General features: G+C 36.0%; 3 protein-coding genes and 1 non-coding gene across 10 annotated transcripts; 1 reads left to right on the top strand and 3 right to left on the bottom strand.

The window, feature by feature from the left end:
* The first annotated feature begins 370 nt into the window (after nucleotides 1-370).
* LOC110650474 (myosin-binding protein 7) lies at nucleotides 371-4068 on the top strand. Of its 2 annotated transcripts, none has more exons than XM_021805442.2 (4): nucleotides 371-668; nucleotides 1012-2688; nucleotides 3099-3145; nucleotides 3613-4068. In XM_021805442.2, exons 2-4 carry the CDS (start codon nucleotides 1249-1251, stop codon nucleotides 3713-3715), a joined length of 1590 nt encoding a protein of 529 aa, XP_021661134.2. In that variant the 5' UTR covers nucleotides 371-668; nucleotides 1012-1248; the 3' UTR covers nucleotides 3716-4068. The 2 variants fall into 2 exon arrangements, with proteins under 2 accessions (XP_021661134.2, XP_021661133.2); XM_021805441.2 differs by having other exon boundaries at nucleotides 371-687.
* Nucleotides 4069-9276: 5208 nt separating this feature from the next.
* LOC110650473 (calcium-dependent protein kinase 1-like) lies at nucleotides 9277-10690 on the bottom strand. The gene is made up of 2 exons (XM_058143219.1): nucleotides 10634-10690; nucleotides 9277-10449 (listed from the first exon to the last, which is right to left on the bottom strand). The coding sequence occupies exons 1-2, from the start codon at nucleotides 10688-10690 to the stop codon at nucleotides 9280-9282; spliced, it is 1227 nt and encodes a 408-aa protein (XP_057999202.1). The 3' UTR covers nucleotides 9277-9279.
* Nucleotides 10691-12958: 2268 nt separating this feature from the next.
* Nucleotides 12959-22317, bottom strand: LOC110650472 (uncharacterized). 6 transcript variants are annotated; one of them, XM_058143706.1, is made up of 17 exons: nucleotides 22199-22317; nucleotides 21474-21614; nucleotides 21210-21380; nucleotides 20238-20311; nucleotides 20017-20149; nucleotides 19833-19915; nucleotides 19596-19749; nucleotides 19308-19510; nucleotides 17187-17392; nucleotides 17008-17106; nucleotides 16510-16631; nucleotides 15153-15254; nucleotides 14657-14766; nucleotides 14440-14527; nucleotides 13870-14069; nucleotides 13559-13743; nucleotides 12959-13415 (listed from the first exon to the last, which is right to left on the bottom strand). In XM_058143706.1, the coding sequence occupies exons 3-17, from the start codon at nucleotides 21324-21326 to the stop codon at nucleotides 13339-13341; spliced, it is 1953 nt and encodes a 650-aa protein (XP_057999689.1). In that variant the 5' UTR covers nucleotides 21327-21380; nucleotides 21474-21614; nucleotides 22199-22317; the 3' UTR covers nucleotides 12959-13338. The 6 variants fall into 6 exon arrangements, with proteins under 6 accessions (XP_057999689.1, XP_057999691.1, XP_057999692.1 ...); XM_058143708.1 differs by having other exon boundaries at nucleotides 21572-21614; XM_058143709.1 differs by lacking the exon at nucleotides 21474-21614 and having other exon boundaries at nucleotides 21210-21389.
* Nucleotides 22318-34928: 12611 nt separating this feature from the next.
* Nucleotides 34929-35031, bottom strand: LOC131178820 (U6 spliceosomal RNA). Its single transcript, XR_009147829.1, has one exon. It is a non-coding gene; the product is annotated as a U6 spliceosomal RNA (small nuclear RNA).
* Between the last annotated feature and the right edge of the window lie 25917 nt (nucleotides 35032-60948).

Raw genomic sequence — 60948 nt, 5'->3', positions numbered from 1 at the left:
GCCCTATAATTTTTACTTAGTTTGGAGAAGATAGAGCAGGGGCAGACACGGTCAAGGAAAGCTGTGAAATAATAATAATTCAAGTCCGTTGCATATATCTCTTTCTATTTTATTAATAATAAAAAAATACAAAAAATTGTATATTTTGTTAATTTATTAATAATTAAAAAACTGCAATTATTAGTTGTTAATCTCGATCTTAATCATCACTAATCACCCTTTTAATCATTATATTTTCTGTTGCTTCAAAAATACATTTAAATAATAAATATATATTTATTGATTTTAATAAAAACAACATAAGGCGATAAATAAAATAAATACACTGTCTCTTTGTAGACGGAACTCGACAAGAATAAAAATTAAATCCAAATAAGGAAAAGAATTAAAAAATAAATAAATAAAAATAAAAATCTAGGTTTTCCAAATCCCTCCCTCTCGCTTTCTCCCTCGGATTTTCCTTCCCTCCAAACGCCATTCCTACTGTTGTTTCTTTTTCACTTTTATTTTCCGGGAAAGTTGGAGGAAGTTTTACAGGTTTTTATGTTTGGCGCCCGGTGGTCTAAAAACTTTGGTGTCGTTTTCTCCGGGAAGTTCATTTTCCCTGGAGAATTTCACCTCCGAATTTTCCTTCCGCGCGCTTCTTCTCTGAATCAGGCCTTTCACTGGTATCTCACTCCCTCTCTGGTGATTCTGTTTGTTTGAATGAAATTCATTTTGGAGAGACTTTTTTTGGAAAGAAAGAAATAGAATTCTTCCTTTTAAAGCTCAGTTTTCTTTATTTTTGTTTTATTTGCCTTGTGGAGAAATTTGTGAAGAGTTTTCTTACACTCATTATGTTTCCAAACATGAGAATTTACAAAAAAAGATATCAATTAAATTGAATTCTTGCCAATTTTTAGTTTCCAAACAAGCTGTAAAGCAAACAGATTTTCCTTTTTTTTTTTTTCTTTTTTTAAAAAAATTGTTTAGATTTTTAGTGTTTAATTTTGTGTTCTCTTTATTTTTTAGGTCTTTTGCGTGTGATAACTGATCTCAGAGGAAAAGTAACTGGTAATTGGAACTGAGGAAGGAAAGTAGTTGTCATTAAAATATCTGTAGAATCAAGGAGCGAGGGAATTTCAGAGCTCTAAAGATAAAGGCCCTCCTTTTACACGTTGATTTTGGATTGTTGATTTTGTTATCTTTAGTAATGACACTGTTTTGCATTGATCTCAAGTCATCTTAAATTTTAATGCTAATTGCTTTATGGATTTGGAAGTACTTTCACCTTCCTCTTCACCTTCACGATCAAGGGCTTTGGTGAAATGTTGTAATTGTGGGTGTAGCTTTTCTTTAGTTGCTTCTTCCTCCACTAGTTCTTGGTTCCGGTCTGTGAAACGAAAATATGATGAGTTTGAGGAGAGAAATCGATTTTATATACCTGGATTTGATCTTTTCTCGAATCCACGAGTGGAAATTGAGAATGAATGTGCTACACTACGGGAAACAGTTAGTAGCCAACAGCAGGCAATACAAGATTTATATGCTGAACTGGAAGAGGAGAGAAATGCCTCTTCGACAGCTGCAAAGGAGGCAATGTCAATGATACTGAGGTTGCAGAGGGAGAAGGCAGAGATCCAAATGGAAGCAAGGCAATTCAAGCTTTTTGCAGAGGAGAAGATGGCACATGACCAACAGGAGCTTTTGGCTTTTGAGGATATATTGTATAAGAAAGAGCAGGCCACTCAAGCACTTACTTGTGAGGTGCAGGCTTATAAACATAGGATGCTGAGTTATGGGCTCACAGAAGAAGAGGCAGAGGGGGAGAAGGGTGAGAGAAGTGAGTTTAGCCGCAACCCAAGTATGGCTGAAAATTTGGACGCTGCCCAATTTGAATTTCCAGCATATGATTATCCACCCCTGAAATGCAATTTGAATGAGAACCCAAGTGCTTTGGAGGGCGATGATGACGTTGTTGACATTGAGAAATATGCTTTTGGTGAGACTCCTCATGCTCAGGATCATCTGAAGAATTTGGAATACAGGATCAATCAGATGGAGCAAAGTCCCAGTAGCAGTCATTTAGATGGGGAATCTTCTGGTTCAAAGAATATTCCAGAGAAGGTGATAGTTGGCCATTCTCCCAGGCGACCAAGAGACAGGATGTTTTCTGCAGATGGTTCAAGTTCATTCATGGGGGTGTCAAGAGAAACAGTTCCAGATCTTGTGACTGAATCTCCTAATTTCAAGTTCAACAATAGCGTTAAGAAGATGGATTATGTTTCTCAATCAGAAGACTGCTTGAATTTGAGAAAGGTGGATAATGCATCAGATTTTGGAGATGACATGAGTGACAGAGTTTATACAATTGATTCTGTCCACAGCAGGGTACCATATAATGGTGTTGTCGAGCCAAAAGCTGGATCTGGGATTTGTGAAGATTATGTTTCCGCTCCAAGGGACGCATTAAATCGACCTGATGTTAGTGATCCTGATATCAAAAAGCTCTACATGAGGCTTCAGGCACTTGAGGCTGACAGGGAATCTATGAGGCAGGCAATTATTTCAATGCGCACTGATAAAGCGCAGATGGTGCTCTTGAAAGAAATAGCTCAACATTTGTGCAAGGAAATGTCACCAGAAAGGCGAATGCCTGTGAAGAAGCCATCTCTTCTTGGGACCTTTTCCTTCATGTCAATTTTCAAGGTAATTCTGAACACACTTTGCATATGAATGAAGTATGCATGTGTTATTATCATGAGCACTCTGGTTTCTGTGAGGTGTTCTCCAGAGCTATTGTGAATTCATATTTACCTGTGTATGATGATGATTATAGGTTCTTTCTAATCTTTCTCTTTTTATGTTTCTTTTCATTGAACCACGGATTTCTAGAAATAGCATTTGTTGGCTATTGCTAAGAATTTTGTAGACTATTTAAATCAATCTTCTTTGCTAGATTGTGTCTAAAACTCATTATTCATGGGACAGCTGTTTATATTACTGGAATCATCATAAACTAACATGTGTTAATGTTGAAGCTATTTTATGAGCACCCTGCTGTGTACTGTCTCTTGCACTAGCACTAAACTTTCTTGTCCTTCATTTTCTTTGTTCAGTGGATCGGGTCCTTCATTTTCTGGAGAAACAAAGCTCGTCGAAGCAAGTGAGTCGATTGATATTTATACATACTGATAGAGTTTAGTTTTTGATTAATGTACTCGAGTTATGAGTGACAAGAGCAGAATGGGAGTGTTTTCCCTTCACAATAATATTTTATAAGATAGGAAGATGCACCTGAAAACTAGGAGAAAATCTAGTTGATCTATTCTTGGGTGAAGAAGGAAGGAAAAATTTTTTTACAGATAGTTTATGTGATCCCAAAGTGAACCCAAAGCATAAATCCAGCAATTTAAAAGGGATTAATCCCTAGAGTTCTTGAGTGCTAGTTAAAATTTTAAAGGAACCCAATGTAATTTGGAGGTAGCAAAACTGTAAATATTCTAGAGAGAGCTATCGTGTATCGAATATCTAATTATCCATCAGTTGATTTGACCTGAGAAAATTGGTGGCATGTTTTGCAATTTTAATTGGTCTCCTGATGTTTGGCGTTGTCAAATTTTGTAATGGCAGGTATATGTGTGGACTTTCAGCGAGCAATGTTGGTCTGCTACTGCTTCTGGACAAAGGGCCTCGGACAAGGCAGTGGAGATGTCTTAGAAGTACACAAGTGTGAACCACTAGTCAAACTTCCATATCCATTTGATGCTGATGTTCATATATGTGAGCCCATAGTGGATTTTGGTTACGTTGCTATAATTAATCGCATTCTTTTTCTGGATTCATTGCTGCTGCAGATTTGGATGTGTTGTGCATTGTTCTTTCATTTGGTTTCTATGGATTGAATATATTTTTTCGGTAGTGAAAGATGGATATGGTATGGGAATATGTTTGGCCATTTAGTTTGTTGGCATTTAGCTTGAGGTACGTCTCTTGACAGTCCTGTATATTTCATATTCTTGTATGATTCCCATCAAATATGCTTTTTTTTTTCTCATGCAAAGATGAATCCATCTCCGATGTTGTATATTTGCTTATGTTATTTGGTAACGTAAAAAAAATTTATATAATTGAATGACAATTACATAATGTAATTAATTATTTATCTTTAAAATAACGTAATAATTTTTACATACACAAATGAATGTAATTATGATTATTTATTTTAATTTTTTTTATTTATTATCAACACCACTACCACAGTCTGGCCATCATTGTTACTATCACAATTACTTGCATTTTGTTACCAATATCACCACAATCGCCACCCTATTACTGTCATTACTCTTATCGTCATCACCACTTAATCATTGCTATCATCACTCAACTATTACTACCTGGCTATTACCACAATCGCTATATCTTGCTACTAACACCACTTAATTATTGTTATCGTCACTGCTACCACTATCATCACTATCACTTTATTATCAATCACTATACTTATTATTAACACTATAAATAAATTAAATATTAAAATTAAAATTATATTATATTATTTTTATTTTTATTTTACAATCAAAATATAAGAATGTAATAATAATTATATTATATTACAACTTTAATTGTATTACATAATTACTTATATTATATTACGCCTTACCAAGCATAACTTTGCTAAACTCAAATCATATGTATCACTTGTTTTTCATTGTAAGCTCAATTTTTACGAAGCACGCTAATCCAGCTAATACACATTTAAAAAAAAAAATGCACATCTTGAAAAAAAAAAAAAAAAAAGCCTGCAAAGTTGGTCATATTAATATATTCTCATCGTTGTGGTGTCATCTTAATTTAAAGCTGATTGTCTCATTCAATACTGGGTATTGACAAGTTTGAGGATAGCACGAAATGTTTCACACGTTTTTTAGACCCAATATGGACGTGTTTGCGATTAATGTATTTGACTTGTTACACTGTCAATAAGACATAATTAAGTTCATGGAATGGCAAGAAATAGTTTCAATTTTTTGGAATGAATAATAGTTGAATCTTGAATGCGTGAAGTAGAGACTTTGTTTTAGAATGAGAAGAGCTAAATCTTGAGCATAATTAGGGCATTGGAAGCTTTACTAGCTAAATTAAAGCTAGGTGGTTTTATGATTAGTATTTGTTATAAAAATGAATGGTATTTTGGACTTGAGAATTGGAGGAAGCATATAATACAAATTTTGTCTACTCTCAATTGCGTCAATGAATTTCTAATAATTTATTGGTGTTGTCATTTTTCTGGCCGCCCTCATAGGCATTTTACGAACTTCCCAATCCTGATTAGCACTAGAGATGGATTTAACATAGAACAAAAGGGACTGAATTTCCCATGGAATTTTGAATTGTCGGTCTATCAAAGACTTGGCCAGCACCTCTGAATCTGTTAAGAATCGGGCCTTTGAGACATGCAGATATAAAGTCAGTCGTAATGCAGCATGCATCGCCAACGCCTCTGCCACCTGAACAATCCCTTTGGCCAAAACATCAATTATTTTTCCTGATGAGTCTCTAATTACCTTCTCCAGCCCTGCGTTTCTGCGTTGGGAACTGTATAAGACATCAACACTAAAGCACAAAGTCCCATTTGGAGGAGGGCTCCACTGTGCTTCTCTGAGGTGAGCCCTTGGAACCTTTGCTGTATGTATCCTGAATTCTAAGTGCCTAGTGCGATAGTTTCAGAGTGTTAATAGGGCCTGTAAACTCTGATTGTACCATCTAAACTGGAGAATCAGCCTTTCCAATGGGGATTTCTTTGATTGCTTTAACTTTGACAGTGATAAACCAGTGCTGCAACTTTCTAACATCCTACCTCTTCTGACCCAGGGTCATTAATCCATTCACCAATTCCTGATAGTTATCTGGCCCAGCTGAGGTCACTTTGAAGTTTGGCAAAGATGGCACCCACGGGTCTTACCATAACAGAATATCTCGGCCACTGTGCACATTCCACCTCACCCCTGCTGTTAGAGTCTCTCTTCCTTCTAGAATGCTATTCTATGCCCAAGATGGCCTCCTGCCTTTCAATGTAGACCAGAAATCATCATGGGGAATATACTTTGCCTTCATTACCTGGACCCAAAGTTTAGAAGGATTCACGAGGATCCTCCAACCCTGCTTGGCCAATTGCAGTGTATTGAAGCCTTGTAGCTTCTTGAACCCAATCCCTCCTCTGCTTTGAGGCTTCGAGACCTCATCTTACCTTCCCATGCAAGAGACTTCTCCACATTCTATTGATTTGCCTGCAGAAGGAGCTTGGAAGCTTGAATACTGCCATGGTATGCGTGGGGACTGCCGTCAGTACTGCTTCAATTAAAATTTTACTTGTCTGGGAAAGAGCTCCATTTATGATGATGGAATAGGTCACAGTCATTATGCATTGCATAACCATACACACAACTCTTTCGGAGAAACCCATTTTAAGCATAATCCTTAACAAGAAAACCCAATCAACTTTGCCATATGCCTTACTCTTCTTGTTTGTGTTTGTTTCTATTCATTTATAAAGAGTGGAAGAGCTCAAGGGCCAAGAGAATATTATCTTGGCTAGCCCTCGCTGGAATGAACTTCTTACTGTTTGTGGATGATTAAATAATCTAACCAAGGTTTCAACAGGTTAGGTAGGGTCTTGGAATAACCTTATAAGCTTAATAAACCAGTTAACCACTTACAAATCACAACAATTTCACTCTTATCCAATTTCACTTCAACTCTTATCTCTTTCCTCTCCACACTTACACTGCCATTAACCATTAAAAATTTAAGAATAGTCTCTCCGACTGTTAGATTTCAAGTTGGAGTCTCAGTCAAAATCAATTATATATATATATATATATATATATATATATATATATATATATATATATATATAAAAACTCTCATTCTCACCTCCCACAACTTAACTAACACTGAGGATATGACAAAAGGCTCATTTTCACCCTTTAACTATTACCCAATAATCCAAAAAACCCTTGAACTTTTTTCGAATTCAAATAAATCCCCCAACTATTAAAATAAATCAAATAAATCCAAAATTAACAATGTTAACTAACACCGTTAAAAAATTTAATAAAGTAAACTATTAATTATTAAAAAATTAATTTTACACCTTAAAAAATAAGAAATATCAAATTTCTTTTTTCCTAAACAAAATATCCAGATTCAAAAGAGAATTTAAATATATTTTTTTCGCTAAACAAAATATCCAGATTCACAGAGCAAATGTGAGAATCCTAGTTTATACTTTCAATGTTGTAGGCTCACTCTCTTTGTTCCCTTAACTTTTTACTTACTAGCAAGTTTTTAATTTCTCTTATTTTCACTAATTCAAATATGGAAATCAATTGTTGAATCAAATATTTTGATTTTTTTTCCTTTTTTGCAATATAATCAGGAATTGGAGGATTGTGATGAGTAGTTTCATTTTTGTTTTTTTAATGCAAATCAAGAAAATATCTGGATTCACCAAACAAAACCCAGCCCCAAATTTCAACTCCAAAAAATAACCCAGAAATCAAAGCCTACTGATCTTGCAAATTTCAATAGCTACTTCTTGATATTAGGTTTTTGCTATGGATTTTTGGTTTGAATAGAAATTATTTTCAGCTTGTGGGTGCAGGAAATGGCTAGGTGGTTTTATCTAAGTGGGAGATTTCCATCAAGCGATTTGAGATATGGCCACAGTATTGTCAACAATAGCAAAACAAGAACTAGTTGCTTCTTGTTGAAGTTTCTTTGATGAGTCTTCAAGATCAGGCTTTACAGCGATGAGGCAAGGTGGAATAGGAAGAGGAATGAATTGTTGATATTGTGGGAACCAAGTGAAAAAAGATTGCGGCTATTTGAGATTGAGATGTAAAACTTGTTGTAAAGTCGAGGGTTTAGCGCCAAACCAATGTCAAGAGCGAAAAGGATGAAGCTTCCTCGTCTGCTGCATCACTCTCATCATAATCCATGTCTTCCTCTTCTTCATATCCATTATTAAGGGAGAAAATCTTCTACTCCAAGCAAAGAAGAACTCAGAGAAGCTAAATTTTATGAATTAACATTACTTTTATTAATTTTATTTTACAATTCTAAATAAATAAAAGATTTTTTAAATAATATTATATTTTGTTATGGTTTTTAGGGAGTCAATTAACAGTTATGTGACTAAATATAACTGAATAGGACTTAATTAGATTAGAATTTAATTATATTGAATTTATTTAATTAATAATTAAGGGGCTTATTTGAACTAAAAGAAATTTAAGAGCTTTTCTAATTATCGGATAATAGTTAAAGGGCTGAAAAAGGTGCCCTGAGAATACATGATATAGCAGCTACTACTGCAGGAAATAACATCTTCAGAATAGAAGAAAAAAATTTTTTTTCCAAAGATAGAAGGATGACATTTTGTGGCCTTAAGGAGGCAAAGCATCTAGTACATAATGACATTGAAAAGCAGAATTACATCTAAAAGATAAATTATGAAGAAACTGTTGAGCCAAACAATGGGCTACTGTGTTAGCCTCTCTTCTGATGAACACAAAGGAGCAATCCTAGAAAATTTTGGAGAGTCGTGAGATATAAAAAATCACAGCTTGAATGGAAAGTGGGTTCTAAGCACTCTTAAGAGAATTGATGACTATCACTGAGTCGCCTTGGATAAGCACTCTGGAAATGCCCATTTTCCGTGCAAGAAGGACCGCCTCACGACAGGCAAAGCTCTCAAGGATAAGGGGATCAACTTGATTATACCATAGTTTGCAAGACCAATCAAGGAAGTTTCCACTGTAATCACGAGCTATAACAGCAGTAGCTCCAACCCTCCTGTGAATGTCAATGGCAGCATTAAAGTTCAATTTTAAAAACAAGGGGGGAGGAGGTTGCCAAGGAAGTGAATTTGAGGTAACCATTGCTTGTTGATGCGAGGGAGCTTGAGCAATCAGAAAATCTTCAAGGTGAGATTGGGCAGATGAAGAATTAATAAAATCATAAAATTTGAAATAAAGCTCATTGACACATTATTGCTATAACTATCATAAACATGACTAGGCTTTAGAGTTCGGTAAGTCCATAGTGATTTAAAGAGATTTCCCTCTCATTTTCTTTCTTCAATCCAATTACCTTATAGGTAGAGTGCTGGACTCTTGGAATAGGAGGTCAAAATGCTTCCATCTCTAACTAATATTGTTGGAGGAAACCACAATTTCGGGCTCACTAGAATGAATACAATAGCTCTTTACTTGTTTATATCTTGTCCTTGGAAATTCAGGAATTGATAAGCTTGTCAGGGGCTATGCCATTAATCCTAACCCAAGGGTGAGACAGTACTTCACCTGTAGCTATCCTTGTAGCTGGGTTTTTGTCAAGCATTCTCCTCATCAAATCCTTGGCACTCTCTGATATAACAGGCCAAGGTTCTGATGAGAAATCAAGATCTCCATGTAAAACCTCTTGATAAATCTCTTTCTCCGTTTTAGCCCAGAATGGAGGCACCCCACTTAACAAAACGTAAAGAATCACCCCAGCACTCCAAATATCAACTTCAGGACCATAATGCTTTTGCAAGACTTCGGGTGCAACATAATATGGACTACCAACAACGTCCCTAAAACTTTCTCCTGGCAGGAAGAAAGTTGATGATCCGAAATCAATTATCTTGAGAGGTGAATCCTCCTGATGATGGAGAAAGAGAAAATTCTCAGGCTTAAGGTCTCGATGCATAACACCTAAAGAATGAAAACCCTGCACCACTGCTACAATAGTCCTGACAAGCTTAGCTGCCTCTTTTTCCGTATAGCAACCTCGCTCTTTGATCCCGTCAAAAAGCTCACCACCACTGCAGAACTCCATAACAATATACACTGCCTTAGAATCCTCATAAGCATCTCGGATAGATGCAACATTTGGATTTGCATTCAAATGTCGCATTATCTGAATTTCCCTTCTCAGATCTCTTACATCCTCGCAAGTGACCAACTTTCTTTTCTCAATCAATTTACAGGCATACTCTCTACCTGTTGATTTCTCAACAGAAAGAAACACTGTCCCAAAACGTCCCTGCCCAAGCTTCCTCCCTAAAGTGAATACTGCCATAAAATCATCTTCTGACATTTTCTGTAACACAGTATCAGTTTGCATGACCATTTGTTTTGGGGGTTTGTTTAGGATAGGAAGTGGGGTTTCCTTGACAGGTTTTGTACTTTTACGGTTAGAAACCGAGTCATATTGGGATTGGAAGCAAAATCCTGATGTATCATCAGAGGTTGACAGAACGAAACCACTCTTTGAATTGCACTTCCCTGCACAAGCATTACCCATCAAGGCCACTATATTCAATTCCCTGTAAATAGTTGTGCCACTGGCAATTGCAGGGTGCAGCTGCTGCTCGTTTTCTGCAGCAAGACAATCAAAAACTAAGTTGGAATTATTACAACACTAATTAAAGAAGACAGTAAATTAAAACGATCACCAAGTGTTGTTTAAAATTGCTAATTGCCGCACATGATGGCTGAGTTCTACTATGTGAATCTTGATTATATCAAAAATCAGTATAAATATATTAGTTTGTTTGAAAATGGTCCTCTTTCTTATCAGAAGCTATGGAATTCTCCTTCAATACTTTGTCTTCAACAATGTTGCCAAACCTAAAACAAGAAGAGATGTCAGATGCACGCATTGTAGATTAATTTCCTATTAATGAAACTGTTGCGACTCAAAATCTTAGTTGTTTTGGAATAGAAGTTTTCCCTGATTCGACCGGAAGAAATATTCCTAAATATGAGGATTATTCCCTAGATATAGTATTCCTAAATTGAGTTGATTCATAATTAGATTAGGAGAGGACTAACACTATAGATAGAGTTTATTTGGCTTTGCCCACAGATAAATAGTCCTGCCATTATACAGGTCTCCTCATAAAGTAAAGAAATGGCATAGTCCAAAAGAAAGCGACTATTGTCCACTCCTATGAAGAGAGAAAAAGGTTTCACCATGAGACCGTAAGAGGGACTCTTGCGAAGACACTTTATGTTATTTAATTAATTATATAATATAATTAAAATTATAATATAATATAATATAATTGTTACAAATAAAAATATAAATAGTATAATATAGTAATAATTTTTATTTTAATATTTAATTTATTTATAATATTAATAATAAATAGTATTAGTTACAGTAATCCGTAGTTGAGTGATAGTGATGATAGTGGTGATGATGACGATAATTAGATAGTGGTGGTGATAAGGTGAGGTAATGGTGGTGATGGCTAGGTAGTGGCAAATGTGACAATAACTAAGTGATGATAATAATAATCAAGCAATTTTGATAACAATGGTCTTAATAAGATAGTGATGGTGATTGTGGTAGTGGTGGTAGTGATGATAAAGTAAGAGTACTAATAGTACTAACAGTGGTAGCCGAGTAGTAGTGGTGGTGATAGTATTAACAATAAATAAAAAAATAAAATAAGTAATCATGATTATATCCATTTTTGTATGTAATTACCATTACATTGCTTCAAGTATAATTAATTAAGTTATATAATTATCATTTCATTATGTCAAATTTTTTTATATTATCAAATAATATAATTAAATATGCAATGTAATTATAATTATATTACAACTTTGATTATGCCATACCAAATATAGCGTTAAATATATTTGATTATATATTTACTAGTTCTCGTAATTGAGTTAATGAGTAGATAGTTTTTACTTGTAATTATTATTAATTTATTATTTTAAAGAAAATAAAAAATAACATGCCTGTTGAACTTGTAATTATTAATTTATTATTTTAAAGATAGTGAAAAATAAATATCCACGAAACCATATCTTATGATTTGTTTAAAATTATGTATTATTTACATGCTTTCACAATGTAGAACTAAATTATTCTGCAAGGTTATGAGGGCTCAAATTCGAATCCTAATAAAGCCAATTATCAAAAAAAAAAAATCTGCAAATTGGCTTACTCATACAGATTTGGACACCCGATGAGAATCACATCTCATTAGAGCATTGATTTGAGTGGGTAACTCAAAAGCAAATGTATGGAATGATTGTGTAGTTGGGGCCATTAAAGAGAGGGGAAAAGGAAAAGTTTGCACGAGGTTGGCCTTCGGATTAAGTTGGATTCATTTTTACCCAGTGAAGCCCAACCTGCAACTCTCTTATGAATCCAAGAAGAAAGAGGATTAAATTAGTTTTTCTTTGGTATAAATTGTTTAATTTAGTTTGCTTAGCTCCCGCTGGAACTCAACTCGAGATCTCTTAATGGAGGAAATCATTTCAGTATTATTAAATTAAATTTAATTAATTTAATTATTTATTTTTACATAATTTATATATTTTAATTTGTGAAGAAAATTTTAAAAAAATTAAAGTAATTAATAATGAAAATTTATTTTTGTAAATATTTTTTTCATTAAATTAATAAATTTTTCATAATTAATTATTTTATGAAAAAAAAAATCATTTTACAAAAATTTCGTGAGATGCAAAATTATATTAAATCAATTAATTTTTTTTAATAAATTAATTTTACTTTGTATAAAATCAACTATAGAAAAGAAATTAAGATAAGTGTATGTATGTATATTTTTTTATGTAAAAAATTATTGAAGAGAAATAACATTGTAAAATTTGAAACGTATTGGCCAAAAAATTAATGTCAAGGTTGAATCATTTATAGAATAGAAGTATAGAACTAGGTTAAAATGGATGGGATCAATACAAAATGATATCTATGTTGAAATTTGAAATAGTAAGAGAACATAAACAAGAGAATTCATGTTGTTCAGCTCCTGGGAGCCTACATCCATGGACACAAAGTCTCGAAGGTTACCTCGTGTATATAACATAATACATAGTTCATGTTTATAATGGAAAATACAATATTGTGCATGGCATATTAACAATAAAAGTCAAATTACTCGTTTATACAAACAACAATCTTACTGATTTTTACTAATCAATCACGTAATTTTCTCATAAATATGTAATTCTTCAATAGAAAGCAAATGTTAATACTTATTGCACCAAAAAATATGAAAAAGTTTAGACTTGATGATGGCCATTATTGTAGCTCCAGCTTAAAACTATTAATGATCCATTTTCTCAACCCAAATGCTTCTTCAAGAATAAAAGCTCCCCACCAAAAAATTCCATGCTGAAAACTAGAAATCAATGATTCTTAAATTATTTTTATGAGCTACAAATCATCATTAAAAAACTGGTAATCATACAGGATCAGAATAAATGGATATAGGATCAACTTAATTAGCAATATGCAGTGAAATATTTCATTGTATCTCTGCTAAAGATCACGGAAGTAAAATGTGACCCAGGAGAGGAAATATGTGCAAGAACCACTGCAGCATTCCAATGTTGCATCTGTGCCATAGACCGAAAAGGCAAAATGTCATAGAGAGACCATCAAGTTGCGTAAGTACCATAAAAATATCTCCATGTTGCATTTCTATCAGATATCACAATGGCAATATGTCATATAGGAGAGAGAGAAACTGTATAAGAACCATCGATGTACTTCAGGCCTTTTACAAAGCTTGAACCCATGCTAGGAGAAACTTTAGCTTCTGGAATGCCAATAGAATGACGGTTATCTTGCAAGCTTTTGCTTGCCACAGCACCGGAATCAGTTTCCTCACATATTGTCTCAAGAGCAACATTCAAGCCAATTGAGGTACGCTCTGTTATGAAGCTGAAAATTGCCAAAATCAAAGCAAAGCACCAGTTGAGCGCAAAGTACAAGGAAATATTATGCAATCATGTTGAAACACTTAACAGAATCCTAGATTACAGAAGCTGATAGAAGAATTTATCATACCTTGCCTCAAAGCTCTTCCCTTCAGATCTTATTAGTGCACATACACGGCAAATAATCCATAATGGAATATATGCATCCTTGATCTCAATACTAGAGCGTAGACCAGAAGATGAACCTTGTATGTGTTCACCATTGTTAACTTCAAATTCTTTGAAGGAACCAGCAACATGATCAACTCTTTTCATTTCCATGCATCTTATCTAGGAAACAAGATTAATGCTTTAAGATGTATAGCCATTTTTGAGACCAAGAGAGAAGAAATACAACACTTTTTTTACTAGATTAATATTTCCACATGAAAGAATTTGCTCTACAACCAAAAAAAAAAAGGTTTATTCATGTCCAAAAATAATTCCTCTTCCCCGATATGGATGAAAAGTAATAAACATAATCAAAAGATTTCTAGCTAGGTTACTAATAAAAGGGCACAAGTGTAGACAAACTTGACAATAGAGGCAGAATTAGACACAACAGAATTGGTGAGATGAATGTGCTTTTAACTCATTAGAGAAAATGTTGACATATTGAAATTGAATAATGAATGTTAGATTAGACATCTGTAACACCCACCTCAGGAGTGGAAAGAGCAGCATTCTGAAATGAAACAGGTGAATACAATACAGGAACATCCACGCCAGACAAAAAGGTTAAGGAAGATCTGAATACAACCACAAGCGAAACATGGTCATAAGAATATACGAAACAAGTGTACAACTTGTTTTCATAAACATACTGCTAAAGTGAAAAAAAAATAAGCTTTTAGATCAAACTTTAAATTTATACCTACCGGTAATTTAATAAAAAATCATATAATGCATGTACATTTTTATTTCCACAAAAAGCTAAGAGAGATTGTGGGCTATGATCAACATCAGACAAGGTGGTCGGACGTCGAGTCTGCATTATATGGAAATCAACAAGAAATTATAAAGTTGAAAGAACTAGATGAAAACCAAATGGGCTTTGACAAGGACACTTCATATAGAAATCTACTGCTAGGTAATATGATGCCAAATGTTGGAATCAGACATTTTATACATGTGATCATCATGATCTCAACAAATGTTGGAATCGAGCATTAACATAATTTTGAGTTACCCTTAACATTTCTTGGTAGCAAAACATTCATCATATCCTACATGTTTTTCTCTAGGAATTTTATGGTGTCGACTAGACCAGTAATCAATTAATGGACTCCAAAAAAAAAAAAAAATGCTTCACCTAACTAAACTAAGGTCAACCAAATCACAAGATGATCTGATAATATAAAAATAACAACAAACCTGGCCCAAATTTTGCTTCTCAATTTCTGAGAGCTCAACTAGATCTTCAGTGGTGGCTTGCTCTATGTTAGAATGGCAAAGTGGCATAGAGAAGTAAACATCCTAAGTCACAAGCGATAGAAAAAATTATTGAATAAACTTGTAGGAAATGCAAGCAATGCAACAAATATATAATTTATAACAACAAAAAAGCTGCAAGTCAATTTCTTAATTTTAAATGCATAACAAAAGAGGAAGTCATTCAAGCTCATGTCTTTGAAACTTCAATTTTGGTCATTCCTCCTTCCTAAAATGTATCCTAAACAAAAACCTTGAAGACATTGAATGATCTCAAGCTTATCAACTGGCATTGAGTATGATAAAAAAAATGCAATGCAAATTTAAAAAAGCATTTGATTCCTAACCTAACCCAAAGCCTGAACTAACCATGGAGAAACCACAATGTAAGCTAAGGTTTGATTTTGTTAAAGAATAAAGATAATGTATTAAATCATAAGCGCAGACCTTAAAGTGGCTCTAACATATTTCAAACACCAGCTTGTAGCCGGATGACCCAAAAGGCCTTACAAAAACAATTAAAATCTAATCACATGGAGGAACCCAATCCCAAAACATAAGTCTCTAGCTTAAACACTATATCTAATAATATGGCAAAGCCAGTTTCAAGGAATCAGATCATCTTCCCTTAAGCAATCAGTTCCTCATGAACCAAATGCTTGGGCATGCTTGCAAAAAGCAACCAACTAGAAAGTAGAAACCTCCCTGTTAGAGATCTAGGGAGCCCAAAATGCCTAGAAAGAATCCTTCTAGATGAGTCTTACGAAGGAACACACTAATGGGTTTGACACCAGATTCAATCCAAAACCTTAAAGTAATGGGTCAATGGGTTCTTCCCACTTATATGTCTCTCGCTCATCCCATCTTTTTTTTTCCGATGTAGGAATTCCATACTTGCATATTTTCAACACTCCCTTATTTCATCATTTCTAAGTCAAACATTTCTATTTTAATTCTTAAAGCTTGGAAAAAGAATCAACAATAGTTCTCATATTTCTAGTTAATGGGAAGGTTCGCGGTGTCGGTGAAATTCTCATAGTTTCAGTCATGCACAATAGCATTAACTGGACAAATTTTTTTTTGGCATGCCTAAGAATCATTTAGTTTAAAGATAATCACTTCCACATTAAAGCAAATAAGTTCTTTCAAGGGGAACATTAGTCACTACCTATGTCTAAACCCTAAAGCATTGACATAATGAGAGAAAATTTAAAGCAAAATTGTAAAGATGAAAAATCTATACCGTATATTAATGCACAGGAAAGAGAACAAATTGGTTATGTGAATAGGTAATTCTTACATGCTTTCTTAACAACGACCTCAGATCTCTTGTTGATTGGGAGATGTAAGCATTGCATAAGTTTTTGGTTCTTCCTGAGCCACTACTATTGATGAACAATACCACAAAATGTGATGTACACACTACAAATTTCATGAAAACACCATGTTAGTAAATGGTTCATAGAATAAAGAAAAGACTATTGATTAGCTGAGGAGATCAGGAAGTATGAGATCCCACAGATGAAAGCTCTTGCAAAATTCATGTGTTGTGATTTAACAAGTGAAGCATATAGCTGACGTAGAAAGGAGATGATAAAGGTAGGACTAAGGTAAGAAGACACAATATGTATTATTTCTTAAATATAAGCATATTTCTCAATTCTATAGATGGTTAGATTTGCTAATGCAACGCTTGCTTACTTTGTGCATGTTTTTCACTTGTATGTATAATCAGAATTTTAGTGCAGCACTAAAATTTATAAATAATTGTAAGAACTAAATAAGAAAAGGAGATTACCATAAAAGATATTGCAAATGTCTTTTCGAAGCATGTAATAAAGACTCCGAAATGAATCCTCCCATCCCATTTGCCGCTTTCTTAAAAAGTCTATTTCAACTGCATGAAAAGCAAAAAACTGGAAAATATAAGGAGCAAGGAATGGATAAATTCAAGATATTTTTTTTAATTCCACAAACCTCCCTCCGCTGCTTGTGAACTCAACACTGATATGACAGAAGGAGGCAATGTAGATTGAGGATAAATCCATGAATGTAACACTTTAGAACTAAGACTTTGGGAAGTCAATGATTGCCCTGAGCTACTACCATCTATGGAACAACTAGTTTGGGATGACAACTGTGGCATTCCATTGTAGACACTACACATAATCGACCTGTGAATCCTACAATTTGCAAAACAAGAGGTTAACCAAAAAAACAATAACAACCTACAAGACGAAAGTCACTAATAAAGTAATGCACTTGTGAATATGGAATTCGTATCATACATACAAGTAATTAAAAATTCAACATGAAATGCAAAAAAAAAATGGTACTTTATCATTTTTATAAAAAAAAAATTGCACATCAGAAAAAAATTTTAATCCATCCCAAAAGTTTAAAAAAAATGTTGCACACGCATGGAACATACCCAACAAAGCATTTACAATCACAAAACAAAGGCAAACATCACATGTAGGAAAGTGTCCAATTGACACTAATTTTTTTTTTCTACACACAAATTCTCTTGCACTTCATCCTCTTTCAAGTTGTTAAGATTTAAGAAGAAAAAAAAAAAAGAATGAAAGAAAGGGAGGGAAGAGAATCACAAAAATTACATCTTTTATTATATTTTCTTCTATCTTTGATAGAATAAAAGATCACATATTTATATACAACTCAAATCCCTAAATAGAAAAAAGAATAAAATCCCTAAAGTTATGCTCTATAATTATGTTCTACTAATTAGGAATATAAATCTCTACCTATTTAGGAATATAAATCCTACACTAAATCGGAATATATAAAATATATTTTTCATTATTGCCCTTAAGTTGGAGTATGGAATCTTATCAATTCCAATACAAGTGATGTTCTAAAATAGGCAACATATGACAATCCAGAACAAAAATATGCATGAAATGAAAATTTTATTTAACTGAAAAAACAGTTGGATTTCATCCATAATAAATCACAATAAATCACGTGGCGCTCTATATTTTGAGTATTTGCCCATGTGGAATTCTAAAACTATAGTAGAGTTTTGATTGATTTCAATTGTGTTAAGAGTCTATCTTTTACCTAATTTAAAAATAAGTATATCTTTTAATTAAAGAATTCAATTTGTACTTAATAGACATTGAAAAAAAACCCGTTACTTGAATTCTTTAAATATTGCCAATAAGGCAACAATCTTCAATGTTAGCTTTTTTTTTCTTTATGTTTCACTATTTTTCTTTCTCACAATTTTGGTCTAACTTTTTTTGAATTCACTCTTTTAAGGTGGCCATTCTTTTATTTTTAATCTTTCACCATTCTTTTGCATGTTATATGTACAAAAAAATTTTAAAAAATAAATTCTCAAGATGCGAAAGAATGAGTTCAACAAGAATTAATGAACTGAACATAATAAGGACTAGGGTAAGCATTTAAAAAAATGTGTAAAAAAATAGCCTAACTTTTAAGTCAAAATTGGATTTTATTTTAATAAATTATTTTTGTTATATTTTTATATATATATATTCATAGTTTACAGTTTAATGGCTAAGCTTCTCTCTCTTCTTTTACAGTTTAATGGCTAAGCTTCTCTCTCTTCTTTTAATAAATTAATTGATTTTTACTTTTCGTGTTTTTTCATACTATAAAGAAGAGGAAGAAGAAACTGACTGGTTAAATTTGAAACTAAATCTTACAATATTTATTATTATTTTAAATAAAATAACCACACAATGTGCAGGTAGATGATTAGTAAGTTAATAATTCATAGGTTTGTGTACCACACACAAAGTATACTACTCTGTTTTTTTTTTTTACAAAATTATTCTTCCTGTATTATCCTTCAAGACTTTCTGGAGCTATAAGAAGACAATATTACCATTCTTGAAGCCAAAAACTTAATTAATCTATCCTATATCTTATCAATATGTTAGGTTTACAGGTGCCAGTTACAAATACATCAGCAGCAAAAAAGGCAATGACTAGAAAAATTACAAAGTAAAATTCAGAGAGTTTTTAACACTTCAATGATAAAAGATCAACTAACCATGAAAATTAGCTATATTTTAAAGTTAATAATAGCTTCATGTATAACACACTCACCAATTCACTGAGCAAGAGGATGTCACCCGCATTTTAGTTTTCAAAGTAAAATCAAGAGGAGCCTTTTGGCCTGGAATGATGCATTCAGAGACAAAATTGCCTGAATGAAATGAGGTACAATTGCCAAACTTTTCAGAAGAGTAGACATTTAAACCAGAACTGGTAGGAGGTTCATGGGCAACTAGTCCCTTTAATACTTTATCCTAAGAAAGCAGGTGATTCTTACTCAGTACAAATATACTAATCCAACTAAAGTAATTACAAAGAACAACTAGTGACAAATTATACCATATCAACAAGAGCTATGCCAGATGATTTTTCACCATTGGATGAAAGTTCAGTAACACTTCGGAATATACTTTCATTGCACCTGTCTATCGTTTGACAAGCTTGCACCTTACCGTTTTTGGAAACTATAGAGGAAGCAGCAGAATTTTCTGGGCTGCAATTATATAGTAGAATAGTATAGTGATAAGAGAAGAGTCCACTTATTTCAAATAAGATACAGTGTGCTAGATCTCATACCATAAGAGTTGTCTCTTGGCTGCCAAATTTGAAAGCATAGAGATATTCTTCAGGCCGTGAGTTTGCTCAGTTGATATATTTTCCTGTTTTAAGTTTGAAATATACAAAACAAATCGGTAATTTAATATGATAAACTTCATCCACATTCAGAAAATGAGAATCCTTAAATGGGAAATGTAACAACCTTTGCATTTTCCTTTACAGAAAGCACCCTGAGCCTGGATTTTTTGATAGGATATACTTCATCCATACGGGTGTCAATATATCTTGGATTCCTTGGTAAATCTGGTTTCTTAAGCCCATTATCACTAGTGTTACTGGGCCATTGTAAAGAATCTGTCAGACCATTGGGCACTGAAAGAGAACAGGGGTAAAAAGCATTAGTGAGGAAAGTAGGTGACTTACTTCGTTGAACCAGACAATGGAGCTGGAGATTCATCTACAATCTCAACAGCATTTATCCTCTTCAATTGCTCTTCCTGCATACCAACAAGCACAATGAAACTGTGAGGCCTTTCTCTAATAAAATTCATCATGGATTTGAAAAGATTCTAGAAATAAAATTTTGAGCTTAATACATTTAATGATTGTTCCTTGCTAGCATTAAGCTAATTCATAACACTTCTCACTTCCTAAGACATTATTATAAATGCTCCCATCATAAATGACTTTCTAATTGTATATAGTCTAACAAGAAGGGATGGGGAGCGGACCTAGACTTAATATCATAGCTGATGGATAAAGCACCATCTAATTTTAACCTTCCTTCACTAAATACCATGCATATTTTGTAGAAACTTTTTATATATCTCCAAGATAATGCTACTCAAAATGAAAACCAATTATCAGTTATGCTCAAACACTTCCAAATTAAGCTTAAACCAGTATGCAAATCAAATAGAGAGGAGTTCTAAAAAAAATGAGAAATTGATGTGAGAACATGCAGCTGAGTATAATTTACTTTCCTACCATAACTTCTTCTATTTATTTCATCTTTCCAATCCAATACCAACAAGAGAAGACAATACCACAAAAAGGATATAACTCATAATCAAGAACAAAGGACAATGGATGTAGTCTTCACAATGGATCTTGAGCATGAAGTGGGCAACAAGTTAGTGTGTATCATCAATAGCACCCTCAATAAAAGTAACTCATGGTGACAAAGCCAATATGTCAAAACATCACCATCTAAATATTGCCAATGCTAACCGTATAAAAAGTGGACACTAGGTCAAGTTAAAGACCAATCTAACCATCCAAATCTATTTTTGTTGATATGATAGAGGAGTCCCAGCCATTCCAAAAAGCAACTGCAAGATTAAGTTAAAGAACAAAAACGTGGAATGGAAGAGAGAGACTGAGTTCTAAACTTACCCTTAGTTCTGATGGGCTCTTCCTTTTGACCATTGGACCAACCTTTAGAGCAGCCTCACCAATTTGAAGAGAATTGGACATTAACGAACCAGATGTAGCACTAGCAACCTTTGCCATATAGTTCTCCCAGATGATATACCTGTCTGTCTCCTTCGCCAATCAACTCATCACCTACAATTGCTTCAAGCATTGTTCAGTAAGCCACAATGGTTTTAATAACTATTACTTTCCTTTGGAACCACAACTAAAATAAAAACTTGTTACCTTAACTGACATGTTATGCTTCACAAGAATCCAAAAAGAACACCAATCAAAGCCCATCTAGCCATTGGGTTTTTAAAATTAATGTAAAGGGTAATTACCTTCAAGGTATGAGGTAGAGAGAAACCACCAATAGCATCATTTCTGTGTTACAAAACTGAATTATTGTCCAATTCTCAAGCAATGCCCCATAATTTTAGGTTTCATTTAAATTTGGTTGCTTTGGCAACGAAGGAAAACAGAAGAAAAAATAAATAAAGAAAAGGAAGACAAACAAACTCTATCATGATTCCTCCATGTTAACTATAGAAAAAAATACCATCACGCACTAAATTAGCTACTGACACTAAAAAATTCGAGCTATTCGCTGAGAACCATTCACTACACACATAAATGCATTTCAAATAAAACAGCAACCACAAAAGAATTAATGAACCAAACTTGGTATTCGCATTTCAATTAAGCACTTCCATACAAAATGAACAGTAATAAAATACGCGCATCCACTTAATGTACAAGAGAATCGATTCATTTTATCATCGAGCACAGTATGAACACTTGAAAGTAATATTAGAAACAGAGATTTGGGCATAGATTAACAGATAACATATAGTTATCAAAACATCTATTGCCTTCATGAAGAAAAATTTCCCCGAAAACAGCATCGAAAAACGTCCAAGAAAATATCAGGAAGATGATGCGGAATGTAGGGTTTTGTCTGGACTTACTCTGGATTAAGAGCTTAGGGGAAATCACTTCACAGAAAATGAGCAAACTAGCAAGAGGAAAGAGAGAGAGGGAGCGATGGAGAGAGAGAAATAGAGAGTTCAGAAGTTGCGGTAAAGAGAGTGTGCTGGAGTTTTTGTTTGAAGCATTTCGCACATTTGATTTCCCTCCTGTCGTTTACGGCGTTAGCATTTGGCGTTAACGGTCACAAAGGTGGCCGTTAAGTGAGAGACTGCAGCGTGGTGAACTTCGGTTTTTTTTTTTTAGGGAAACCGAAATTATTGAGCATTGAATCAAACCGAATCTTAATTTATTAAAATAATATTATTGGATTAGATATGGGGATGTGTATGAGAAGAAATTATATAATATTATTATGATTTAATATAATATTTTATATAAGAAAAATGTTTTTAAGAAATTATTTTTTATGAAAATATTTTTTATTATTTAATTGAAATTTTAAATTATATATATATATTTCATATTTTAATAAAATTATTAAAATTTTAAAAATAAAAAATAATTTACTGTATTAAAAAATAAAAATTATTTTTCTTAAAAATAATTTAATTTTCATTTTAATTGAAAAAAATATTTTTTTATTAATCAATTTTTCTAAATATTTTAAATATTAAAAAATATAAAAAATATTTTTTTATTTTTTAATAAAATAAATAAAGCCTTCTTGTTAAATTATTTTCGTATAAGATATCTTATATGAAATAATCATTTTATTATATAATTTATTATGAAAGAGACATAAGAAAATTCAATGAAGAATGATCCGGTCAGTTGATCAAACTCGTGCTATTCGATCCATTCAACCTCCGTTGAACACAAAACTCATGCCCTAGTTGCTAGTTCTACTTGTGAACATTACTATTGGAGAGAGGCGCCAAAAGTAAGCAGCCCTGGATATGGTTGACATGCACTCACCGGTGCAAAAACATAATTATGATAAAGATCGATAATTCCCTTTTTAATTAACTTGTCCCTCGTTAATTTAAGATAAAATATTTATTTTATATATAAAATTTAAATAAATCTCTTCAATTAAATTTTATGATAGAGTTAGACTCGATTTATTTACATCAAAGTATACCCATATTGGGTCACCCCATAAAAATTATAATTTAATTAAGGTTTGATAAAAACCTATAATTTAGTCTATCTATCTATAAAATTAAGCGATTTAGTTATTAAAATTTAATAAAAGTTACAATTTAGCCTTTCAATTTAATTTTCATTTAATTTACTTTTAATTATAACAAATATAATCAAAATATCCTTAATTTTATATATTTTATAACTTGAATAATTTAGTCACGTAGGTTATGTATAATAAACAAAATAGTTTAAATCAAAAGAATATATTGACTATTTTATTTATAATACAAAACCTTATAGGTTAAATCATTTTTATTTTAAAAAATATAGTTAAAAATATTTTAATTATTTTTATTATAATTAACAGTCAATTAAACGGAAAGACTAAATTATATATTTTACTAAATTTTTAAAGAAAATTAATTTATTTTAAAAATATAATGACTAAATGATTAATTTTATTTATTAAGCATACAATTTAATATTTTTCGTCTAATTTTCATTCAATTTGTATCTAAGTTATTATTAATTATAGTAAAAATAATCAAAATATCTTTAATTTTGCATATTTGCTAATTTAAACAATTTAGCCATGGTTGTTTTATATTATAAAACAAATAATTTAAATTAAAAGAATATTTTATTTATAAAATTTAAATTAATAACTATTTTATTTATAATATAAAACTTCAAAAATTAAATATTTTTATTAAAAAATATAAAATAAAATATATTTTTTTATTTTTATTATAATTGACAGTCAATTAAATAAATAGAAAAATTAAATTATATATTTTATTAAATTTTAAAAATTAAATTATTTAATTTTAAAGGAATAATAATTAAATTATAGACTTTATTAAATTTTAGAGGCTAAATTATAAATTGCCCTTATATATATATTTAAGTGATTCATCGTGAGCTTGTTTATTGAGCATACTAATGACACTGTTAGGGTTATTTAATAGTGATTTTGTGTTAGGTTTTTAAATGATAATATTTTTCTTGGGAGGCTACATTTAGTGGGAGATTTGTTTGAAAATTTCTTTACACTTTATGTCCAATCACTAATTAATGTAATGTCGGTCCCATTTCTTCTTCAAAAGTCCAACTTGGAATTAGCCGAATGTCCATACAATTGGTGAGTGATTTATAATTTTTATTTTTTTAATTTAATTTTTTATTATATTTTAAATAAAATAAAATATTATTATTATTATTAAATTAATTTTTAATTAAAATTTTACTTTTATTTAATTTAATTTAAATAAATTATTTTCTGTTATAATAATAAATTTTTAATTAATTTATAGTATAAATAATTAAAATTTCTATCTAATTCTTTATATATATATATATATATATATATATATATTAATTTATATGATCACTTCATTATAATGTAATAAAATTATTTTACTTAAAAAATAACTCAAATGTCATGAAATTTTTATATTTTATCTTATAATTTATGTAAATTAATTTTTTTTAGATTAAATAAAATATATTAGATTAATGGAAAAATAATATTATTTAAAAAATATATAAATATAATTTTTTATTATATATATAATAAAAAATATATTAAATTATTAATAATAAATTGAATTATTTAGTTTTAATAATAATAATAATAACAATAATAAAATATTATTTTTAACTATATATAAATATAATTTTTTATTATATATATAATAAAAAATATATTAAATTATTAATAATAAATTGAATTATTTAGTTTTAATAATAATAATAATAATAACAATAATATAACATTATTATTAGTTAAAAATAATATTTTATTTTATTATTTTTTAAAAATATTATATTTTTACATTTTTATAAAGTGTAAATTTTGTAATTAATTTGATATATTTTTTATAAAATAATTATTTCACAAAAATGATTGTCATTTTATATAAATTCATGATATAAGATAAATATATTTCATTAAAATTAAAATTTTAAAACATCATATTTTTTTAATATAATAATTATTAAAAATATATATTATTTTTTAAAAAATAAATTTCATAATTTTAATATTGTAACTTTATTTTTTTTTAATCATATTTACTTGTAGTTAAATTTTCGATGTAATCATATTTATATTTTATTTTTAAAATTCTACTTCTATATAAAAATATAGTTGAAATATAATTTATGTATAAAAATTTAGTTATTTAATTAAAATTTGAAAATATTTTTGTTGAAAATTAATAATAATAAAATATAGATAATTAAAATATTAGTTAAAATTGTATTCGATATATAATTACAATAAAATAAAATATTAAAAAGTTTAAAAATATTAAATAAGAAATTTATTAAAAAAATAATTAAATATATTTAAATAGATAATTTTTTAGAATGAAAACTAATAACTTAAAAAAATAATAAAAAAAAATGTAAATCAAAAAAATATTTAAAAATATTTTGGTAAAATAAAAATACTTGCTGATAGGAAAGTGATTGATATGTATCAAATGTCTCGTATGACATATTATATATGGACAAATAAATATAAATTATTTAAATAAAATTTTAATTTTATAATTAAATATTATTTAATTAAAAAAGATAACAAAGGTATTTAAATTCAATTTTTATAACAGTAAAATATTTTTCATTTATTTTACCATTTCAATTCAATGGCCATAAGTTAGCCATAATAATAATAATAAGTATTAATTAATTTTATAAAAGTGAATTAAAAATAATATTAAATTATTAACATAAAAATCAATACATGCTACTTGTAAATAAATTAATTAATATCTATATTTTATTTTTATAATTTTTTATATAGATTATATTTTTTATCTCATAAATTTTTTAACAAAGATTTTATAAATAAACAGATATAAAATAATTTAAAATTAATTAAATTATATAATAATTAATTATAAAATCACAAATTAATAGTAATTTTCTTTAAATTAATAGTTATTATTAATTTTTATTATTATTATTATTATTATTATTATGAAGGATGACATGTGGTAAATAATATTTTTATATAAATAAATTTATAAAAAAATAATATAAATAATTTTTAAATATTATATTTAATTATAAAATATTTTAATTTTTAAAAATTAAAATTTAAAAAAATAATAATTTAAATTATAAATATTAAGATAAAATTGTAAATAATATTATTAATTAAAAAAAATAAAAATAAAAATTTAAATAATAATTATTATAAAAATTTATAAAAGAGAATTATGAATAAAATATAATATGTGATAAATTTATTAAAAAAAATATTACGTGATATTTCATTAATAATACTTTTCTGTCATATGTGTATATATATATTTGGCATCTAACTCTTAACTATCAGATCAGTTTTTACTACCGTTGGTTGCGCCATCCGACCCATATGTCCTTACCACACATGGACGTTAATCCGATATACTTTCAAATTGGTCCCTCTGGCAGGTGGCAAACGTCTTCACACGTGTTAATTTTTCAGTAAGAGTTGGAGCAGCAACGCAAGTCATTCTTAACACTACGTTTGGATAGCTGGAAAGGGACAGAAAGAAAATAAATAAAAAATAATAAATTTAAAAAATATTTTTTTTATTTGAATAAGAGAAAAAAGATAAAGGAGAGAAGAAAAATAAATTTTATTTTTTTAATTAATTTTTTAAATTAAAGAGAAAATAATAAAAGTATAGAAAAAAATATATTTATATATTAAAATTATAAAATTATTTATTTTTAAAGTTTTTTTTAAATATATAAAATAAAATTATAAATTTATCATATTTTTTTCTTTTTTTATTTTTCTTTTTTTATTTAAATAAAAATCAAAAAATAAAAAAAACATTTTTTATTTTTTTTCTTTTTTTTTAAATAAAATAAATATAAAATTATAATAAAAATTTTTTTATACTGCATGTGTGCATTTTCTTTGAGATTAATTTCAAAAAAAAGAAAAAAAAAGGAGATAGCAGAAAACCAAGGGCAGCAACAAAGGAGAAGAAGGGCAAAAGAAAACGGCATCGTTCTCAAAGCAATTCAAGGCTAAAAAGGTCAAAAAGAAACAGTAGCAAACCTAGAGACAAAAAAGAGCACAACAAAGGAAAGCCACACAATTTGGAAGGTAAGAAAAAAAAAAAAGTCATTGAGAACACGCAACAGAAAGAGCTAACTAGATAGATCTATTATAAATTAATAATAATATTTTTGGAATAGGCAAGAATTTCCAAAAATAACAATAAAAAGAAGAAGAAGAATTAAAATTACACATGCATCATGATCGATGACAATGTCTACGCCACCCTACTGAAATTCACTCTACCCTGTGTAATGTTTATACAGAAACTGGGAAAATTGAGCTAAATCACTAACTCTTGTTGGCCCATTCTCCAAGGACCCTTTTCCATGGAAGCAGCATCAACCATTGTTGAAGAAGACGATGAAGCAGACATACACTACTCTGTGGTCTGTGCTGGTTTCCCAGTAAGACGTTGCACGAGGACCCTGAACTCCTCAGGTGTAACGTGAATGATGTCAGGTGATTTCAGATGAATGACAACAGGATAGCTTTTCTGACGATTGGGAAGTAATTGTTTCTTGATCTTCGATGAGTTCATGCTTACCGTAAGCGGTGCAGGCCTTGGACTACCCTGCAATTGCAATTGCCTTCTGACAGAGGAGGCCATTTTCTTCTTGGTAGATAGCTATTGCAAAATCCTGAGTCTCTTTGGGTTAGGATTTTGAAATTTATATGGTTCAGTGGGAATCAGTTTGAAATGGCCAAGTTCTTCGTCTGGTTTGAATTGGTCGTTTTTTGTATTAAATATTCGTCGTTTTAGCTTAACTTGCCGGCGCTGCCGCTACTTGTTGAACTGTTGATATATATACATTTTCAGTTGCTATTGCTCGGCCAGTCAAGTCAAAGTCTTGCTTTCAGCTACTTTTTTTTTTTTTTTTTTTATTTTGCGAAGTCAAATAATTATTATTTTTTATATATTTCACAAATATTCTCAATTCAATGTGCATTTTTTCATCTACAAGAATAATAATTTAGTTTTTGTCTAATTTTCAATGATAATTTTCTTAATTTTTATCTAAAATTATTGATCTCATAACTACCCAACAAGCAATAAAGGTTAACAAATTTTTAAAAAGTGATAAGAAATTATTTTTTATTAAAAAAAATATAAAATTAATGTACTTTGTATTTATCTATTTTCAAATGAGTAGATTTGAAAAAGGTGACTTGAAAGTCTATGGAAATCAAAATTTGATTTTTTGTTTTCACAAAAGTTCCCAATGTAAAAGTCAACTGTTCTATATATGATATGTTTTTATCTTTTGACATTTTTATTAATTATTTTTTTTAAATTATATGCAGTCAATTAATTTATGGAAAACATGAGAGCAAAGAAAATTCACCTAAAACTTAAAGAAATAGAAATTCTTGTCAAGTGGATCATCAAAACACTTACTAGAAGAAAGCATGTCAAGAATCATAGCTAATTAACTTTCTGCTTTTTACTAATTCCAATGAATAGCAGGTTTAATTTTTTTAATGCACTCATATATATATATATATATATATATTTCTAAATGAGTTGCCTTGTTGGCAATATTAATATTATTAGTCTCATAATAAAAAAAAGTTAATTAGTAAAATAAATTCAAACATTTACTTGTTCATTTTATTCAAATTTTTTAATTTTAGATAATTAAATCAAACCTTTCAATTTTGAAAAAGTTTTATAAAACACTTAAATTTTATCCCTAAATTATAATAGATAAATTACAATTTAATCATTGAGATTTGACAAAATTTGTAACTTAATTTCTGTATTTTAAAAAATAAGCAATTTAGTATTTGAGATTTGGTGAATATAATGACCGAATTTGTAGGGAGAGATCACACGGGTTGAGTCACAACGCGTAAACCTAACCTGATTGGATCTTTGTTTTCCGGTGCAAGAATTTTTTTTTTATTTCAAGAAATCAAAATTCTAGTAATTAAAATCTAAAAATATATATAATTTAAAATAATTATTAAATATTCTTGATAGGAAGAACAATTAATTTTAGGAAGAATAATATATTTATTATACTATTTAACTATAAATTTTAAATTAAGAGATTAATTTATAAGTTTTATCAAATCTCAATGACTAAATTGTTTGATTTTAAAAATATAAGGACTAAATTATAAAATTTCACCAAATCTCATAAATTAAATTATAATTTACCAAATTCTAATTTTAGTGTTGATGACATTTATTTAATTTTGAAAGGTTTGTTTTAATCATCTAAAATTAAAATGTTTTGATAAAATAAGTAATAAATGCAAATGCTTAGTTTATTTAGCTAGTAGGCCAGTGATTGTCGCAAGGTATTTTGCGGTCGCCTGGACGAACACTCACCGAAGTGGGAAAGAGTGAGGAGTCGCCACTTTAATTTTGAGGGAAATTAAAAAAAACCATTTGCAAAAATAAATTAAAACGAAACCACTTCCAAAACAGAGATTCTAGGTTCGGGGTCCGTAAACGGGTGGGGAAGGTGTTAGGCACCCCACCTCGTCCCTCAATGAGGGTAAGCAGATTTAACTTCAAGCTCTTTATAAACTAGAATTGATAGTTAGGAGGTTCGAACAGAGATGTTAATCCTCTTGATAAAAGGGAATATTCGATTTTTCACCAATTCGGGTTACCCAGATATATAAATAAATGAGTCGACCCTTAGTGAGTTACTGTTGCGTATTAGTTTTATTTTAGGGAATCATTTTATGTATTTGTTAAAATTTAATTTAGGAATCGGATAAGAACTCTCCTCCGATCTCCTTTAAATATTTATTAAAATTTTGGTTGAGAATCGGATAAGAACTCTCCTCCGATCTCTTTAAAATATTTATTAAAATTTTTAGGCTTGAGAATCGGATAAGAACTCTCCTCCGATCTCTTTAAAATATTTATTAAAATTTTTAGGTGAATCTCTTTTAAATATTTATTAAAATTTTAGGTTGAGAATCGGATAAGAACTCTCCTCCGATCTCTTTAAAATATTTATTAAAATTTTTAGTGAGAATCGGATAAGAACTCTCCTCCGATCTCTTTAAAATATTTATTGGGAGTCGGATAAGGACCTTTCCGACCTCTCGAAGTTTGATTACAGTTACACCTCGTAAGAGCCTAAGACTAAGGGTTTTGGCATTCAAATATGCCGGGGATCGGAATAAGGCATCTTTTAACCCATTGGTACCTTGTGACTAGATAGGGGATACCAAACTGAATTTTTCGACCTTCCTATGTGGTCGCCTTACCAGTACCTTTTGATACCCGATCTATTCCATTTATTTATCTAAGGTTCGGTTTTACTCTGCCTTGTGACGTTTTACCCAATTGTCTTTTGTGTTATTCTAGTGATTCGGCCTTACTATTTTCCTGACTTGTTATTCAAACCTTTTATTATTTTAAAGAAACGCTTAAGATACAGTTACCTACATTTTATCCAACTACTTATACGCTACTCGGGACTAGAACTCTTACATTTAGAAGCAACAAAGATTAACAAAAGAATGGACTGGTTAACAAAGAAGTAAACTCGAGAATGACCCTCTCCGCATTTTGTAACGCGATATAAACTTGGTGAAAATTACAAACATAAAGATAAAGGAAATACGTAAAATAAAACGAGCCCTTGATAAAGCAGAGATATAAGCACTCACCTGTAGGGAGCCGAATCTACTGAACTAACTATAGAATCATAAAATGTAATAGGACTGCGGGTTGATTAGCCTGAGGGCTGAGGTTCGCCTTGGAATGAAGGATGCTTTGCTAAAATACAGTCAGGTCGAAATAATAATCGAGTTGAATGAAGTTGAGCTTAGACAATGGGAGTGGAAATAAAGATAACAAAGAACTGAAAGTGAGAGCGTCACAAGATAATGAACGAACTGAAAACGGAGAGTTTCAGTATTCAAAAATCCCTTTGCAAGAAAACACTTCAGAAAACTGGTTTCAAAAGTTTTTCTTATGAAAGCTTAAAATTAGCAGAGTAACGAACTGAATTAAGTTTCAGAGTTCTTCCGCTATAATAACTACCTCTTTCTTTTTCGTCCCCCTTGAACATTTTTCATGCAGGTATTTATAAAAACCGGGTGCTCCCCCTGAAGGGTCAAGATCTATTTTGAGGGAGATGGAGGGTCAGGATTTTAAAGGACACGATCTGAGGCTCGGGAATTAAAGAGAATCAGAACGGACGGCTGAGATCTCTTCCAAAATATTTGTCCTTTCTCTCTTCTAATCTGACGGCCCAAAATTTTCTTGTCAAGGGCGATCCGAGGGCTAGGAGTGAAAGGCGCTGGTCTTGTCGTCTTCTTCTTTAATCCAAGGGCTCTGGGCTCGTCCTTACAAGTTGGATCAACGGTGGAGATTAGGATGTACAGCACTATCATGATATATTCTGGCACATGTCAGTAATGCAGGCGATTCTGGGGCGTGCGGTAGAGATTTCATCTGTAACGCTTTAACTACCTCGGCTCTAATTATGACGACAACGGTAGGCGTCTTATTCTCTTTGTTTTCCGATCTCCCCTCCTTTATGGTCTTTCCAACATGATGCTTTTCCGATCTCTCCTACTCCAGTCTCCTCTTTCATCCGGTCCGGTTCAGTCAAAGCATTTATTCCCTCGATTTCCGAGGCATTCGCTTCGTTTTCCGCCGGCAATAAATGCTCGGATTTTCCTATATATATACCTTTAACCGGGAAGCCCCCCGCATTTGATTTTCTCCTCTTCCTTCTCACAATTCCTGTTCTAACTGCTCCGGCAGTAGTCCCGGCCATGATAGTGGCTTTTGATCTTTTTCCGATTGTGCTTCTTATTCCCCGACTGAAAATTTACGACCCCGGTGATCGGAGAATTATGATAACCTCATTTGATGACAGTGGGAGAACCGGACTAACTTACCGACCTGGATCGAGGATTTCGATCGTGTCGATCTCGAATCGTTTGGCCGATATAATCGGCGAACTGACTTCGGGCGAGAAGACTGCTAATATTTCCCCTACCATTGGTGACTGCGCCTTGAAGTTCATTTGGCTCCTCACCACATTGGGTGTCCCGACAGCGGCTCGGTTCCGAGCAATAACATTGATGACGACCTCTCTCATCCTCATGAGAGTCATAGTCCCCCCATCTGAGCTGTACATCTGTCCGATGTCGATGGCTGGCCTAACACATCTTTTGACTCAGCCACGAGACTAGGCTTTGACATAGGTCTTTATTAGATGGGATGTACTGCCGATCTCTAGAGATCGCCCAAATGATGTAATTTTACTTTCAATGTAATCCAATCTTTAGAGATCACCCTAATGATGTAGCCCGACCTTTAATGTAATCCGATCCTTAGAGATCGCCCAAATGATGTAATCTGAGCTTTTCGAAAATAAAATTTTATTTTGACAACTATCATTTTATTATTATTTCATTGGTTATTTTCCGATCTCCGAAGTATTTACCCGATCCGACTCTTAATTTGAATGACCTTATCCGATCCATAATTCAAAACACCTTAATCTGCCGCTCTATAGTTAACCGCTCTCTTTATGGAATCTCCAGAATATTCGTGAGACGTGTCAGAAAAGACTGGCGGATCTCGTTAATCGATGCGCTGCTTGGGACATCATGAGCATTAAATGCTCGGACGGGTATAAATAGGGGAAGGGTTAGCCAGTTGCTCCCTTATGTCATTTTCAGCCTCTCGCGAATAACTTCAAAATTCTCTCATTTTCTTAAGTTCTTCCGACACCGATCAGACTCCGGTAAGGGTTTTGATCCTTCTTTTAGTTTAAATTCTTTGTTTCCTTTGAAAATGAGCGGCGCCGAGGCTCAGAGAGCGGCAAGCCCCCCTTCCGTTCAGATCTCGTGGTCATCTGATGAAGTGGAGGTGGTCGGACCAAGCGTGCGACCTGAATCTCCTAGGGTCTCTGTTCCAGCTGGGGGGCAAGTAGCACCGTCAAGGCATGTACCTTCTTCAGGGAGAGAGAATCTTCTCATGGACGAGCTGCCATCAATCTTGCAAGAAACCGACCTGCAGTCGTTCAGCCAGGAGTATAACATTGAGCCTGATTCATACGAACTTATCCGGTGTCACGGCAATCTCTGAGCCGATCACTTCTTCGAAGAGAACGACATGATTATAGTATACGAAGAGCAACTAAAAGCCGAGCTGCGGTTCCCTCTTGACCACTTCTTCAAGGAAGTCCTAAAATTTCACCAAGTGTGCATAGCCCAAGTCCACCCGAACTCGTGGCGGATCCTAGTAGCCTCCAGAGGCCTCTGCCGAGCTAAGGGATTCCGTCCTACAGCTAAGGTATTCGCCGAACTACATAGATTAACTCATCGAAAGGACGACGAGTATTGGTTCTTCCAGGCGAAGCCGCATTGCGGGCTTTTCGCTGATCTGCCTTCCTTCCCGAAGAATTGGAAGAATCGCTTCTTCATTCTAAGGAGAAAAATTCCGAACGGCTTTGAGGGTTTCCCTCGTAGCTGGCTGCACCAGGGCCCTGTACTTCCGAAGCGCCTCACCTTGAATAGGGAAGAAGGCCTGATGGTGATGGAACTGAAAGATCAGGCGGGCAGAGAGAAGTTCTCTTGTTTGGATGCAGTGACTGCCGAACTGCATCACTAGAAAATGGAGTTGATCACTGGTGAAAATCAGGGGCTTCAGCTCTCTGACCTCGGCCTCAGTATTTTCTATATCTCAGATCTTTAGACCTTAGCGATCTCACTGACCTCTTCTTTGTGTAGGTATGGCAAGTGGCAAAGCTTCCAAGGAGAGCCGAAAGCGGAAGAGAGAAATCTCTCGGAAGGTACGAGGGATGAAGGGAGCTGAAGCCCTGCAGACACCCAGCCATGAGCTCGGGGAAATACAAGGGGGCTCATCTCAACCTTCGGGGCAGTCGATCCCCGAGGTAGAAGTGATCCGATCTCCTCCTTGCCAAGAAGAGCCACCTCCACCTCCTCCAGTCGCTTCGAGTACGGAAGAGGGTCCTTCCCAGCCTCCTGTAAGGACCCTTTCTCGTGGTGCCCAAATCTTGATCCATTCGCTGGAGAAGAACCGCACGGTTCGAGAGAACCCGGGTTTTGCTAAGGTCTTGGGGTCCTCCATCTGCCTCCGGGAGGATCGGGATAGGCTGTCTCCGGACAATCTTGATGACATCCTGACCCGATCCATGAGCCTGAACGTGGAGTGTTTGGTGAATCTGTCACACCCCAGCTTAGGGGGCCCCAGCTCAAGCCCCTCTATGGGTGGCCTTCTTGCCGTGCCCTTAGAGGCGGACTGCGACTCACAAGTGCTTTATGCGCTTTGTGGAATTAAATCCCTTAGCCTGCGAGCTAGGATTCGAACCCTTATCACTCACGGTTTTGCTTCGCCTCTCACCAATTGCGAGCGCAATTGGGGAGAGGCTAGCAAACCGTGAGTGATAAGGGTTCGAATCTAGCTGCAGGCAAGGGATTTAATTCCACAAAGCGCATGCACCTGTGAGTCGCAGGTCCGGCCTCTAGAAGGGTACGCTGGCAAGAAGGCCACCCATAGAGGTGCTTGAGCTGGGGCCCCCTAAGCCGGGGTGTGATAATAAAAAAAAAATTTGGACCATTTCTCGATTTGTGCGTGTCATCCTTGCGCAGGGGCCATGCTAATCTTCTCTGTATCGTTCCAATTTTATCGGATGTCCCCAAAAGCTCAATTGGTGAGAGGCGAAGCAAAGCCGTGAGTGATAAGGGTTCGAATCCTAGCTCTGCAGAAGCGAAGGGATTTAATTTCCACAAAGCGGACAGTACCTTGTGAGTCGCAGTGGCCTCTAGAAGAATGCTGGCAAGAAGGCTCACTAGAGGGGCTTGAGTGGGCCCACTAAGCGGGGTGTGACAATAAAAGGCGCCTTTTATTGTCACACCCGTTAGACTCAAGCCTCTATGGTGGCCTTCTTGCCGGCGTACGACTCACAGACTCTGTCGCTTTGTGGAATTAAATCGCCTGCAGTTAGATTCGAACCCTTATCACTCACGGGTTTGCTTCGCCTCTCACCAATTGAGCTGCACCAATTGAGCTGCAGCTCAATTGGTGAGAGGCGAAGCAAACCCGTGAGTGATAAGGGTTCGAATCCTAGCTCTGCAGGGCGAAGGGATTTAATTCCACAAAGCGGACAGTACCTTGTGAGTCGCAGGTCCGGCCTCTAGAAGGGTACGCTGGCAAGAAGGCCACCCATAGAGGGGCTTGAGCTGGGGCCCCCTAAGCCGGGGTGTGACAGAATCAGCACATCGTTCGGGAGAAGGCTCACCGCCTGGGTAAGGAGGTCGAGAAGATGGGGCATGAAGTAGCTTCCCTCCGATCCCAACTCTCATCCGCTCAGAACTACATATCTGAAATTGAGGGGCGAATGAAGTTCTACGAGGACAAGTTGGCCGAGCAAGCTCATATTCTGGCCGAGCGAGATCATGTTCTTGAGGAAGTTCAGGCGCTCCGAGCCGGTGAAGTTGCTCACCTCACTGAGGAGCTCAAAGCGAAAGAGGAAGAGGCAGTAAAAAAGAAGGTCAGCGCTTATGTAAATGCTCACAGGGACCTCTTGGCCGAGCTCAAGAAGCGTTATCCAGAGGAGGACTTCTCCTGGATGGTCGACCTGGCTCCCTAAGACGAAGAGGAAAGCGAGAAGGAGGCTGAGGGTGAGAGAGGAAGTGAGCAAAATGTAGATCAGGCTGGGGGTGATCCTCCAGCCGAATGACTTGTACAAACTTTAATATGAAATGAAATTTCCTTTTTTGTTCAGTGAACGGATGTGATCGGAAAATCTCTAAATTACTTAAGTACTTGATTGTCTGAGCATATTAAAACAACTGAAAGTGATTATTAATCTAAGTGTAAGAGGTCGGAATACACAATAAGCATGAGATTGGCAGGGAACCAACGCTAAACGGGACTTGATTAAAATTGGAAATTTGGCTTGAACACTTAAGATCGGGATCATCATTAAACCAGATTGGAACCTTAACTTGATTATTCCTAAACTTTTAAAAGGGAGATCGGCAATAAAAATGGTGATATAAAGATCTAGTGTTGGTTCAATTTCGTTTGTCAAGAGAGATCGGGAATGTAGTTGACTAGTCAGGAGATTTGACAAGTGGTTTGAGAGGTCGGTGAGCCTTTAAATGACATGGGGACTTAGTATTGATTCGATTCCTTTTGAGGAGAGGTCGGAAATGTAGTTGTCCGGCAAAGAGAGATCGAAAATATAATTGGCTGGCAAAGGGAGACCTAGTGCTAGAGATCGGTTTCGAAATTTATTGATTCCGGGGATCGACCAAAATATGGTGTCGACAGCTGCCCCTCTTTACATAATTTCTATTAAAGGGAAGAATTTTCCCGTGTAGGAATTATGTAAAGATTCAGACTCATATTTTGGGCGATTAGGTGTTCAAGGTTAGGAAACTAAAGCCTACTTAAGTTAGTGACTTAGAGATTGGTAACAGGAGTTAAAATGCTAGAAAATTAAAATCAACTTGGATCGAGGAACCAGAGGTTGATTAACGGGAAATTTAAAATGCTGAAAATTAAAATCAACTTAGATCGAGGAACCAGAGGTTGATAACGGGAAATTTAAAATGCTGAAAATTAAAATCAACTTAGATCGAGGAACCAGAGGTTGATAACGGGAAATTTAAAATGCTGAAAATTAAAATCAACTTAGATCAAGGAACCAGAGGTTGATAACGGGAAATTTAAAATGCTGAAAATTAAAATCAACTTAGATCAAGGAACCATAGGTTAATAACGAGAAATTTAAAATGCTGAAAATTAAAATCAACTTAGATCAAGGAACCAGAGGTTGATAACGGGAAATTTAAAATGCTAAAAATTAAAATCAACTTAGATCAAGGAACCAGAGGTTGATAACGGAAAATTTAAAATGTTAAAAATTAAAATCAACTTACAAAGCAAGTCTAATCTCGACACGAGAAGTTCCTCCCTGATGAAGTGTACTTAACAGGATCGCGAAAGCCGATGATTAATGGAGGACGAGTTGCAAGACTTGACCTACGACCCCATTTCTTCGGATGCCCCTTTTTTGTTCCCGACTTTCTTCTTATTTTACGAAAAGCACCCTTGCGAGTTTTCACTTTCCTTTCGCCCATTTGACTAGAAGCGCCCTTCCAAGTTTTTTTTTTTTTTTTTTTTAAGCCATCCCCTGCAAGTCTCATAGCAAAGTACGTGAGGTTATCAATTTTCAAATCCTAATCTTATGGCAAAATTTTAAATGATTAATGGCGCATTAGATAAAGAGATTGAAGAAGGATAATATTAAAAAGTGAGTCTACGGGAAGATGAAAGCAAAGTGAATAAAGTATAACTTTATTATGGTTTTAAGAAACAAAGGTACAGTTTCAAAGAAAATGGGTACAAGGATAGATCTCACATATTCCTTGTGGCTGGCTTTGAAATCCCTTAACTGCCATTATTTCTAGTACTCTGAAGTCTCATGCCATGACGGTTTATTTTCCTTCTCCGTTTCATGCTCCTTTCCTTATTTCTCCCTTTTGGTTATTGGGATGCCCTTTCGGGTTTTCACCCCTAGATTTTTTTTTTTGGCTCACTCTTTCAGGACGCCCTTTCGGGTTTTCATCCTTCACTCATTTTGCAGAAAGCGCCCTTCGAGGGTTTTCGCCTTCTTTCACACATTTTGCTAGAAGCGCCCTTTCGGGTTTTCACCCCTACTCTTTTTTTTTTTTTTTAGGCATAGTATCTTTTGACGGTGTTGGCATTCACAGGTCTTAGAAATTCTTTGCCGTCCATATGGGTTAAGATCAAGGCCCCACTAGAAAATGCTTTTTTAACCACATAGGGTCCCTCGTAGGTTGGTGACCATTTACCCCGGGGATCATTTTGATTCGGGAGAACTTTCTTCAGAACTAGGTCCCCGGGTTGAAATTCGCTTGGGCGAACACTTTTGTCAAATGCCCTAGCCATTCTTCTCTGGTATAACTGCCCATGACATGCTGCTGCTAACCTCTTCTCATCCAGCAAGTTTAATTAGTCCAACCTTGACTGGATCCATTCCGACTCATCAATCCCCGATTCTTTCAGAATTCTTAGAGAAGGAATTTCTACCTCAATAGGCAGTACAGCTTCCATCCCATAGACCAGTGAGTATGGAGTTGCCCCAGTTGATATCCTTACAGAAGTCCGGTATGCATGAAGAGCGTAGGGGAGCATATCATGCCAATCCCTATAAGTGACCATCATTTTCCGGATTATTCTCTTGAGATTTTTGTTTGCAGCTTCCACCGCTCCATTCATCTGGGGACGGTATGGGGAGGAATTGAGATGTCGGATCTTGTATTGATCACATAATCTTTGGATCTTCAGACCATTCAAATTCTTAGCGTTGTCAGTGACGATTTCATTGGGGAGGCTGTGCCGGCAGATGATATTATTTCTGAGGAATTTGAGAAATGTGTCTGCGTAATGTGAGCATATGATGTTGCTTCGACCCATTTAGAAAAATAATCGATAGCTACCAGGATAAATCTATGCCCATTGGATGCCTTAGGGTTAATGGGACCAATCACATCGATGCCCCACATTGCAAAAGGCCAAGGTGAGACGAGGTTGAACAATTGGTGAGGAGGAACATTTATCGGATCCGCGTAGATTTGACACTTATGGCACTTCGGAAATACTCGACGCAATTTTTTTCCATGGTAGTCCAAAAATATCCCCGTCGCATGATTTGCTTAGCCATCATATGCCCATTGGCATGGGTTGCACAGTTTCCCTCATGAGTCTCGAAAAGGATTCTCTTTGCCTCCTTCGCATCCACACATCTCAACAATTTGCCTTTGGAGCTCCTTTTGTATAGAATTTCTCCACTGGGGAAGTATCCCAATGCTAATCTCCGAATCATCCTCCTTTCGTTTTTACTTGCCCTTGAAGGGAACTCTCTGGTTCTGATGTAAACCAGGATGTCATGATACCAAGGTTTACCATCAGGTTCTTCTTCGATCATGAAGCAGTAAGCCGGCTCATTCCTTGCTTTAATCTTTAATACCTAAGTCGTCTGCCCTTCTTCAATTTGAGCCATAACAGCCAAGGTGGCCAAGGCGTCTGCAAATTGATTCTTGTCTCGACTAAGGTGAGTGAAAGAAATTTCCTCGAATTTCTTAATCAGCTCCAGTAAATACTTCTGATATGGGATTAGCTTCGAATCCTTAGTTTGCCATTCTCCCTTGACTTGATAAATGATCAGGGCTGAGTCTCCATATACATCCAACTTCCTGACTTTCATTTCGATGGCAGCCTGTAGACCCATCACACAAGCTTCGTATTCTGCGATGTTGTTGTTGCAGTCAAATCTCAACTTGATAGCTATCGGAAAGTGTTTTCCATCCGGGGATACCAATACAGCTCCGATTCCATTACCGGACAAATTGACAGCTCCGTCGAAATACATTTCCCATACATCAGCTGGCTCTTCTTCTTCACAGTCTACTTTGTTAATATGCTCATCAAGGAACTCAAAATCCAGAGCCTCGTAATCCTGGATAGGGTTTTCTGCTAGGAGGTCAGCGATCACGCTACCTTTCACTGCTTTTCAGGTCATATAGACAATGTTATATTGAGATAGTGTGACCTGCCACTTAGCTATCCTTCCCGGCACGAATGGGCTTTCGAATACATACTTGATAGGATCCATTCTGGAAATGAGCCATGTCTTGTGATTTAACATGTAGTGCTTGAGGCGATTTACTGTCCAGGCTAACGCACAGCAAGTTTTCTCTAGGAAAGAATACCTTAATTCACAATCATTGAACTTTTTGCTCAGGTAATAAATAGCCCTTTCCTTTCGACCGGTATCATCATGTTGCCCCAAAACACATCCCATTGAGTTTTGTTGGATTGCCATATATAGAATCAGAGGCTTTCCTGCCACCGGCGAAACCAATACTGGTGGGTTTGACAAGTACTGCTTGATTTTCTCAAAAGCCTCTTGACAAACTGAATCCCATTGAGTAGTGTTGTTCTTTCGGAGTAGTCTAAAAATAGGCTCAGCTTTAGCGGTGAGATTGGAAATAAACCTTGATATGTAGTTCAACTTCCCCAGGAAACTGCGCACCTCTCTTTCTATTTTTGGGGATGGCATCTCTTGAATGGCTCGGACTTTGTCCGGATCAACTTCTATTCCTTTCTCGCTCACTATGAATCCCAACAATTTCCCAGATTTAGCTCCGAATATGCATTTGGCAGGGTTCAGTTTCAGCTGATATTTCCTGAGTCTCTCAAATACTTTCCTCATCACCTGCACATGACTCTCTTCTCCTCTAGATTTGATGATCATATCATCCACGTACACCTCCACTTCTTTATGCATCATATCGTGGAATAATGTGACCATAGCGCGTTGGTATGTGGCTCTAGCATTCTTTAAGCCGAAAGGCATGACCCGATAGCAAAATACCCCCCATTGAGTGATAAAAGCAGTTTTCTCCTTGTCTCCCTCGTCCATTGGGATTTGATTATATCCCGATGCCCCATCAATACACGAACACCTGTCCAATCCCGCAGCATTGTCTACTAACACATCAATGTGGGGGAGAGGAAAATCATCTTTCCAGCTCGCTTTATTAAGGTCCCTGTAATCAACGCACACCCTAACTCTCCCATCCTTCTTCATTACTGGGACCACGTTAGCTATCCATTGGGGATATTTGACTACTTCCAGAAACCCAGCATCATACTATTTCTTGACCTCATCCCTAACTTTGAGCAGTGTGTCAGGATTCATTCTTCTTAATTTCTGCTTTACCGGGATTGTCCCCGGAGTTAGAGGAATTTTGTGCGTCACTATCTAGGGGTCCAAACCAATCATATCGTCATAGCTCCATGAAAATACATCCAGGAATTCTTTGAGCAAACTGATCATATCTCCCAATTCTTCACTCTCTACAACCTTAAGTTCCCTTTTTACTTCTTCGGTGCCTAAGTTTATGGTATGCGTTTCGTCTCCACAAGGCACTAGGGAAGGTTCATCCCTTTCATCCCTTTCTTCTGTGAGCTCCACCTCAGAATCACTTGAAGTAATGGCAGTTATGGGGATTTCAAAATTAGTCAGAGGAATTTCTGAGTCTATTGAATTATTAGGTATTAATTGATGAATGGTCCTGAATGAATGAAAATAGAATATATCATAAGGATGGAATTCAAATGGAAAGAAAAGGAGAATTGGATATAAAATGCGCTATTAATTCATTAAGATTTATGACATAAGAAAAGGGTCCATTTACAATATTACACTTGCCACCATGGACAAAGTGATCAAGTGTGGATAACCAAAGGTACTTTACTCGAAATTAAGTACAGGGATGTCCTCCACTGTCCAGTTCTCCAGTTTTTGCCCTTCAGCCATTGGGGAGACCAGAGCCTCATATAAGGAATCCAAGTGGATGACATCGATGGATGGTTCATCGGGTGATTCTTCCACCTCTGCCGGATTTTCAATGACCGGTTTAGTGAAGACTTCCATGATTCTCGGGACTACCTTCATCCTCCCGATTTTCTGATCAAATCTTTGATCCCGAAGTTGATTTCTCATCCAGAATTGCCATCCATGAGGGCGTCCTCCTCATAACCCAAACCGCAACGGCTTACCTTCTGGATAGCCGGTATAGGTTCGACAATCCCTTGCAATGCGGCGCCTAGGCCTTTGCCCTCTTCATACCCACTCCTTGACATCACCTTGGCTACCATAGCCATAGCCCCTTCATTTTTTGAGATAGTTTCTTGTAATTCGAGGGCTTGGAAGGAGCTTTCCAACGACTCCTCGGCAGCTTCCACATAAGGAAGTGATTGTGGCTTGGTGACCAATATGGCTTCTTCCCCTCTCACAGTGATGATTTTACTGTCCATAATGTACTTTATCTTCTGGTGCAGGGTTGAGGGAACGGCATTTTCTGAATGGATCCAAGGCCTCCCTAACAACATAGTGTAGGCCGGTTCAATGTTCATCACTTGGAATGTGACGTTGAAGGTGCATGCGCCAATTTGGAGTGGCAAGTCGATGTCTCCTAGCACTTCTCTCCTTGTACCATCAAAGGCTCTTACCACCATAGCACTCTGACGTATATCGGACCGGTCAACTGGCAGCCTAGCCAAGGTGGCACTAGGCAGTACATTGAGCGCCGATCCATTGTCAATAAGGACCTTGGCCACTATACAACCTTTACATTTCACTGTCACATGCAGAGCTTTAGTGTGCGTTAAGCCTGCAGGGTCTATCTCTTCTTCAGAAAAGGTGACAAAACTGGATGCCTGTATTTGTCCCACTATCTTCTCAAACTGTCCCGGTGTGATGTCGGGGTTTACAAAGGCCTGATCCAGAATTTTCTGCAGGGCTTGGCGGTGCACCTCTGAGCTCAGAATTAGTGATAATAGTGAAATTCGAGCAGGTGTCTTTCTTAACTGCTCAACCACGTCATATTCACTCTGCTTCATTATTTGAAGCAACAGCTCCTCCTCTTCTTTAGGCCCGGTGGGTTCTACTTCCTCCGTTTTCTCAACCTCCTCTTCTGTACTCTTCTGTAATTCTCCCATTTTTACTTTCCCTCTCTTCTTTTCTTTTTCATCAAACCCATAACATCTTTCACTTCTGGTTATAAACTCAACCTCTGATTCAAGCGGGGAAGATTTTGTGGCAGTGGCGGGCTGAGGATTAGCCTGGGGAGTAGTACTATTGGTAGGTCCGGCATAAGTCATTTTAAAATGCTCATGAGGAGTGAAGCACGATTTTGGAGGTGCTGAAGGTGAAGCAAGATTAGGAGCCGATGTACTGCTTGACGCTCCTTGAGTGAAAACCTGGAAATTATAATTCCAAGGTATGGCATGGGTATTGGTGACAGGGAGCTGAGGCGGGGTTCGGATAATCGTCACTGGTGGTGAGGCTACCGGGGGTGAGAAGGTGATTCTGGGTTTAAATGTGGAAGCATTTTGGCTGAATCTAGCTGTGTTCACTCCCCCTTCCATCTTTGACCTTGTCTGGCATCTCAGAACTTTGAGGGACAGTAAGTTCTGAACCTCTTGCTTAAACTCTTCAGAATTTTGCAGCTGGTGGTTAGCTGCCTCTCCATGATAGGAGCAACTTGCCCCATCTTCAGGTTCTGGTGCTTGAGGGTAGAGGTAACCTTCCCTTACTGCCATCCTAAAAATTGCCTCAAAGTGAGGAATCAGATTATCTACTTCTGAGGTTGACCCTTCTCTGTCAAACTCTATCATATTTACAGCATTGCTCGCATTATGATTGGGCAACGGGTTTGAGGTAACATTGGGGAGGGAACCATTTCCCTCAATCTTCAACCACCCGTTCCTGATTAAAGCGTGCACTCTCCCTCTTAGTGCCCCGCAGTTGTCAATTGAATGCCCTTGTGCCCGTCCATGATATTCACAACGGGCAGTGGCATCATACCACCTGGGGTATGGTGGCTGAATTGGGTCTAGGGGAACTGGTACTATCTGGTTTATATTGACGAGGTATCGGTATATTTCACTGAGTGGGAGGGGAAGCGGTGGATCAGGGTTTCTTGGTGGTCTGGGGTTATTTTGAGGTGGTCTGGGTTGGGTAGGTGGAAGAGGCGGCCTGGTTTGATAATTCGTAGGCGGCGAATACTGTGGGCACGGGTGTGGATAATTCGGGAAAGGGAGTGGAACGTTTGCAATGGTTTGGCCATGAGGGGGAGGATATGGCCGGTAGTTATTTTGAGGAAGTGGGGAGTAATTATTTTGCCGGGTGATGGAATGCACATCACCCTCCTTCTTTTTGCCAAAACTGGCAGTTTTCTTCGCAGGATTCTCAGTCAACTCCTGCAGCCGTCCCATCCTTAAATTAGCCTCTATTCTCTCACCAGCTTGGATGATGTCCGAGAAGCTGTTGGAAGTGTTTCCAATCATCAAATTGAAGTAAGGAGCCTTCAATGTTTCGATGAACAGGGAGCATAGTTCATTATTGGTTACTGGAGGATATACTTCTGCAACCTTCTCCCTCCATCTTTGGGCATATTCCTTGAAGCTTTCCCTGTCTCTTTGCACCAGGTTTTGAAGGTCCCTCCTTGTGGGGGCCACATCACAGTTAAATTTGTACTGCTTCAAGAATGCATCAGCTAAATCCTTCCAGGAGCGCAGTTTGCTCCTGTCCAACTGAATGCACCATCTCAGGGCTGCTCCGGAGAGGCTCTCATTGAAGAAGTGAATTAGAAGTCTGTCATCTTCTGTCAAGGCTGACATTTTGGCAATGTAGGTTGCCAGGTGAATGCGGGGGTGTGAGTTCCCGATGTATTTATCAAAATCCAGGACTTTGAATTTGTGTGGCACCACCACATCTGGCACCAATCTAAGTGACGCCACATCGACTGAACCATACATGTTCAGCCCCTCTATTGCTCTCAGTCTTTCCTCTAGAGCAGACAATTTTTCATTTTCCCTGGTCTTTTTTTCTCCTCCTACTGCAAAAGATGCTCCCCTAGCTGGGAAATAAGGGGTGGAGTGAACCGGAGGGATTAGTATTGAAGGGTATGGGTCGGCATTTGAGACGACCGGGTAATGGGAGAAAGGTTGGTCATTATTTATAGTAGCCGGATTGACAGTGATTGTCGGATCCGGGATAGGTGACTGGAAGGTGAAAGAAGTTGAAGCTTGATGTGGATCATTTGTTGTAGGTGGTGGGGGAGGTAGTGGTAAGTTAGGTTCTGAAACAGGTTTATTCTAGGACATCTCCCTCATTAGTCTCATAAGTTCTGAGACCTGATCTTTCAGCTCGGACACTTGCCCTTGTAGGTTCTGTACTTGTTCCTGGTCTTCCATTAGTCTTCTTGTTCATGATCTTGTTAAGTACACTCGTCTGGGTTGAACTGCGCGTTTGGTCAGACTTGCTTTGTTTGAAGCAATGTTGATTTTCTGTAGGGAAGTAAAAAAAGCTTTTAATAAATTTTGAATTTCGTAAAAAAACTAAAGGTCCTGGTTCGGACAAAGGATACAGTGGCATTTGGGAGCCAAAATGAAGTCTGCAGAAGGATAATTGCATCAATTTTATCATGGCATCGTTCGATAGTCTGACTGTGAATGACTGGATTGAATGCGCATCTATGATACTTGTCCATATAGCACATCCAATTTTTCGCATAATCCTGGGGAGGGGGTTCCTACGGGAGTCATACTATTCATTCATAATTTTGCTAAACAATGGCCCAAAAATCATTCTATTAACTGAATAATTCATACAAAGCATTCTTTACATCGGCCTAGGCTCAGGGAGGTTCTTTATAATGAGATTACATTTTCTGAGATACTCATATAACCTTTCTTCCTGTCTGGCAGGGTTGAACACTGTCAGAGCATATTCGGATTCAGGTAGGAGTTCTTATTTTCCTTGTGCTATCATTCTCTCTAGCTGGTCAACATTCTTTTTCAGCTCGTGATAGAGAGCAACTTGTCTTTCTTTTTCCTTTCTTTCCTTAACACATTCTTTCAGAATATCGTTGATGAGTAGTGCCTGTTCCTTCAATTCGAGCTTCTTCTTTTTGTTTTCTTGTTTATACTCTTCTACGAGTATCTCTTGGTATTTCATTTTTTCCTGAAGCTTACTATTCTGTACTTCTACTTCTTTTACCAGAGCTTGGAGAGAGCTTTTTTCCTTTTCCCACCGTGCCTCTTACTCTTCGAACCCCATCTTTTCGGTTCTTGCCTCTTCCCTGAGTCTTCTTACTTTTCTTTTAAGGTTCTGCTGTTGATCCTCCAACTGTTTTATTTGTTCTTGTAGCTGCGAGTTCTCGGTGTTTGCCTTCTGTAGTGAGTCAGGCAGATGATTATTAGCTTCTTCTGATATGACGTTTCGGCGAGGGTCGCTGTCTTCGAATTTTGTTGAATCTGCAATTAAGTGTTCTTGGTCCTTGTCAGCCCTCCATTTAAGATAATCGCCCGTGGCACTCGGACCTTTAGGCGACCTCTCCATCAGAGTGATGTTTTCCCAAGATTTGCGAGCTATTTTCAACCCCTCCTCTTCCTTGAGCTCATGGTAGAAATGACCTTGGTGGTATTCTTCAATGTTGATTCTGAACTGTGTTGAGCCAAACTGTCTCATTACTAATGCCGGAGTGTAACTTGTGTATCCAGTCACTCCGATTAGGGATACCGATTGATTACCCTCAGTGCTGATCAAAATGGGTTGACCAGCGTCCACAACTTCCTCCATCAGTAGTCATGGAATTCTAGCTTGTTCTATTTGTTTTCTTTTTTATACTCTTCTACGAGTATCTCTTGGTATTTCATTTTTTCCTGAAGCTTACTATTCTGTACTTCTACTTCTTTTACCAGAGCTTGGAGAGAGCTTTTTTCCTTTTCCCACCGTGCCTCTTACTCTTCGAACCCCATCTTTTCGGTTCTTGCCTCTTCCCTGAGTCTTCTTACTTTTCTTTTAAGGTTCTGCTGTTGATCCTCCAACTGTTTTATTTGTTCTTGTAGCTGCGAGTTCTCGGTGTTTGCCTTCTGTAGTGAGTCAGGCAGATGATTATTAGCTTCTTCTGATATGACGTTTCGGCGAGGGTCGCTGTCTTCGAATTTTGTTGAATCTGCAATTAAGTGTTCTTGGTCCTTGTCAGCCCTCCATTTAAGATAATCGCCCGTGGCACTCGGACCTTTAGGCGACCTCTCCATCAGAGTGATGTTTTCCCAAGATTTGCGAGCTATTTTCAACCCCTCCTCTTCCTTGAGCTCATGGTAGAAATGACCTTGGTGGTATTCTTCAATGTTGATTCTGAACTGTGTTGAGCCAAACTGTCTCATTACTAATGCCGGAGTGTAACTTGTGTATCCAGTCACTCCAATTAGGGATACCGATTGATTACCCCCCGTGCCGATCAAAATGGATTGACCCGACGTCCACAACTTCCTCCAGCAGTAGTCATGGAATTCGAGCTTCTTCTTTTTGTTTTCTTGTTTATACTCTTCTACGAGTATCTCTTGGTATTTCATTTTTTCCTGAAGCTTACTATTCTGTACTTCTACTTCTTTTACCAGAGCTTGGAGAGAGCTTTTTTCCTTTTCCCACCGTGCCTCTTACTCTTCGAACCCCATCTTTTCGGTTCTTGCCTCTTCCCTGAGTCTTCTTACTTTTCTTTTAAGGTTCTGCTGTTGATCCTCCAACTGTTTTATTTATTCTTGCAGCTGCGAGTTCTCGGTGTTTGCCTTCTGTAGTGAGTCAGCCAGATGATTATTAGCTTCTTCTGATATGACGTTTCGGCGAGGGTCGCTGTCTTCGAATTTTGTTGAATCTGCAATTAAGTGTTCTTGGTCCCTGTCAGCCCTCCATTTAAGATAATCGCCCGTGGCACTCGGACCTTTAGGTGACCTCTCCATCAGAGTGATGTTTTCCCAAGATTTGCGAGCTATTTTCAACCCCTCCTCTTCCTTGAGCTCATGGTAGAAATGACCTTGGTGGTATTCTTCAATGTTGATTCTGAACTGTGTTGAGCCAAACTGTCTCATTACTAATGCTGGAGTGTAACTTGTGTATCCAGTCACTCCGATTAGGGATACCGATTGATTACCCCCTGTGCCAATCAAAATGGATTGACCCGACATCCACAACTTCCTCCAGCAGTAGTCATGGCTATTGAAGCTCAAAATCCGTTCTTGCCACTGCGGCTCATCCTTCGGGCTGATTACTAATCGGGTCATTTTCTCGATGAGAGGTTGGTCAAGGTACCAAGTCAATCCCTTTGTCTCCACAGGACACATATGACTGATAATCCAGAGATGCAACAATTGAGAACAACACTTAATGGACCCCTTGCCTTGCTGTCTGCAGTAAGTAAGGGTTAAGAAAGTCTCGGCAAGTATTGCCGGTACTGGATTGACCTTCTGTTTCTCTACTACCCAGAACATTTCCACAATGCCGCAGGTTATGATTCCAGAGGGTCCAGGGAACAAGATCAAGCCGTAGACTGCTAAAGCGAGCATCAATGAAGCTTGATCCCACTGCTCATCTTGGATGCATTGATCTAACCCCTTCTTGAGATAAGTCCAATACCATCCATGTGTGTTCCCTTTGACAGTTTCCCTCGCCTTTGCTTCTTCTAGTGGAATCCCCAGCATATGTGCGAACCGTTTCCAGGTCTGCCTATGCTCAAGGTGTAGGTAAATCCGATTCTGCGCCGCATAAGGGATTTCTAGCAATGCTTGATATTCTTCCATAGTGGGAGCAGTATCGATGTCGTTGAAAGAGAACACCCCAAACTTAGGGTTCCAAACTGGCAATATGGCCTTTAGTGCCGGGACTTGAACTTTAACTCGCATCAAGGTTGCAATCCTCCCATATTTCCTCTCAAATTGTGCTTTGACCTGATCGGGAAATGACTTCCAACCATTGGCCAGACCCTCGAGACTGTTCATTCTGACTTAAATCTTGCTCAGGTCCAATGGAGGTAATGAGCTAGTATCACTTTGTAGGGGTACTGAACTATTTTTGGGCCATGGTTTAGTATTCATTACGATTTAAGAACTTCTTACGCTGACTCGAGGATGCCATGTTAAAAAAAAATGATGCTTATCCTTTTACAGACCTTAATTTGGTGATGCCTGCGGGAAAAACTTGTTAGCAGGATAGATTCAGGTAATCTTGAATTATACTGTTGGCAGAGTGACACCTACACATTTATCAAAGTAGGAAAGTGTGTAGGTTTTCTTAATAGTATGATCCAAGATTACCCAAAAAAATAAGAACTAAATAGAACACAAGAAGAATAGGGTAAGAGTAAGTATGCCCCTTTTGTCCTAAAATAAGGAGAGTCCTAGTACCGGCTGGGTGCTACCTAATTGGGTAGTTCTATCTTATAGGGTAGCTTGCTACGGCTTCCAGCTATCATGATAGTTTAGCTCAAGGTCTAATTTTCTAAAAGCCACAGGTTCCCAAATTGCCCCTACTGTAAACAGTAGAGCCCCACTCTATCCCCCATGATACTATCGGGAAAGTTCCACGGGTATCACAGTGAATAGAATGAGTTTCAATTTGAGCAGAAGCCTTCACGGATACTAACGGGGTAAAACCCACGGGTACCGCTACATGACCCCCTCCTACTTTTCTAAAAGGGTAAGAAAGCCCGGGTATAAGGCTAAAGTGTGTGAGGACATCGTGTGAATGTTCAATGTGTGAAGGGACACCTTTACCTCTTCCCAATACAGGAGAAAATTTTCTCTTTTTTTTTTTTCTTTTAAACGAAGAGCGCTGTAGGAAGTAAAACAAGCAAGACAAGCAAAACAGTTAGCAGGAATAACAATAATTAACGTATAAAATTTTGCGGAGTAAGCCCACCTAACTATGATTTGATTGCAAAATTAAATCTACTTTTGGACCTCTGGACCGGGATTAAGTCATTGACCCCTGTTCCCCAGCGGAGTCGCCAAGCTGTCGCAAGGTGTTTTGCGGTCGCCTGGACGAACACTCACCGAAGTGGGAAAGAGTGAGGAGTCGCCACTTTAATTTTGAGGGAAATTAAAGAAAACCATTTGCGAAAATAAATTAAAACGAAACCACTTTCAAAACAGAGATTCTAGGTTCGGGGTCCGTAAACGGGTGGGGAAGGTGTTAGGCACCCCACCTCGTCCCTCAATGAGGGTAAGCAAATTTAACTTCAAGCTCTTTATAAACTAGAATTGATAGTTAGGAGGTTCGAACGGAGATGTTAATCCTCTTGATAAAAGGGAATATTTGATTTTTCACCAATTCGGGTTACCCAGATATATAAATAAATGAGTCGACCCTTAGTGAGTTGCTGTTGCGTATTAGTTTTATTTTAGGGAATCATTTTACGTATTTGTTAAAATTTAATTTAGGAATCGGATAAGAACTCTCCTCCGATCTCCTTTAAATATTTATTAAAATTTTGGTTGAGAATCGGATAAGAACTCTCCTCCGATCTCTTTAAAATATTTATTAAAATTTTTAGGTGAATCTCTTTTAAATATTTATTAAAACTTTAGGTTGAGAATCGGATAAGAACTCTCTTCCAATCTCTTTTAAATATTTATTAAAATTTTAGGTTGAGAATCGGATAAGAACTCTCCTCCGATCTCTTTAAAATATTTATTAAAATTTTTAGTGAGAATCGGATAAGAACTCTCCTCCGATCTCTTTAAAATATTTATTGGGAGTCGGATAAGGACCTTTCCGACCTCTCGAAGTTTGATTACAGTTACACCTCGTAAGAGCCTAAGACTAAGGGTTTTGGCATTCAAAGATGCCGGGGATCGGAATAAGGCTTCTTTTAACCCATTGGTACCTTGTGACTAGACAGGGGATACCAAACTAAATTTTCTGACCTTCCTATGTGGTCACCTTACCAGTACCTTTTGATACCCGATCTATTCCATTTATTTATCTAAGGTTCGATTTTACTCTGCCTTGTGACGTTTTACCCAATTGTCTTTTGTGTTATTCTAGTGATTCGGCCTTACTATTTTCCTGACTTGTTATTCAAACCTTTTATTATTTTAAAGAAACACTTAAGATACAGTTACCTACATTTTATCTAACTACTTATACGCTACTCCGGACTAGAACTCTTGCATTTAGAAGCAACAAAGATTAACAAAAGAATGGACTGGTTAACAAAGAAGTAAAGTCGAGAATGACCCTCTCCGCATTTTGTAACGCGATATAAACTTGGTAAAAATTACAAACATAAAAATAAAGGAAATACGTAAAATAAAACGAGCCCTTGATAAAGCAGAGATATAAGCACTCACCTGTAGGGAGCCGAATCTACTGAACTAACTATAGAATCATAAAACGTAATAGGACTGCGGCCTGATTAGCCTGAGGGCTGAGGTTCGCCTTGGAATGAAGGATGCTTCGCTAAAATACAGTCAGGTCGAAATAATAACCGAGTTGAATGAAGTTGAGCTTAGACAATGGGAGTGGAAATAAAGAAAACAAAGAACTGAAAGTGAGAAAGTCACAGGATAATGAACGAACTGAAAACGGAGAGTTTCAGTATTCAAAAATCCCTTTGCAAGAAAACACTTCAGAAAACTGGTTTCAAAAGTTTTTCTTATGAAAGCTTAAAATTAGCAGAGTAACGAACTGAATTAAGTTTCAGAGTTCTTCCGCTATAATAACTACCTCTTTTCTTTTCGTCCCCCTTGAACAGTTTTCATGCAGGTATTTATAGGAACCGGGTGCTCCCCCTGAAGGGTCAAGATCTATTTTGAGGGAGATGGAGGGTCAGGATTTTAAAGGACACGATCTGAGGCTCGGGAATTAAAGAGAATCAGAACGGACAGCTGAGATCTCTTCCGAAATATTTGTCTTTCTCTCTTCTAATCTGACTGTAACACCCCGTTTGCATAGCCTGGTAGATTTCACTGTTCCGGTGACCGGTGTCGGTCCAGACAGTTAAGGGGATTAGAACCACACTTAAGACAACTAGATAAGCCACAAACACAAATAATTAGTAATTTTCAATTAATTAAGTATAAATAAGAAAAACAGAACATAAGAAGTTAAACGAGCCGAGAGTCACAGCGATGGGTGACCTTCTCGGGAACAACTGCGAAGTCGTTTTAAACTCAAATTTCGAACCGTAAAAAGTGACGCTGCGGTCCTTAGGACTCTTATAAACACAGTGGAAAAGAGAAAATCACGAAAAGATCATTAAGCGGTCAAATAATTAGGTCAGGGTGCCGAAAGAAATATGGAATTAATTGCAAACCGGGTTGAACCGGCGAAGGGCAATTTGGTCAATTGACCCCGAGAGCTAACTCCTGACCTAACTGTCAAATAAAATTGGAGAAAAGAAAACTTCGGGATCGAGAATTAAATTAAAGAACTAATAGAAAAAAAAAAGAGAAAATGGAAAAGTTAAAAAAGTGTAGGAAGATGACATCATGCATGATATCATGCATGATGCCATAAGTCATATAATTAATAAATTAATTAAATGGATTTTTAAGTCTTCCATAAGGATAAAAACAAAAGAAAAGAAAATAAAAAAAAAGTAAAAAGCCTCATCTTCCTCCCATTTACGTTTCTCTCTCCCTCACCATTGTAAACCTCCATTAAAGCTTGCTTCAAGCTTTGAAACCACCATTAAACCCCAAATCCTCCCATACTTGCTTCATAAAAACTTGATTTAATCACTTGAGAGGAAGATTGGTCATCAAAGAATTGAAGAAAATTTAGAGAAAGTGAAAGTTCAAAGATACCTAACAAGGTAAGTAATGCAAACTTCAAGTTTTTAGTTTAATTAGTGTATGTATAGCATCAAGAGCATAGAAATAAACTTAAAATGAAAAAAATATGTGTGAGGGACTAAAGTGAAATTCGGTCAGCATGTGTATAGGGGTATATTTGCATGGTTTGATAGATTTAAATACATATGTGAGCTTGTTTGAGATGAAGAAACATGTATGTATGCATGGAATTAATCAAATGCAACAATTTAGTGTGGTTGGGGTTTGGAGGCCTAGTGTTTTGAGGCAAATTTTGGAGAAATGTATAAATGATGACTTTGACCTAATGTTAGATGAAAATGATAAAAAATGACCAAAAGAGATGTGTGGAAATTGTGAGAATGGAAGTTAAATTCGCAGGGCAAATGGTCATGCTGCTGACAGCATGACCAAGCCAACTTTGAAGGACCAAAACGGAAATTTTACAAGACCAATTTATATGCCACCAATTGGGGATGACAATAGACATAAAATAGCACAATTTTCATTAAGGAACCATGGCCAAAAACTGACCAAAACTTAGTGAACCAATTGACCAAAGTGAAATGAGAGCAGGCTGCCACTGCACAAACTGACCAAATGAACAGTAATTGTTCATTTGGTCATAACTCGAGCTAGGAAGGTCAAAATGACCTGAAATTTTACCAGTAATTAGATAAGATATAGATCTAAAACTTTCATGAAGAACACCAAACCAAATTATGCCATTAACCTAATCAAATGATTGAGCAAATTTGAGTTACTGAACCTGCAAAACTGCAGATTTCCATTTGAACAGTAAAGTTCCAATGGCTATAACTCTCTCTAGAAAACTCCGATTTAGGCGATTCTTGAACCGATGGAAACCTAAGACATAGTAAAACATTTAGTATGAAGGAAATTAGACCAAATTATGGACTTAACTTGATCAAATTATTAAATGAAGTTGGATCAAAAATCTGTCAGAACCTAAATTGTAGCATGAACAGTGCACGTGAACAGTAATTGTATTTTGGCTATAACTGGAGCTAAAAAACTCCAATTGGAGTGATCCAAAAATGAGAATACACTTAAGACAATAAGGAACATTTTCTATGAAGGAAGTTTTGTCAAATTCCAACAGTAAAAGGGCCAATGAAACAGTGCAACTTAGGACTCCAAAACCGAAAATTGGCAATTTTGCCTAAAAGACCTAAGTTTTGAGAAAATGACCAAAACCAACAAGTTTAGTGACCAAAATGTGGTATGTGGGTGAATTTGGAATTCCCATACCTATTAAGCCTTAGAAAGTCAACAATTTGACTTGAATAGTGCAGTGAATAGTAACCCGAAACACAAAAATTTCGAGAACGTCGAATTTAACACGTTAGAACTAGGTAAATGTGAAGCTAAATTTATTTTGGATTTGTGTTAAGTTCTAGTACTGAAACATTGTAAAATTGTATGTTTCAGTTGAAAAGAATATCGGGAAGGAACCCGAGGAACCGAGTCGAGGCTAAGGGACGACTCGCTTGAGGTTTGTGCACAACATCTCCATACTTTAAAATTCATTGATAAAGTGAACGAAATATGTATTTTACTTGTGCTTTGGAATTGTTGAAAGTTTATTTGTGACATTATTTATGATGTTTTGATTTAAACTGTGAAAGTTATTGTGTATATTTGAAATAGCAATGTTTAGCAAATTGTTAAGATAAGTTTTGAAACCACAATGTCATGACCATATATTTGAACACCTCACTAGCACGACTAGTGGGGGTAATTAGTTTCGAATTTTGATTCCTTCTCTGGAGAAGTGTTGAGGTGTGCCAGTAGAAGAGGATGTGAATGGATATCCATATATTTGAGCTAGCTAGCCTTGTGATGTGATTTCTCTTTAGCCTCTGGCTATTGAGATTCTATTTTTTTCGAATGGCATGATCTAACTATGGGTTTTATGAAATGTGTTTTAATACTTTGAAATGAACTTGGTTGCATTTAAAATCTCACAATGCATGATTTGAACTTAATTCTCATGTTCAGCCAAATTTTTTATAAATGTGATTTAAGTTTTGCATAAAGATTATTTTAGTATGTTGTGCACCACTGAGTCCTAGTACTCAGCGATAGCTTCTATTGCTGTCGTAGATACAGAGACTAGAGGAGCAGCAGACTGAGCTGCTGAGGTGTGAGGAGCTATCAGCTTAAAGTCTTCGGGTATAATTTATACCCTAACTGTAAATATTTCTTTTGATGTATATATTGCACATAAATGTATGGACATGTAAAATGGGTCTTGAGCAGTTTGTATAAAATTTGTATAAAGTTGTAATATATATTGTAGTTTGAAACTCTCTTAATGTAAATTTTGTAAGGATGTATATAAATTATTTTGTCTCTAATGAAATATGAGTACAACTATTTTATTTAATTTAAATGAAATGTGTTGCTAATATGCTAAGGATTATTGAATTTTGAACTTGAGAAATTTATTGAAATGATTGTGAAATTGATTGAGTTTGGTTGTGAAATCGAAGTAGTGGTTGAGAAAAACTTTTAGAAGTGCTTTTTTACAAGTATTTGAAGAACTGGTTTCTCAAAATACAGACAGAACTATGTCAAAATTTTTATAAAATTTGCGGAAAACTAAAATAGACCAAAAATATTAATTAGATTTACTTTTAATCATATGTTTTAAATACTTATTAGAAATGCTCACCACTTATCAAAAATAAGAAAATTATTTTAAAATCCCTTGTAGGGTACTTAATGAGTTATCGATAGGTGAAGTTCGGTAGTTCATTAGGTATTTTACGGGATCATGTTATGCCTTACAGAGGGGTAAGGTGTGACACTGAAGGCCCAAAATTTTCTTGTCAAGGGCGATCCGAGGGCTAGGAGCGAAAGGCGCTGGTCTTGTCGTATTCTTCTTTAATCTAAGGGCTCCGGGCTTGTCCTTACAAGTCGGATCAACGGTGGAGATTAGGATGTACAGCACTGTCATGACATATTCTGGCACATGTCAGTAATGCGGGCGATTCTGGGGCGTGCGGTAGAGATTTCATCTGCAACGCTTTAACTACCTCGGCTCTAATTATGACGACAGCGGTAGGCGTCTTATTCTCTTTGTTTTCCGATCTCCCCTCCTTTCCGGTCTTTCCAACATGATGCTTTTCCGATCTCTTATGCCGGGCTCCTCTTTTCCGATCTCTCCTACTCCAGTCTCCTCCTTCATCCGGTCCGGTTCAGTCAAAGCATTTATTCCCTCGATTTCCGAGGCATTCGCTTCGTTTTCCGCCCGCAATAAATGCTCGGATTTTCCTATATATATACCTTCAATCGGGAAGCCCCCCGCATTTGATTTTCTCCTCTTCCTTCTCACAATTCCTGTTCTAACTGCTCCGGCAGTAGTCCCGGCCATGATAGTGGCTTTTGATCTTTTTCCGATTGTGCTTCTTATTCCCCGACTGAAAATTTACGACCCCGGTGATCGGAGAATTATGATAACCTCATTTGATGACAGTGGGAGAACCGGACTAACTTATTGACCTGGATCGAGGATTTCGATCGTGTTGATCGTGAATCGTTCGGCCGATATAATTGGCAAACTGACTTCGGGCGAGAAGACTGCTAATATTTCCCCTACCATTGGTGACTGCGCCTTGAAGTTCATTTGGCTCCTCACCACATTGGGTGTCCCGACAGCGGCTCGGTTCCGAGCAATAACACTGATGACGACCTCTCTCATCCTCATGAGAGTCATAGTCCCCCCAATCTGAGCTGTACATCTGTCCGATGTCGATGGCTGGCCTAACACATCTTTTGACTCAGCCACGAGACTAGGCTTTGACATAGGTCTTTATTAGATGGGATGTACTGCCGATCTCTAGAGATCGTCCAAATGATGTAATTTTACTTTCAATGTAATCCGATCTCTAGAGATCGCCCTAATGATGTAGCCCAACCTTTAATGTAATCCGATCCTTAGAGATCGCCCAAATGATGTAATCCGAGCTTTTCGGAAATAAAATTTTATTTTGACAACTATCATTTTATTATTAGTTCATTGGTTATTTTTCGATCTCCGAAGTATTTACCCGATCCGACTCTTTATTTGAATGACCTTATCCGATCCATAATTCAAAACACCTTAATCTGCCACTCTATAGTTAACCGCTCTCTTTATGGAATCTTCGAAATATTCGTGAGACGTGTCAGAAAAGACTGGCGGATCTCATTAACCGATCCGCTGCTTGGGACATCGTGAGCATTAAATGCTCGGACGGGTATAAATAGGGGAAGGGTTAGCCAGTTGCTCCCTTATGTCATTTTCAGCCTCTCGCGAACAACTTCAAAATTCTCTCATTTTCTCAAGTTCTTCCGACACCGATCAGACTCCGGTAAGGGTTTTGATCATTCTTTTAGTTTAAATTCTTTGTTTCCTTTGAAAATGAGCGGCGCCGAGGGTCAGAGAGCAGCAAGCCCCCCTTCCGTTCAGATCTCGTGGTCATCTGATGAAGTGGAGGTGGTCGGACCAAGCATGCGACCTGAACCTCCTAGGGTCTCTGTTCTAGCTCGGGGGCAAGTAGCACCGTCAAGGCATGCACCTTCTTCAGGGAGAAAGAATCTTCCCATGGACGAGCTACCATCAATCTTGCAAGAAACCGACCTGCAGTCGTTCAGCCAGGAGTATAACATTGAGCCTGATTCATACGAACTTATCCGGTGTCACGGCGATCTCCGAGCCGATCACTTCTTTGAAGAGAACGACATGATTATAGTATACGAAGAGCAACTAAAAGCCGGGCTACGGTTCCCTCTTGACGAATTCTTCAAGGAAGTCCTAAAATTTCACAAAGTTTGCATAGCCCAAGTCCACCCGAACTCGTGGCGAATCCTAGTAGCCTTCAGAGGCCTCTGCCGAGCTAAGGGATTCCGTCCTACAGCTAAGGTATTCGCCGAACTACATAGATTAACTCGGCAAAAGGACGACGAGTATTGGTTCTTCCAGGCGAAGCCACATTGCGGGCTTTTCGCCGATCTGCCTTCCTCCCTGAAGAATTGGAAGAATCGCTTCTTCATTCTAAGGAGCAAAATTCCGAACAGCTTTGAGGGTTTCCCTCATAGCTGGCTGCACCAGGGCCCCGTACTTCCGAAGTGCCTCACCTTGAATAGGGAAGAAGGCCTGATGGTGATGGAGCTGAAAGATCAAGCGGGCAGAGAGAAGTTCTCTTGTTTGGATGCGATGGATCAGGCGCATCATCGGACAATGGAGTTGATCACTGGTGAAAATCGGGGGCTTCAGCTCTCTGACCTCGGCCTCAGTATTTTCTATATCTCAGATCTTTAGACCTTAGCGATCTCACTGACCTCTTCTTTGTGTAGGTATGGCAAGTGGCAAAGCTTCCAAGGAGAGCTGAAAGCGGAAGAGAGAAATCTCTCGGAAGGTACGGGGGATGAAGGGAGCTGAAGCCCTGCAGACACCCAGCCATGAGCCCGGGGAAATACAAGGGGGCTCATCTCAACCTTCGGGGCAGTCGATCCCCGAGGTAGAAGTGATCCGATCTCCTCCTTGCCAAGAAGTGCCACCTCCACCTCCTCCAGTCGCTTCGAGTATGGAAGGGGGTCCTTCCCAGCCTCCTGTAAGGACCCTTTCTCGTGGTGCCCAAATCTTGATCCATTCGTTGGAGAAGAACCGCATGGTTCGAGAGAACCCGGGTTTTGCTAAGGTCTTGGGGTCCTCCATCTGCCTCCGGGAGGATCGGGATAGGCTGTCTCCGGACAATCTTGATGACATCCTGACCCGATCCATGAGCCTGAACGTGGAGTGTTTGGTGAATCAGCACATCGTTCGGGAGAAGGCTCACCGCCTGGGTAAGGAGGTCGAGAAGATGGGGCATGAAGTAGCTTCCCTCCGATCCCAACTCTCATCCGCTCAGAACTACATATCTGAAATTGAGGGCGGATGAAGTTCTACGAGGACAAGTTGGCCGAGCAAGCTCATATTCTGGCCGAGCGAGATCATGTTCTTGAGGAAGTTCAGGCGCTCCGAGCCGGTGAAGTTGCTCACCTCACTGAGGAGCTCAAAGCAAAAGAGGAAGAGGCGGTAATAAGGGAGGCCGGCGCTTATGTAAATGCTCACAGGGACCTCTTGGCCGAGCTCAAGAAGCGTTATCCCGAGGAGGACTTCTCCTGGATGGTCGACCTGGCTCCCCAAGACGAAGAGGAAAGTGAGGAGGAGGCTGAGGGTGAGAGAGGAAGTGAGCAAAATGTAGATCAGGCTGGGGGTGATCCTCCAGCCGAATGACTTGTACAAACTTTAATATGAAATGAAATTTCCTTTTTTGTTCAGTGAACGAATGTGATCGGAAAATCTCTAAATTACTTAAGCACTTGATTGTCTGAGCATATTAAAACAACTGAAAGTGATTATTAATCTAAGTGTAAGAGGTCGGAAGACACAATAAGCATGAGATCGGCAGGGAACCAACGCTAAACGGGACTTGATTAAAATTGTAAATTTGGCTTGAACACTTAAGATCGAGATTATCATTAAACCGGATTGGAACCTTAACTTGATTATTCCTAAACTTTTAAAAGGGAGATCGGCAATAAAAATGGTGACATAAAGATCTAGTGTTGGTTCAATTTCGTTTATCAAGAGAGATCGGGAATGTAGTTGACTAGTCAGGAGATTTGACAACTGGTTTGAGACGTCGGTGAGGCTTTAAATGACATGGGGACTTAGTATTGATTCGATTCCTTTTGAGGAGAGGTCGAAAATGTGGTTGTCCGACAAAGAGAGATCGAAAATATAATTGGCTGGCAAAGGGAGACCTAGTGCTGGAGATCGGTTTCGAAATTTATTTATTCCGGGGATCAGCCAAAATATGGTGTCGACAGTGATAAGGTAGATTAATTTTTTTAGAAAAATATTACTTAGCATGTCTATTTGACTCATTACAAGAAAAATGCGGATTAGCAACAGATCCATAAAAATCTATTGCTAAATGATTTAACAATAGATTTGCATTTGATTTCTGTCCGTTGCGGTGAGCCTCATTGCTAATTCACTTAGTAATAAATTTTAACTTTTGTTGCAATTAACAACAGATAATTCTGTTGCTACTAGCATTGGACAACGTTTTATGTTGCTAATTTAATTAATTTTAAAAAATATAAAAATTCATAAAAAAAATTAATCTGTTACTATTTCAATCGATTTGGTAATGGAAATCCATTGCTAATTGCAGTCAAATTATAATACATTGCTAATTTGACTGTTATTTAATATTATGAATTTTTAATTTTAATATTACAATTTAAAATTAGAATTTAAAATTTTAAAATTATAACTGATTTATAAATTTTAATTGATACATAAATTTCTATTAATAGTTATTATAGATACATTTTAATGAGAGTAAAAAGTATTATTTCAAAAAAAAAATGGTAAAAAAATGAATTGAGGGAAAATTATATTAATGAAAATAGAAAATAAAAGGTAAATAATAAAAGCGAAGAAAGAAAATAATAGGAAAAGTGAGAAAATAATGAGAGAATTAAAAAGAAAAGTGAAAAAAAATGAAATAAAATAGAAGAAATTAATGATAAAAAATGAAATAAAAAGGAAGAAAATGAAAAAAAATAATTAGAGATTTGGAAAAGAAATAAAAGAAGATGGAGAAAAATTTGAGATGTTGGAAGAAAATGAAATAAAAGGGAAAAGTTTTGACGATAGAAAAATCAATATAAAGTGAAGGGAATGAAAGAGAATAAAGAAAAAATTATAAAATAGGGAAGAAAATGAAAGAAGAGAGAAAAAAGATTGTGATGGAGAGAATAAAATAAGTGAATGAATGATGTAAATAAGGGAAATTAAGTATATGAGGAAATATAAACGTGAATTAGCAACGGATTTTAAATTCGTTACTAAATTTAAACATTAAAATTTTAAATTTCCCCCAAAAATAGCAATAAATTTATTCGTTGCTAAATTTAAACATTAAAATTTTAAATTTCCCCCAAAAATAACAATAAATTCTAAAATTTATTGCTATTTACTAAGTATAATTATATACACTTTCAAATTTATAATGGGGGAAATTTTTCCTCATAAAATTAGCTACAGATTTTAGAATTCCTATACAACATGACTTAGAAACATTACATATTTTTTAGGATTTAACCTAAAATCGTTTAGAGTGGAGAAAGAGAATCCATATAGCCGATCTTAAAATTTTGGGAAAAAACCTTAATTGAGTTAAGTTAAGTTGAGTTGCTAAGTAGTAAAGATTTTATAATCCGTTGTTAAGTATAATTATGTATACTTTCAATTTTTTAATGGTGAGATTTTTTCTACATAAATTAGGAACGGAATACCA

The sequence above is a fragment of the Hevea brasiliensis genome, chromosome 3 (genome assembly GCF_030052815.1).
Source record: "Hevea brasiliensis isolate MT/VB/25A 57/8 chromosome 3, ASM3005281v1, whole genome shotgun sequence".
NCBI lineage: Eukaryota > Viridiplantae > Streptophyta > Magnoliopsida > Malpighiales > Euphorbiaceae > Hevea > Hevea brasiliensis.
Note: the sequence above shows the minus strand (reverse complement) of the source record. Positions and strands in the feature narration are given on the sequence as shown.

Coding starts and splice junctions, on each gene's coding strand:
- LOC110650472 (XM_058143706.1), bottom strand. CDS start 21,326: ATGGCAAAGGTTGCTAGTGCTACATCTGGTTCGTTAATGTCCAATTCT. Junction 19,916..20,016: donor CTGTAAAGGAAAATGCAAAG/GTTGTTACATTT, acceptor AACTTAAAACAG/GAAAATATATCAACTGAGCA. Junction 17,393..19,307: donor TCCTCTTGCTCAGTGAATTG/GTGAGTGTGTTA, acceptor TGCAAATTGTAG/GATTCACAGGTCGATTATGT.
- LOC110650474 (XM_021805442.2), top strand. CDS start 1,249: ATGGATTTGGAAGTACTTTCACCTTCCTCTTCACCTTCACGATCAAGG. Junction 2,689..3,098: donor CCTTCATGTCAATTTTCAAG/GTAATTCTGAAC, acceptor TTCTTTGTTCAG/TGGATCGGGTCCTTCATTTT. Junction 3,146..3,612: donor AACAAAGCTCGTCGAAGCAA/GTGAGTCGATTG, acceptor TTGTAATGGCAG/GTATATGTGTGGACTTTCAG.
- LOC110650473 (XM_058143219.1), bottom strand. CDS start 10,690: ATGCGTGCATCTGACATCTCTTCTTGTTTTAGGTTTGGCAACATTGTT. Junction 10,450..10,633: donor GCAACATTGTTGAAGACAAA/GTATTGAAGGAG, acceptor TTCTTTAATTAG/TGTTGTAATAATTCCAACTT.